The sequence below is a fragment of the Pseudonaja textilis genome, chromosome 1, assembly GCF_049901715.1.
Source record: "Pseudonaja textilis isolate UNSWEBS1 chromosome 1, rPseTex1.2, whole genome shotgun sequence".
NCBI lineage: Eukaryota > Metazoa > Chordata > Lepidosauria > Squamata > Elapidae > Pseudonaja > Pseudonaja textilis.
In genome coordinates this window covers 321650886-321712504 of record NC_141990.1, presented here as the reverse complement: position 1 = coordinate 321712504, position 61619 = coordinate 321650886, and the positions used below count along the sequence as shown (strand labels likewise).

The following is a 61619-nucleotide window of genomic DNA, read 5'->3' as shown; positions in this document are numbered from 1 at the left end:
CTCAACCTTGGCCATTTTAAGAAGCGTGGACTTCAACTCCCAGAATTCCCCAGCCCATCATGGCTGACTGGGGAATTCTGGGAGCTGAAGTCTGCACCTCGGCATGGCTGACTAGGGAATTCTGGGAGCCGAAGTCCACGCCTCTTAAAAGTTGCCAAGGTTGAAAATCCCAAAAGGGTGTAAGTCCACATCTAAAGGCTCCCAAAGCTCTTGTCAGCAATTTGCCAATCCAGACAACAACACACACACACAGACTGGTTCACACAACATGTAGTCGGCCATGTCCTCACGGGAGTCAATCTGATAAAAGCAACATTCAACTCCCATAATTCCCCAGGTAGCATTTGTGGATTTCAATCCCCATAATTCCCTAGCTAGCGTTTATGGACTTCAACTCCCATAATTCCCCAGCCAGCGTGGCAAAGGTTGAGAAACAATTGCCTACATAATTAGTTGAAAAGAAAAGGAGTCATAATCGGGCATTTGCAGGCTGGCTGAGAAATTCTGATAAGGTTTTTATTGAAGTTTTAAAATACAGAGACAATAAACTAATAAAAATTGAGAAAAATATAAATAAGAGAAAAAGTGAAAAACGGGAAAATGGAGGGATATAAAAATATATTCAGTTAAAAAAGAATTTAAAAAAAGAAATTAACTTTTTTTGACAAGTACAAATGTTTTCAATATCTCAACACCATGTCTAATATTTCAACCAAAACCTCTTTATCTCATGTCTCACTTTTATCAAATAATAAAGCTTCAATTTTCAATCTTAATCAGCAAAAGTCCATTCATTTGCTATCAGAAAAAATCATGTCTCTCCAGCTTCATCTATCCATCTATCCATCTAATCATCCATCCATCCATCCAGTTATCTGAATATTTCTGCTAGTTCTTAATGGACTTTTGGTGATTAAGATTGAAAGCTGAAGCTTTATTATATAAACTTTGAACAAGCACATCGATTTCATATTTCTTTCCTTTACACCACCATGCCTTCTCATTTTCTCTAAAAATGCACAGGGAAAAAAATTGCCTACCACAAGCTATAACTTCTCCGAAATCTTCTTTCCAGCTAATCTGACCTCTTCGTCCCTTTGAAAACCTTCCAAAATCAACATTCTAATCATCCTTAATTCCAAGTAGGAAAAGTTTTTTCCCCCACCTCTAAGTCTTAAACTTGCATAAATCTTCTTTTGCTGCGGATTGAAGGAAAATCACCCAGTGTAATAAAATTTGCCCTTCTGGAGGTTCTTAGTGTCTTAAAAACACAATTTACAAGGTATTTCAAATAAAAGTGATTAAGTGGGGAAAGAGGGGAATTCAGTGTCCTTTTAAAAAACTCTGAACCAGCCTGAGCTAAATTGTTTCTCCCAAAGCTCTAAAATGTACAAAAATCTCTCTTTTAGACTCTGGATATAGGTAACATCTGTAAGGAGCTATCTCGACCATCTCAAGTCCTCACTTTTATCCAGAGAGGAATTCAGGGAGCCATTTCCTTTCCACTGTAATTGTCGGCTCCACTAAAAGCAAAGCTGTTTTAGACCAACATGGCTTCCCTGGAAGTTCTGACTGGGGAATTGTGGGAACTGAAGTCCACATATCTTAAAGTTACCAAAGAAACTTGTTCATCACTATCCTTTTACTGTTCTGTCTTTTATAATTACTGGCTGAGTGTATAAAGACAGACAGGCAACTCTGCAAAGGCTTCCATACAATGTTTCTTTGTTGGCTCTTAAGGCATCCTCAAATATAACTCATGGTTACATCGAGATTCATCTTAATGTCCAAATCTTTGCATAGTCATCTCCATAGTGTAAAAGGATAGTAATCTTTTCATCCCATAGAGTGGGAGAAAAAAGGAGAGACGCCAGCATGATGCTGGGGTCCGAGCAAGAGTGAAGGAACCTCCCCCAACCCAGCCAAGGTCAATTCAGTGACCAATCAGGATTACAGATGTGACCGCATGTCATGGACTACATTTCCCAGGATGCATTGACTACATTTACCATGAGGCATTCTTTTAAGGGGACAGCTCCCAATTCTAATTTAACTATCTCAATTCCCATTACTACATACTGGCTGGACAGCACAAAACTAAAGAAAAATAAAATGAAAGCCATCTCTAGAAATGGGCTCCTCTGATTGCTTATACAGGTCGTTCTTGACGTACAATCACAATTGAGCCCAAAGAGACAGTTGTTAAGTGAGTTTGGCCTCATGTTACGACCTTTCTTATCACAGTTGTAAAGCAAATCAGTGCAGTTCTTCAATTAGTAACGCGGTTGTTAAGTGAATCTGGCTTCCCCATTGACTTTGCTTGTCAGAAGGTCGCAAAAGGGGATCGCGTGACCCCAAGGAGATTGCAACCATCATAAATATGAGTCAGTTGCCTAGTGTTTTTTGATCGACGTGATGTCGCAATGGGCGTAAGTGTGAAAAACAGTCATAAGTCCCTTTTCTCAGCACCGCTGTACCTTCAAACAGTCTCTAAATGAATGGCTGTAAGCCGAGGACTACCTGTAACCTGTTTTTAAAGTACAGTTTTGCATTTATGGGTGGATTTTTTAAAAATAGAGGGATGTGGTGGCTCAGTGGCGAAGACACTAAGATTGTTGATCAGAAAGGCCGGCAGTTCGGCGGTTCGAATCCCTAGCGCCACGTCATGGAGTGAGCTCCCGTTTCTTGTCCCAGCTTCTGCCAACCTAGCAGTTTGAAAGCACATAAAAATAAATGCAAGTAGAAAAATAGGGACCACTTTGGTGGGAAAGTAACAGCGTTCTGTGCATCTTCGGCGTTTAGTCATGCCGGCCACATGACCACGGAGACGTCTTCGGACAGCGCTGGCTCTTCGGCTTTGAAACGGAGATGAGCACCGCCCGCTAGAACCAGAAACAACCACTAGCACGTATGTGCGAGGGGAAACTTTACCTTTTACCTTTTTTAAAAATAAAGGTAGAAGGGTATTTTGTTCTGTTGTTTGGTTCTTTTCAAGCTCTTTTTTAGCCCTTTTTAAACACGGCCAGGTTGGAAAGGCTGTTGCAATACATCCTACATCTGCATATAAGCCAAGCTTCGGCGTAAAACGTGCTTAGCATAACATGGGAAGGAACAGAGCAAAGAAATTTATAGCAACTGTTTGGCTTCCCATCAATACGTATTTCTGAGCAGGCCCGCAGAAAAGGAGTTTTTTTTTTGGTGGGGGGGGGGGGGTGGCTGTCTCTTTGCTTGTTTATCTCCCCTATTTCTAAACAACCTTTCAGATCTGCTGTCTTGCCAGAGCCGCTGACGGTAGTCTCAGCAAACACACAACAGTGTGTTTAAACCTTTCCTTTGTTGCCATCAAATACTGCTCGCAGATAGAAAAAGGAGCCAGTGACAGGGAAAATGCTGCGAAAATGCAAGAACAGAGAGTGAGCCCAGCTGTAGCGCCAGGAAAGCAAAGGGAGGCAGCTCCGTGGCGGGATTTAACATTTTTTTAATAGCGGTTCTGTGGGCGTGGCTTGATGGGCTTGGTGGGCGTGGCTTGGCGGGCATGGCAGGGGAAGGATACTGCAAAATCCCCATTCCCTCCCTACCCCACTAACCTGCTTTCCAGCTCCATTCTCCTGTGCAGGGCAACCAAAGAAGACCCGGCCGATCAGCTGGCACTCGGGAGGCGGAGCATAGATGGGGGCAGGGCCAGTCAGAGCTGGGAATTGCTAGTTCTCCAAACTGCTCAAAATTTCCACTACCGGTTCTCAAGAACCGGTCAGAACTGGCTGAATACCAATACTCTGAGGCGGCTGCGTTAAACAGAAAATGACTTTATTAAAAGGGATGCTGAAGGGGAGGAGCCAGCAAGTCAGGGAGGCAGGGCTTGCACGCCAAGGGGAGGGACTTGACAGATTGAAAAGGCGGAGCTTGCTTATATAAACACAGGCCGTCCTCGACGTCCGGCCAGAAATGAGACCAAAATTGATGTAGCAGAGTGAACCATTTCTTAAGTGGGTTTTGCCCCGTTGTATGACGCATCTTGCCACCATTGTTAAGTGAATCACTTCAACTGATAAATTAATAACCTGGTTGTTAAGTGAATCCGGCTTCCCCATTGACTTTGTTGGTCAAAAGGTCACAAAAGGGGATCACATGCCCCACGGCAACCTACAACCGTCGTAAATAGGAATCAGTTGCCAAGCGTCTGAATTTTGAACTCGTAACCATGGGAATGCTGCAAAGGTCATAACTGTGAAAAATGGTCATAAATCACTTTTTTCACTGCCGTTGTAACTTTGAACGGTCACTAAATGAACTGTTGTAAGTCGAGGACTACCTGTATAGTTAGTCCTCGACTTACAACCATTCATTCAGAGACTGTTCAAAGTTACAACAACGCTGGAAAAAGTGACTTAGGACTGTTTTCACACTTACGACGGTTGCAGCATCCCCAAAATTTGGATGCTTGGCAAGTGGTTCGTAGTTACAATGGTCACAGTGTCCCGGGGTCGTGTGATCCACTTTTGCGACCCTGTGACAAGCAAAGTCACTCCGCCACCGTGTGACTAACTTCACAACGGCAATGATTCCCTTAACAACCGTGGCAAGAAAGGTTGCAAAGTGAGCCAAAACTCGCTTGTCTTCCTTGGTATTGACAATTTCGAGCTCAGTTGTGGGTCAGGGCGCCGACAATGCACCCCCATTTGAATCATGAGTCTCTAGCCGCAAAAAAATTGATTTATTAGGAGTGACCATGTCGGCGTTACCTGGGTGCAGCCGACTCTAAGACACGTCATTCATTTCCCCCTTGACCCTGATCTTCCCCCACCCACTGGATGTATATTCTCCAATGGGACACATTCGTAGCAGCCAAGAGTGCTCTCCAGTAATAATCTTGCGCACCAACAGCTTCAGCTGCCAAAATGATCATCTGAAGCATTTAAGGAATGCACTGCTTTCCCCGCTCCCTTTCTGCTGGCAACGTGAAAAGACCAGAAATATTTTTGAGTTAACCTTGTGGCAGTAAGTCAAGGACTGCCTGTATTGAAGATATTTCTCCTATAGTTTCTCATAGCTACCATAGCAACTATCCTGGTTGTTGTGAAGCTACGCTCCCATCCTCCATTTCTCCCACCCCCCTAGGGTTAAATCTGGAATATTTCCCTGCTGAGTAAATGCTTCCTCGCCCGGCTTTGCAGCCCCCTCTAAATACCACACTTACGAAGGTTTGACCTAACATTCATTATTTTTAGTCTTCAATACCAAGGGGGAATCAAAACCCAAAATCTCACTTGAAGGCCTGCCAAGCTTCTCTGACTGAGCGAAGCATATTTTTTACATGCTGCCGCGGCACACCTTGGCTGCCATCTCTTTCAAGATCTGGGCCTTCTTTTGGGCCAGGCAGAATTGTAGAGTCCTAGAGCTAAATCATCTAGACCAGTGGTTGCCAGCCATTGGGCTGGGGACCATTGGTGGTCCCTGAGAACATTTTGGTGGTCCGCGGAGAAATGTCACCCCCAAATCGCTCCCTTCAAAGCAATTAATCCAGGCTGCGCAGGAACACAAGGCTGAGCCGCCCACATGGCCCATGGGGACACAAGGCTTGGGTCGCTTGCATTGTGAACAACACAAGGTATTGAGGGGAGGCGGGACTTGCCCCTTGCGCCCCAGACATCTCACCTGGCCATCCGGCGGCTTCTTTCTCCTTCACCCAATGGGCTTTTGGCCCTAAGGTGGGACTAGAACGCAGTGTCTCCTGGTGATTGGCCCAAAGTCGCCCAGACGTCTTTCATGTCTAAGGCGGGACTAGAACTCACCTTCTCCTGGTGATTGGCCCAAAGTCGCCCAGCCGGCTTTCATGCCTAAGGCGGGACTAGAACTCACCTTCTCCTGGTGATTGGCCCAAAGTCGCCCAGCCGGCTTTCAGGCCTAAGGTGGGACTAGAACTCACCTTCTCCTGGTGATTGGCCCAAAGTCGCCCAGCCGGCTTTCATGCCTAAGGCGGGACTAGAACTCACCTTCTCCTGGTGATTGGCCCAAAGTCGCCCAGCCGGCTTTCATGCCTAAGGCGGGACTAGAACTCACCTTCTCCTGGTGATTGGCCCAAAGTCGCCCAGCCGGCTTTCATGCCTAAGGCGGGACTAGAACTCACCTTCTCCTGGTGATTGGCCCAAAGTCGCCCAGCCGGCTTTCATGCCTAAGGCGGGACTAGAACTCACCTTCTCCTGGTGATTGGCCCAAAGTCGCCCAGCCGGCTTTCATGTCTAAGGCGGGACTAGAACTCACTTTCTCCCAGTTTCTCCTCTGGTGCCTTAACCACTGGACTAAACTTTGCAGGTGAGCAAATAACTTCATGTCCTAATTTCTAGTCCCTTTTTCTTTTGGAAAATTAAAATTAAAATACAGTACAGTTTTAAAATGCTCTTTCCCTTCTGGTTTTGCTGGCAAGATCCCAAGTTTGCCATTGCCCACATCTTTTGATGATATAAATTTTTGCTGGACAATGAGGGGTTGTAAAAATTCACATTCTGTGCTCCCCAGAGGTGCATGAATATGTTTTTAAAACAATATGGTGAGTCAATTTTTGTCTTACTCTTGAGCTGCTTCATTCTCAATCTCGCAGCTGCTGTTGCCTTGGTGTAGCGAAAGTTTTATTGGAAGGAACTGTAAAAAATAACCATGCAAAACCCGGATAATGCAGGCCTGGTTTTATTAGCTGAGACTTTGCTAGACATTAAAAGTGATACTAAAGGCTGGAAGGAGGGGAAAGACATTTGGTTTCTAAGACAGAATTCCTTGCTTTGGTCACTCCTCTGAAAAATATGAATGAATGAATCAATCAATCTATCTATCTATCCATTTATCTATCCATCTGTTATCTACTTTTTTATCCATCCATCCATTCATCCATCCATCCATCCATCCATTTGTCCATTTGTCCATGGATCCATGCATGCATGCATGCATCCATCCATCCATCCTATTTATCGATATCCATCTATCTTTCTATCTATTCCATTCTATTCTTTCATCAATACTATATTTATGTATCTATCATCTTTCTGTCTTTCTGTCTGTCTGTCTATCTATCTATCTATCTATCTATCTATCTATCTATCTATCTATCTATCTATCTATCTATCTATCTATCCTTCCATCCATCCATCCATCCATCCATCCATCCATCCATCCATCCATCCATCTATCTATTCCATTCATCTATCCTATTTATCTATTCCCCCATCCATCCACCCATCTATCTTGGAGTCTTAATGGACAACCAGCTAAATAAAAGCCAGCCGTGTGCAGCAGCAGCCAAAACAGCCAATGCAATCCTAAATTGCATTAAAAGAGGTTTACAATCAAGGGAAGTACTAATACCACTCTATAAAGCCTTAGTAAGACCACATCTAGAGTCCTGCATCCAGTTTTGGTCACCACACTATAGAAAAGATGTTGAGACTCTAGAAAAAGTGAAGAGCAACCAAGATGATTAGGGGACTGGAGACTAAAATATATGAAGAATGGTTATAGGAACTGCGCCTGGCTAGTCTAGTAAAGAGAAGGACCAGGAAAGACATGGTCTTCCAATATTTGAGGGGCTGCCAGAGAGGAGGTGGTCAAGCTGTTTTCTATGGCACCTGTAGGCCTACCTACCTAACTACCTATCTAATCAATTCATCTATCCTATTTATCTATGTCCCACCCACCCATCCATCCATCCATCCATCCATCCCTCATGTATTATTTCTCTCCCTCCCTCCCTCCCTCTCTTTTTCACTCTCATTTCTCCGAACTTCCCATGGTCACTTGAACAAAATTCAGACTCTTGGAAACTGACTCTTATTTATGACAGTTGTAGTGTCCGGGGGTGACGTGATCCCCTTTTGCAGCCTTCTGACAAGGGACGTCAATGGGGAAGCCAGATTCACTGAACAACTAATTGTCACTTAGTTGTTGACAACAACTCAAACTGTCACTAACCTCACAAGTGCAGTGGCTCACTTAACAACGGTGGCAAGAAAGATCGTAAAACAGGGCAAAAATTCACTTACCCACTGCCTCGCTTAGCAACGGAAAAGTTGGGCTCAACTGTGGTTGTAAGTCTGTGTTTCCTCAATGTCTTTCAACAATGGCAGAGCTTCTGACGGATTGAAAGCCTTCTTAAAATCTGAGGGAGGCATTCAAAGATTTATTTGTAGCTCAGGATTATCTGTCCTTGACTTATGCCCATACTGCAACGGTCGTAAATATGGGGAGGCAGCAACGGTCATGTGAAAAATAGTCCTAAGTCACTTTTTTTCAGTGCCGTTGTAAGTTCAAGCGGTCACTAAGTGAATTGTTGTAAGTTAAGGACTACCTGTATATAGACATCTCTCTCTCTCTCTCTCTGTTTCTGTTTTTTCCTGCTGAACACAAATATTTCAAGGCTGTAAATCTCAGCTGTATCTTTTTATCGGCCTTCACGGATGCCGGATCTTGTGGACCTACTTAATGCAGGAAGGGGGTAAGACTAAATGACCTCTGAAATCCCGCCAAATGTTGAAAAGCTTATGATTTTAAGCTGTCTGGAGGCCGAATCTTAAAATTGCAGTTTGGGTTTATCGTGAGTATAAGAAGAACAGCTTAAGCTCCCAGAGGCGGCTTCTCTCCTTTCTCACAACCACAGATCCCTTGGATTAACAATGGATGAACCAGCAGGACACTTTGGCCTCCATCTTTGGTTTCGATCTAAAAAAGAGAATCTCTGGGAATCAAAGGATGGGAGTTGACAAATGCCTGAATGAAAACATTTGCCGCCTTTTTTTTTTTTTTTGCTTTGGAAGAATGGCTTAATGAGAAATTCAGAATGAAGTAGTAGAGGCCTTAGGAGTTGGGCCCCTTCATGACTTGTAGACTTCAGTTCCCAGAATTCCTGTAGCAGCCGTGCTGGCTCAGGAATTCTGGGAGTTGAAGTCCACAAGTCATAAAGGAGGACATAGTTTTCCAATTCAGGCCTAAACTGAACCCATCCACTCATGTCCTTCTTCCTTTTAAAATAATATATCCAAGACCACTCTTTTCCAGACCGGTTTGAAGTCCATCAGTTTAAACCAGGGGTCTCCAACCTTGGTAACTTTAAGCCTGGTGGACTTCAATTCTGGGAGTTGAAGTCCACCAGGCTTAAAGTTGCTAAGGTTGGAGACCCCTGGTGTAAACTTTAGGTAGTCCTTGATGTACAACCATAACTGAGCCAAGATTTCTGTTGCTAAGCGAAACCGTTCTTAAATCAATTTCGCCTCATTTTACAACCTGCTGAATGAGGAATTCTGGGAGTTGAAGTCCACCAGGCTAAAAGTTGCCAAGGTTGGAGACCCGTGGTTTAAACTTTAGGTAGTCCTTGATGTACAACCATAACTGAGCCAAGATTTCTGTTGCTAAGCGAAACCGTTCTTAAATCAATTTCGCCTCATTTTACAACCTGCTGAATGAGGAATTCTGGGAGTTGAAGTCCACAAATCACCAAGGGGCCTTGAGGTTCAGGATGGGAAAGGCAGCAGCTATGGATCCTGTCTAGCTTGAGAGGGGGCTTAGACGGAACTGGGGAAGCCAGATTCGCTTAACAACCATGTCACCTAACTGAACAAGGGCTGTGATTCCCTTAACAACGGTGGCAAGGAAGGGTGCAAAATGGGGTGAAATTCACTTCACAAATGTTTCCCTTAGCAACAGAAAATTTGGGCTCAATTGTGGTCGCAAGACAAGGACTACCTGTACTCTTGCCAGAAATCTAAATAGTTGTGTGACATTTGAACACAGGATTTAAGTAAGAAAAAAAATGCATAGGTATAGTATGGTACCAGGCTCAGCAATAGTAAATGTGAGAGGGATCTTCGAGTCCATTTAAATAGGAGCCAGCCGTGTGATCCAGCCGCCAAAAAAAGCCAACACAGTTCTAGGATGCATTAACAGAGGGATAGAGTCAAGATCCCGTGTAGTGTTAATAATACCACTTTATAAGGCCTTGATAAGGCCACACTTGCAATCCAGTTTTGGTCACCATGACGTAAAAAACAACAACGTTGAAGCTCTAGAAAGAGTGCAGAGAAGAGCAACAACGATGATTAGGGGATTGGAGGCTAAAACATATCAAGAGCAATTGCTGGAATTGGGTATGTCTAGTTTGATGAAAAGAAGGACTAGGGGAGACATGATAGCTGTCTTCCAATATTTGAGGGGCTGCCCCAAAGAAGAGGGAGTCAAGCTATTCCCCAAAGCACCTGAAAGGCAGGACAAGAAGCAACGGATGGAAACTAATCAAGGAGAGAAGCAACCTACAAATAAACAGAAGTAGGTGAGAGCATGATTGATGACTCTGGGCTATGGAGGTGTCCCATTGGAGGATATGGGAGGGTGACAGTGAATTACGTGTCTCAGAGTCGGCTGCACCCAGGCAGTGCCGGGCATGTTAACTCCTAATAAATCCTTTTTAAGTTTTGGAAGTTTGGCTCGAGACTCATGATTTAAATGGGGGGTAATTGCTGGAATCCTGACAAGTATAGGGTCTCCTGCTCGAGCAGGGGGTTGGACTAGAAGACCTCCAAGGCCCCTTTCAGCTCTGTTATTTGATTATTCTGTTAAGAAGCAACAGATGGAAACTAATCAAGGTGAGAAGCAACCAGGAACTAAGGAGAAATTTCCTGACAGTGAGAACAAATAACCAGTGGAACAACCTGCTTCCAGAAGTTGTGAATGCTCCAACACCGGAAGTTTTTAAGAAGAGACTGGACAAACATTTCTCTGAAATTTTATAGAGTTTCTGGATGAGCAGGGGATTGGACTAGATGACCTCCAAGGTCCCTTCCAACTCTGTTATTCTGTTAAATAACTTTTGATGATAAGGTTGGGAAGGAAGGGAGGAAAGGAGGCATCATTCGCTCACCCCTCCACCCCACCAGCAGCCTGACGCTCGATTTGGCCTGCTCCAAATAAATCAAATCCACTTTGGACTGTCTTTAAGGTTTCCTGAGTGCAAAATTCCTTCTGGGGCTCCTGAGAAGCTTATCGGCTTGGATGCTGGAGAACAAACTAAGCCGGAGTCGTTTGATGCAGATTTCCGAGCGCATCTTGCCGAGAAGGCGCATTTTCGTTTCTTCTTGCCAATTTGCAACTCGTTGGCCTCGGAAAGAGGGGAAGATTAATCACAATTTTGCCTCCTGCCCGCTCTAACCTGGTACGGCGTCTTCCAGATGTTTGGGGATTACTGGGCCCAGAACACCCACCAAGCACGACCATGGAAGAGTTTATGTTTGCTTCCTAATCCTCGTTTGCAGCTGTCTCCAGCTTTTGGGGGAGGCAAGAGGGCCTCACACAGGGCAAAAACTACATGGCGTATCGGGCTTTGCAAATTGCCAGTTCCGCCCCGCTTTGCGGGAGAAATTCCTTTTTCTCCTGCTTATTTTCAGCCTGTGGATACAACCCCCCGCCCTCCCGCTCGGCTTGAAAATATTGGAAGTTAAATGCGTAGAGTACAGAACGTAGAAGAATAGTGTTGGAAGGGCCCTTGGCGGTTTTCTGATCCAACCCATTGCTGAGGCGGGAAATCCTATACCAGTGGTGGCTAACCTTTTTGGGCTCCTGTGTCAAAAATTGTGTGCGTGCTGGCGCTTGTGCGCTTTTGTACTTTCATGCCAGCACCCAAAAGACAATGCGCACCCCCGCAACACCCCCTGCGCATGTGCACGCAATCCTCACGGCCCCCGCTTACGTGCACTGCGCCTCACAGCTGATTTTCCGCTGGTTTGAGGCTTTTCCGGCCTCCCAGAGGCTTGAAAAAAGCCCCCGCAGGCCAAATAGGCCCATTTTGTCACTTACGCTACTACAGGAAGTGATGGAACGGGCTTATTCGGCCTGCAGAGGCTTTTTTCAAGCCCCTGGGAGGCCGGAAAAGGCCTCAAACCAGCCGAAAATCAACTGTGAGGCGCGCACATGCACGGTGAGGTTAAGTTTGCCTGCGGCTCGCATGCTGGCACAAATGGCTCTGCGTGCTACCTGTGGCATGTGTGCCATAGGTTCGCCATCACGTTCCTATACCTTTTCAGATAATCTGATCTCTTCTTTAAAGAGTCTGATCTCTTCTTAAAAACCTCCAGTGTTGGAGAATTCACGACTTCTGGAGGCAAGTTGTTCCCCCTACTCAATTGTTCTCACTGTCAGGAAATTTCTCCTTGGTTCTAGGTTGCTTCTCACCTTGATTAATTTCCACCTGTTGCTTCTTAATAGAATAATAACGGAGTTGGAAGGGATCTTGGAGGTCATCTAGACCACCACCACCCCGCCCAAGCAGCAGACTCTACACCATGTCTGACAAATGGAAGTCCAGTCTCTTCTTGAAAGTCTCGAGTGATGGCGCTCCCACAACTTCCGAGGGCAACTTCTGATCCATGGGTTGATTGGTCTCACTGTCAGAAAGTTTCTCCTTATTTCCAGGTTGAATCTCTCCTTGTTCAGTTTCCATCCATTATTCCTTGTCTGGCCTTCAGGTGCCTTAGAAAATAGCTTGACCCCCTCCTCCTCTCTGTGGCAGCCCCTCAAATATTGGAAGATTGCTGTCATGTCTCCCCTGGTCCTTCTCTTCCCTAGACTAGCCAGGCCCAGTTTATACAACTGTTCTTTAGCCTCCAGTCCCCTAATCATCCTGGTTGCTCTTCTCTGCACTTTTTCTAGAGTCTCCAGTACCTTTTTTATAATGTGGTGACCAAAACTGGATGCAGGACTCTAGGAGTGGTCTTACTAAGGCTTTATAGAGTGGTATTAGTACCTCCCTTGATCTTGATTGTATCCCTCTATTAATGCAATTTAGGATTGCATTGGCTGTTTTGGCTGCTGCTGGACACGGCTGGCTCCTGTTGAGCTGGTTGTCCACTAAGACTCCAAGATCCCTCTCTCAGTTCCTGCTATTGAGCCTGGTTTCACCCGGTTTATATGTGTCCTTTTGGTTTTTCTTGCCTAAGTGTAGGACTTGACTTTTCCTTACATTGAATTTCATTTTGTGTTCTTGTCTGTCAAGATCCATCTGGATCTTGAGCCTATCTTCTTGGGCAGTAGTGGCAAATCTTTTTGGGCTCTTGTGCCCAAAATTGTGCACGCGCTTTCACACTCATGCTTGCGTGCCGGCACCCAGGAGGCAATGCATGCCCTCCCACACCCCCCATGCCCGCACAATCCTTCACCTACCCAGTCACACACATACCCCGCCGTCCTCTTACCTGTTCTGTGTCTCACAGCTGATTTTCGGTTGGTTTGAGGCCTTTTTCGGCCTCCCAGAGGCTTGAGGAAGGCTTCTGAAGGCTTTGCAGGCCAAAAACTAGGCCCGTTCTGTCACTTCTGGTCTTTTTGGAAAAACAAGAAGTGACGAAATGGGGCTAGTTTTCGGCCTGCAAAGCCTGCAGAAGTCTTCCTCAAGCCTTTGGGAAGCCGAAAATCAGCTGTGAGGCGCACTCATGCGCAGTGAGGTAAGTCTGCCTGCAGCTCGTGTGCCAGCACAAATGGCTCTGCGTGCCACCTGTGGCACGCGTGCCATAGGTTCGCCATCACGGTTCTTGGGTGTTAACTATTCCTGCCAGCTTAGTATCATCTTCAAATTAAATCATGAGTCATAATTCATATCCTCCAATGGGACACCTCCATAGCCCGAAGTCATCAATCATGCTCTCCAATTAGAATTTTGCCCAGCAGAAACCTAGTCACCTAGTTACTATCTTTGAAAAACTATTTATGGAATGCACTTTCGGTTTCCATGCCGCTGCACTGCTCTCCCCCCCCTTTCTGTTGGTAGCTCTAAAAAGACGATAGAAATATATTATGAGTTGACATTGTAACTTCAGAGGCTGCTAAACGGATGGTTGTAAGTCGAGGACTATCGGTAAATGTGAGTTCCTTCTTGTTGGAAAATACAGGTAGTGCACTACTATTACTGTTAATCTTCTCATCACTCCTTATCGTCCATCCCCTCCCACTTGTGACTATATGACTGTAACTTTGTCGCTTGTATCCTTACAATTTATATGGACTGTTTCCTAGTATTATTTGATTGCTTACTGGACCCTATGACTATTTGTAAGTGTTGTACCTCATGATTCTTGACTCTTGATGAATATATCTTTTCTTTTATGTACACTGAGAGTATTTGCACCGAAGACAAATTCCTTGTGTGTCCAACCACACTTGGCCAATAAGGAATTCTATATGCTTCTATATTCTTCTATATATTCTTACAATGGTTTGTTGAATGACCATTCTATGGTTACAGCAGCACTGAAAAAAAAGGACGTGACCATTTTTCACACTTATGACCATCGCAGCATCCCCGTTCAAAGTTATAATGGCTCTGAAAAAAGGGGACTTATGACCATTTTTCACACATACGACCTTTGCAGCATCCCCGTGATCATGTGATCAAAATTCAGACGCTTAGCAATTGACTCATATTTATGACGGTTGCGGTGTCCCCAGGGTTATGTACTCCCCCATTTGTGACCTTCTGACAAGCAAAATCAATGGGGGAAGCCAGATTCACTTAACGACCATACTCACTTACCAACTGGGGTGCTTCCCTTAACCCCTGTGGCAAGAAAAGTCGCAAAAATGGGGCAAAGCCCGTATCACCCATTTCTCACCTAGCAACAGAAATTTTGTGCTCAAAATGGCGGTCGTAAGTCGAGGACTCCCTTCTCAGGGAATAAAAAATAAAATAAAAGTTTTTTCCTCTGCAAGACAACAGACTGCCGGCTCCTTAAAATCCTAAGCTTGCTGGTAGGATGGTTTTAATTCACAGCTCTTACAAATAAAATAAGCTGATGACGTTTGAAATCTCTCTTTATTTTGCCGACTTTTCTGCTTTAAATCTGTTTTTATCTCCAGAAGAGGGTTTTAACGATGATTAAGGAGGAAAGATCTTTCCTCCATACAACGTTGTAATGGGAAATCTTAAGAGGATTGGGGCAGGATTGGATTCGGCGGCTACATCGAAGCGATTCTGAAATTCTTACAATGACAATGTAAGAATTATCTGACAATGCGCTTAAAAGCGGGACAATTAAAGAGCTGGCAGCTCTAATTTGGACGTGGTTAGCTTTAAGTTAACGACCTCCCTTCCACCCTTGGCAAGTTGTGCGAATGCAGTACTTTCCATGTGTTGGAAGAAATATCCATCTGGTTCAGTTCCAAGCAGGGAAAAAGACACTGGAAACATTGAGGGCTGATTGGAAAGGGGGTTTATTGATGGACAGGACCACCTGGATTTGAGGTCCTGAGCAGCTGACCCCATGGAGTGGAGAGTGAGAATTATTTATATACCTCTGCTTGGGGTCTTGCCCTTGAGCTTCCTGTTCCTGGGCAAGAACATGTATTCTATTGGTTTCTGTCAGACTTCCAGGGGGTCATGTTTGTCTGAATCAAGTTTGGTTGAAGCCTCGAGGCTGATGCAATGTCCCCAGGTGATTTTGTAATGCGGTGAGCCCTGTTGCTACCTTGTTTCCCGAAAATGTGAACTACCCTGAAAGTAAGTCCTAGCTTGATTTTTACACATGCGCCCAATATAAGCCCCCCCCCCCAAATAAGCCCTAATTAAGATCCCACCCACTCCAGGATGCACGGGTAAAAATTAAGCTAGGGTGGGCATAGGGGTGGTGGTGGAGCTGCCCTACTACTTACCTTTGGACAGTTGTAGCCAGGCCTGGCACACCCCGAAAACTATCTTTCTGGCCCATTTCTTTTGCAGCCAGCAAGGCTTTCCCGAAGGCTTCTGTGGCTGATAACAAAGCTCTGGATCGATCCGGAGCTCTGTTATTCGCTGCAGAGGTCTTCAGGAAAGCTTTGCCGGCCGCAGAAGAAGAAGTTCCTGAAGGCCTCTGACAGTGAGGTTAGTTAGTGGATGATATCCTTCGAAAATAAGACCCGGTGCCTTTTTTGGTGGCAAAAATAAATAAGACAGGGTCTTATTTTGGGGGAAACATGGCAGATAATTCTATTATGTCCTGGAGGGTCATGTATTAATCCTATCATTCTGGACCTGATGGTCTTTGGTTTTGTAGCCCAGAGACATGATAGCAGTCTTCCGATATTTGAGGGGCTGCCACAGAGAGGAAGGGGAGTTAAGCTATTTTCCAAGGCACCCGAAGGCCAGACAAGGAATAATGGATGGAAACTGAACAAGGAGAGATTCAACCTGGAAATAAGGAGAAACTTTCTGACAGTGAGAACAATCAACCCATGGAACAGAAGTTGCCCTCGGAAGTTGTGGGAGTTTAATCACTGGAGGCTTTCAAGAAGAGATTGGACTGCCATTTGTCAGAAATGGTGTAGGGTCTGCTGCTTGAGCGCGGGGTTGGTCTAGATGACCTACAAGGTCCCTTCCAACTCTGATTATCTATTATCTGCCATTTGTTTAGCAACTGTTTGAAGTTACAACAGCACTGAAAAAGTGACTTCCAACTGGTCCTCGCAATTATGACCGCCCAGGAGTGGGATTCAAAATTTTTAGCAACCAGTTCTGTGCATGTGGCTTAGGTGTGGGCGTGGCTTGGTGGTCATGTGACTGGGTGGACATGGCTGGGTGGTCATGTTATTGGCTGGGTGTGGCCAACTCAATATCACTCACATTGAGGTATGCATCTCCTCGCCTGGCGTCTCATGACTGTGGGGATGCTGCAACAGTCGTAAGTGTGAAAAATGGTCATAAGTCACTTTTTTCAGTGCCATTGTAACTTTAAATGGTCACTCCACCCAAGCAAAGTACCAGCAAAGGATGGGAAAAAAACTCCAGAGAGGTTCCTGAGACAGGAAGTCTAGTCCTGCCAAGAATGTAATAAGGGTTAATGGAGAGGCAGTTTCTGTAAGCAACACCAGAATGTTTCCTTCCTGCCTTCCTTACAGGATTAGACCAATAATTTCTTCTAACAACTGGTTCTCCAAACTGCTTAGAATGTTAACAACTGGTTCTAGTGCAAACCTGTAGAATCCCGACCCTGTGACCACCACAGCATCACCACCTGGTCAAAATTTGAGCGCTTGGCCATCAGGTTGTATTTATGGTGGTTGTAGTATCCCAATTGTGATCACCCTTTGTGACCTTCGAGTGAATCCAGATTCGCTTAACGACTTTGCGATTGACTTAACAATTGCTGTGTTTGCCTTAACAACTGTAGCACAAAAAGGTTGTTCAACTGGGCATTGAATCCCTTAACAATCCCTTTGCTTAACCATGGAAATTCTTGACCCAATTGGGATCGTAAGTTGAGGACTACCTGTAGCTAACCATATAGATAAACAACTTGGTTAAGAATTTGGTTTTTATGTTTGCATATCATGCAAAAATCAGTTTTATTTCTCGGTGTGGATGAGTCCTATGAGCTAGGATAATGTTTCTTAACCTTGACAACTTTAAGATGTGTGGACTTCAACTCCCAGAATTACCCAGCCATCGTGCTAACGGGAATTCTGGAAGCTGAAGTCTACAAATCCCACCTGGGAAATTCTGGGAGTTGAAGTCCACAAATCCTGCCTGGGGAATTCTGGGAGTTGAAGTCCACAAATCCCACCTGGGGAATTCTGGGAGTTGAAGTCCACAAATCCCACCTGGGGAATTCTGGGAGTCCAAGTCCACAAATCCCACCTGGGGAATTCTGGGAGTTGAAGTCCACAAATCCCACCTGGGGAATTGTGGGAGTTGAAGTCCACAAATTCTGCCAGGGGAATTCTGGGAGTTGAAGTCCACAAATCCCACCTGGGGAATTCTGGGAGTTGAAGTCCACAAATCCCACCTGGGGAATTCTGGGAGTTGAAGTCTACAAATCCCACCTGGGGAATTCTGGGAGTTGAAGTCCACAAATCCTGCCTGGGGAATTCTGGGAGTCCAAGTCCACAAATCCCACCTGGGGAATTCTGGAAGTTGAAGTCCACAAATGCTGGCTGTGAGGGCAACTAAAGGGGATTTGTCTCCAATATGCTGGGATAAGGGACTTGTGGAAAAGAAGGGAAATATTGGAGACCAATACGTACGATAATTTGTCTCCAATATTCCCCTCCTTTTCCACAAATCCCCTACCCCAGCAGTCCCTAATCCTATGAACCCCCTTAAATTGCCCTCACACACACCCCCCCCCCATTTGCATGGACACATCCTACAAATCTTGTTCGATTGGATCATTGGTTCTTTTTTGTTCTCCTGGGGCTAAGCTTGTTGTATGAACTCAACCCCTTGGTAACTTCCTGGTTTTTTTTTTTAATTGTGTTTTTTGTTTGCAATTTCTGAAATTAAAGCACGCCTGGATGAGATGGGCTTGCTTTTTTTCGTTCTGTAAAAGAGACACTAAGATTTTTTCTTTTCCCCCCAAGCAACCCTAAGAGGAGCTTCCTTGGAATGGGAAAAATGCAGCCAAGCATTTGCCGGGAACCGGTTGGGCCTGCCCTGCAGGGCGGTGCTGCTTCCTGAAACTCCAGGTCTCTCTGGTGTTTCTCCTCCTTAACATTCGGCGCCTGGATGCTCCTGCCTTCTGCGTCTCTCTCTCTCTCTCTCCAAGGACGGACTTTTGGGAGCTGTCAGCGATGGAAACCCTACGCAGGAGCCTTTCCCGTTGGAAGAGGTACCACATCAAGGTCCACCTCGCCGAAGAGGACCAGCTGCTCCCGCTGACCGTGAGGCCGACGGATACCGTGATGGACTTGAGAGCTTACCTGGTCCGGGAAGGGGTCACTTCTTGGAAAAAAAACTTCCATTATAACGCCCGTCAACTGGACGAGCACGAAACAGTCAAAGAGGCCAAGATCCAGAATGGTTCGGTGGTCTTACTGGTTAGTGAGAAAAGGTAGGTTTTTGGGGAGAAGGGATGGATCTTCTGAAAGAAAGATTTTTTTTAAAAAAAGGTATGGGTTTTTTTTTGTGTGGGTGTGTGGGTGTGTATGTTGTTGTTGGTGAAACAGACACCAGACAACCTCAACAAGGTGATCAACATATCCGGGAATCCTGCCTGCCTGCGTATTTGTTTATCTTTCTTAGTTGTCTGCCTCTTTGCCTATCCATCTATTCATTTCATCCGGCCAGCCGTCCCTCCTTTTATACCTCTTTGTGTCTGCCTGGCCTGTCAATCATTGGTCTGTTTAGCTGTCTGTCTATCCAGCCTTCCAATCATCCAGCCAGCCACCCCTTCTGTCTATACCAATTGGGATCCATACGTCTCTCCGTCTCTCATCGCTGTCATCACCATCCGTCTTATCCGTCCATCGATCTATCATCTATCTCCATCAGGGGTGGGATTCAAATGTTTTTACTACCGGTTCTGTGGGCGGGGCTTGGTGGGCGGGGCAGGGGAAGGGCACCGTAAAATCTCCAGTCAGAAGGGGGTATTCGCTGGTTCTCCGAACTACTCAAAATTTCCGCTGCCGGTTCTCCAGAACTGGTCAGAACCTGCTGAATGTCACCTCTGATCTCCATCCATCCATCCATCCATCATCGATGGATGTATCATCGATCAGTATCATCAGTATCTTTTTAGTTGACATGGTTGCTGTTCAAGGCGGCTCTCCATTCCACGTTGCAAACATGCTTGTCCTTTTTTTTACATCCACGCATAAAAACATGGCAGAACGATAAGGAGGGGACGGAAACCAGCAGAGAGCCGTTTTGACTTTTTTCGACGATCCCGCCAATGGCCAGGTTTGCAATATCCCGTAACTTTACAGGGGTGTCGGCAGGAAGGTCAAAAAAGTCAAAATGGTGGCGGTAACCCTGCATTGTCACCCTTGACCCTGGTTTTCCCCACCCCCACCCTCTGGGTGTATCGTAATTCATATCCTCCAATGGGACACCTCCATAGCCATCGATCAAGTTCTCCAGTTAGAATTTTACTCGGCACAGAAAGCGAGTTTGTTTTTCTTCCCTTTTCTGTTACAAAGCTCTCCGCTATTCTACGTAATTATGCACGCAAATTCCTAATTTGTCTGAATATTGTATAAGGTATACCTTTTTTCTTTAATACAGACAGTTTGAAATAGATCCTTTGATTGGGAAGCCTCTTTTTTCCCCCAAAAAAATAATAAAATAAATGCATTTATTTTCAATGCATATGTCTTTTTTTCTTTTTTCTTAAAGTGAATTCAATTCAGTGCTGTTCATCTCTGCCAGGCTATGAGCTCTTCAAAGAATTGTACTTCAGACAAAACCCGCGGTAGTGTCAACTCATAAAATATTTCTATGGTCTTTTTAGAGTTGTCAACAGAAAGGGAAGGGGGAAAGGGGGATTGAAAGAGCAGTGAGGCAGCTTGGAAATCGAAAGTGTATTCCATGCATAGTTTTACAAAGATAGTAACTAGGTGACTGCAGTTTGTGCCGAGTAAAATTCTAACTGGAGAACATGATTGATGGCTATGGAAGAACATGATTGATGGCTATGGATTGATGGCTGGCTGAGGAATTCTGGGAGTAGAAGTCCACATATGCGTTGAAAAACACTGGGCTAGTCAGAACAGAAAGCTCACCGCTAAAGAAGTTGATGCAATGGGACGCGGTTGATTTTTCTGCCTTAGATTTTTAATTCATTCAGTTCATGAATTAATTCGTTTTAATTCACGGGGTTGGGGGTGGGGGCGAAGCTTTCCCCGTGAGATTAGATTAGCCCCCACGCTTTCATTCTGGTTTAGCAAATGAAAACTTACATTTATTAGGAAGGGAAATCGCATTAGTCCCACCAATTCAAGAGAAACCCAATAGTTCCTTTCCAGACTCACACGTTTTATTAAAAGACAGAAATTTCCTGTCTTTTAATAAAAAGTTGAGAATTGAAAGAGGGGGGTGGCCTTACCCAGGTGCTTTCTGACTTGAGGAAGAAGGTTGAGGCAGTTTTAGTTTGTCGGATGTTCAAAAATGGGATAATTTAAAGGAGGATGTGTCAATCAATCAATCAACCAATCAATCAATCAACCAACCAATCAATCAATTCCATCTACAAGTAGTTCTTGCCTTACAACAGTTCATTCAGTGACTGCTTGAAGTTACAAAGCAACTGAAAAAAGTGACTTATCACCATTTTTCACATGCATCTTCCTGGTCACGTGATCAAACTTCAGTTTCGGTTTACCTGCCCTCCCCTGGCCAGATGTTTGTGCACGATCCCTAATGCCACATTTGGATAAACAATCATTACCATCCCGGGTGGACGACTCGCCCTGTTGTGACTGTCTTTCCCCTGACTCAGCAACCAGACACATCCCACCCATTGAAAGGAACTTGTTTGCCTCGCGTTTCGGATTCTGGAGTCGCAAGGATTTCCAGGGGGCAGGCGTCGAAAGGGTGGGGTGAGGAGATTTGGGAGGAGGTTTCTACCCCCCCAAAAAAAAACCTCACAATTTTGCTCGTTCGGTGCACATCTGTAGTGATGAACCTGTCACTTTCACACAGAATATATATATATATATACACATACACACATACACACACACGTAAGTACATACCAGTGGTGGGATTCAAATTTTTTTACTCCTGGTTCTACGGGCATGGCTGGGTGGGCGTGGTGTGGCTTGGTGGGCGTGGCTTGGTGGGCGTGGCAGGGGAAGGATATACTGTAAAATCCCCATTCCCTCCACACCCCACTAACCTGCTGTCCAGCTCGGTTCTCCTTTGCAGGGCAACCAAAGGAGACCCAGCCAATCAGCTGGGACTCAGGAGGCGGAGAATAGATGGGGGCGGGGCCAGTCAGAGGTGGGATTTGGCGGTTCTCCCAACTACTCAAAATTTACGCTACAGTTCTCCAGAACCTGTTGAATACCACCTCTGATACACACACACACACACACACACACACACACAGGGGTGGGATTCAGCCAGTCCGGATGTTAAATTTACATCTGGTTCGCCAAACCTGTATTTGAACCGGCCAGCTGGCCCCACCCACCCTGCCTCTCCCCTCCCAGGAGTCTCCACGCGGCCCATTTTGGATGCAGGTAAGTGCAGGGTCCATGCGGAGGCTCTGGGGGAAAAACAGGCCTTCCAGAAGTCAGGAAACTGGCCTGTTTCTCGCTTCCAGAAGGTCTCTGGATCCGGGGAGGCCTTTTTCACCCTCCCAGAGGCCCGAGGGAAGCCTCCGGACTCTGGGGAAGGCAAAAAACGGCCCTCCCGAAAGTCCCGATAGGCCATACCAACCATGGCCACGCCCACCCATCAACCGGGCTGAGAACCAGTTGGTGGGATTTTTGAATCCCACCCCTTTTTATACCCTCTCTTGGGCTTTGAATTTGAGCTTCCTGTTCCTGTGGCAAGGGCATGTATCCTATTGGTTGCAGTCAGACTCCCGTGGGGCTATGCAGTCATAGCTGAAGATGTCTGTGTCCCAGGCTCGGTTGAATCTTGCTGGGTGACGCACTGAAGGGCAATTTTCTATTGTGGCTGAATGGCTTTGCCCCGGCACATTTCATAAGTGAATTGAGGCAGTTGTGACGTGGGTGACATGGTCATTAAGTGAATCTAGCTTCCCCGTTGATTTTGCTGGTGAGAAGGTCTGCAAAAAGGGATCCCATGATCCTGGGGAATCCTGCGATCGTCATAAATATGAATCAGTGGCCAAGCATCTGAATTTGGATCACCTGATCACGGGGATGCTGCAACGGTCGTATGTGTGAAACCCGGTCGTAAGTTCCTTTTTGCAGTTCCGTTGTAACTCCGAACGGTCGCTAAATGAATGGTTGTAAGTCGAGGACTTGCCTATATAAATGGTCCAATAGATCAGGTCTCTTTGCCTTTTTCAAGACATCAAGCATCAAAGAACGACCGGGTCAGGATCGATATGTACAAAATTCAGAAATTATCTGGAGCTTGTCGGAATTCAGTTAATCTCAGCACGGACATGAAGGGGAAATTTCTCATACTTATGGCGCTGGTGCCATTGAAACAAGACCCCGTATTGGATTTTTTGGGGGCGGGGGGGTTGTTTTTATTTTGTTCTGCAGAATGATCTGCTTTTTATGCTCAGGGCCTCTCAGAATTGTTTTATTTGATTTATCCTCCAGGCAGAAATGCATCTGTTTGGCTAAATGTTGCAAAATTTTGTTTTATGGGCTGTAACATTCTGCAAAAGTTAATGAACTAGTGCCAGAGAATATGGCTTTGTTTTTTTTTTTATTGTGCTGGTTGCATTTGCCCGCTTTATGTTATTAGAATCATTGTAATCATTGTCATAAAAATATATATATATATATATCCCTCTGTCCATCCAACCAGCCTCTTTCTCTTGGTAGATCTACCTACCTACCTATCTACCGGGGTCTACGACACTTTGCCACAGCCATTCACACCATGGCTAACTTGCCACAGCCATTCTAGCCACGGGACAACTCGCTGCGAGAGAGGCGTTACACTAATATCAAAGAAATGGTGGAATAGAATAATTAAAGTAAGGATGCAAAAGGAGGGACAGAATGAAATGTGAATGGCAAACAAATAAAATGTTTTTTTATTTATTTTAAATAATGAAATAGAATTGGTTAGTTGTCCCGCAGTGAATTTTCCCGTGGCGAGGTGGCCGTGATGAGTTGGCTGCGGCAAGTTGTCCCTACCTACCTACCATCCTATCTGCCTGCCTACCTACCTATCTGCTCATGGTTCATCCATCTAATCCAGGGGTCCCCAACCCACCGGGCCCCGGACCGGTATCGGTCCGTGGATCATTTTCTGCTGGGCCGCCGGTTTGCTGGGCACCGCCATCTTGTTTCAATGAGAAAGTGCTTCCGGGTGAGCTTTTCCGGTTGGAAAGCGGCGTTTGGGTCCTGAAGGAATCCTTGCGCCTTAGTTTCATCGAAGGGGGTGGGGGCGGCTTCGAACGAAGAGCCATCCCGATGGCGGAGGAGATTAAGAAAGCACAAAAAAGGTACAAAGGAGGAGTTGAAGGTGGCGGGGAGAAGCGGGGGACGGCTGGCTGGCTGGTCACTCAGCTCGCCTTGCCTTGTCATGCATGCTGATGCTGGTACCGGGCCGCGGATCATTTTGTGATGCCGGTACCGGGCCGTGGCACAAAAAAGGTTGAGGGCCACTGATCTAATCCATCCATCCATCCATCCATCCATCCATCCATCCATCCATCCATCCATCTCTCTTGGTGGACCTACTTACCTACCTTCAGGGCTGGGATTCTACCGGTTCTGACCGGTTCTATAGAACTGGTTGTTAGGATTCTGTGCATCATTCCCCTGGCTGGCCCCACCCCTCCATCTGCCCCTCCTCCCCGCCCAGTCAGTCCTTATTGTGCATGCCCAACATCATGTGTATGCCCGACATCATTCTCCTCCTCCCATTTCCCCCGACGATCAGCTGTTGCAATGATCAGCTGTGTCTGGGATCTCCCTACCTGTCTTACGGCTTCACCCAGGAGGCTTCCCTGAGGCCCAGGAAGCAAAAAAAAACAACAAAAAAAAACGGGTGGTGGGATGTGTTGTAAAAAAGGAAGCCACACCCACCCAGTCACATGGCCACACCCACCTAGCCACACTTATCAAGCCATGCCCACAGAGCCAGTTGTTAAAAAATTTGAATCCCAACGTTGCCTACCTTCTATTGGTCCATCTTAATATGTGATCCATCCATCTGTCCATGCATCCATGCATCCATCGATCCATGTTCTCTCTTGGTGGACCAACCTACCTACCTTCTAATAGTCCATCCTACTATTTGATCCATCCATCCATCCATCCATCCATCCATCCATCCATCCATGTTCTTTCTTGGTGGACCAACCTACCTACCTTCTAATAGTCCATCCTACTATTTGATCCATCCATCCATCCATCCATCCATCCATCCATCCATCCATCCATCCATCCATCCATGTTCTCTCTTGGTGGACCAACCTACCTACCTTCTAATAGTCCATCCTACTATTTGATCCATCCATCCATCCATCCATCCATCCATCCATGTTCTCTCTTAGTGGACCAACCTACCTACCTTCTAACAGTCCATCCTACTATGCGATCCATCCATCCATCCATCCATCCATCCATCCATCCATCCATGTTCTCTCTTGGTGGACCAACCTACCTACCTTCTAATAGTCCATCCTACTATTTGATCCATCCGTCCATCCATCCATCCATCCATCCATCCATCCATCCATCCATCCATCCATGTTCTCTCTTGGTGGATCCACCTACCTACCTTCTAACAGTCCATCCTACTATTTGATCCATCCATCCATCCATCCATCCATCCATCCATCCATCCATCCATCCATCCATGTTCTCTCTTGGTGGACCAACCTACCTACCTTCTAACAGTCCATCCTACTATTTGATCCATCCATCCATCCATCCATCCATCCATCCATCCATCCATCCATCCATCCATCCATCCATGTTCTCTCTTGGTGGATCCACCTACCTACCTTCTAACAGTCCATCCTACTATTTGATCCATCCATCCATCCATCCATCCATCCATCCATCCATCCATCCATCCATGTTCTCTCTTGGTGGACCAACCTACCTACCTTCTAATAGTCCATTCTACTATTTGATCCATCCATCCATCCATCCATCCATGTTCTCTCCTGGTGGATCAACCTACCTACCTTCTAACAGTCCATCCTACTATGCGATCCATCCATCCATCCATCCATCCATCCATGTTCTCTCTTGGTGGACCAACCTACCTACCTTCTAATAGTCCATCCTACTATTTGATCCATCCATCCATCCATCCATCCATCCATCCATGTTCTCTCTTGGTGGACCAACCTACCTACCTTCTAATAGTCCATCCTACTATTTGATCCATCCATCCATCCATCCATCCATCCATCCATCCATCCATGTTCTCTCTTGGTGGACCAACCTACCTACCTTCTAATAGTCCATTCTACTATTTGATCCATCCATCCATCCATCCATCCATCCATGTTCTCTCTTGGTGGACCAACCTACCTACCTTCTAACAGTCCATCCTACTATGCGATCCATCCATCCATCCATCCATCCATCCATCCATCCATCCATCCATGTTCTCTCTTAGTGGACCAACCTACCTACCTTCTAAAAGTCCATCCTACTATGCGATCCATCCATCCATCCATCCATCCATCCAACCATCCATCCATGTTCTCTCTTGGTGGACCAACCTACCTACCTTCTAATAGTCCATCCTACTATTTGATCCATCCGTCCGTCCATCCATCCATCCATCCATCCATCCATCCATCCATCCATCCATCCATGTTCTCTCTTGGTGGACCAACCTACCTACCTACCTTCAAATAGTCCATCCTACTATTTGATCCATCCATCCATCCATCCATCCATCCATCCATCCATCCATCCATCCTCTCTCTTGGTGAACGTGCCCACCTCCCCAATTTATTGCTCATCCATCTACCCACCCGCCCACCCATCAATAAGCCTCTTGCCCTCCTTGCTGTCTCTCCATCCATCACCTAGGTATTCACTAGCTTCAATAATGGAGTCAGTTTTAATAATAAGCAGTTAAATAAGATAATGCACCTTTTTTTTCATCCTTTGCAGGAGAAAAAAATGAAAACAATTGTGAACCAATTTTGGATATTGATCCGAAATCCATCCTTCTCTTTCCTGAATGGTTTCTTCCTCTATGAAAGTGGCTTTTGTTTTTTCCACTTCCTTATTAGATTGCTTTAAATTTTCTTTGGGCTTATTTTGGATAGTCATTCTGTGACATTCTTTTTTGAAAATTTTTTTTTTGGAAGGTCAGCCTGAACATTAATTTCATTGTTCTCTGTCTCCTGGAGGATCTAATTTCAGCAGTGATTAAGGCAAATGCTGCTGTGGTTTCTTATTCAGTATGGAGATAATTTTCTTCATAGGAAATTGGAGAGGAGGAAGGGATTGCGAGAGTGCCTGGGAAATTGTCATGGAATGTTAAAAATGAAGATCAAGTGACCGCCGCCGCCGCCGCCAATAGCATCGAATCAGTCACAACTCCCCCAAATGTCATTGCTTTGGGAGTCATGGGTGTCCACGTTTGGGTACATTCTATAAGTTAGCTCATTTGGGGCATCTTGGTTCAAAAATGGTTGCCCTCAATGCCCCGTTTCACCCAGTTCAATTGTTAAGCGGATGGCTGCGGTTGTTAGGTCTGTAACATGGTTATTAAGTGAATCCTGCTTCCCCTTTGACTTAGCTTGTCAGGTCGCAAAAGGGGATCACATGATCCCAGGACACCGCATTTGTCATAAATGTGAGTCAGTCGCCAAGCATCCGAATTTCGATCACATGCCACGGGGAAGTTGCAACGGCCGTAAGTGTGACAAATGGTCATAAGTCACTTTTCTCAGTGATGTTGTCACTTTGAACGGTCACCAAATGAACTGTTGTAAATTGAGGACGACCTGGATTAAAATGCAATATCTGGATGTTTTCAAGGGTCTCCCCAGAACATGATCAGTGCATTGCAGTAGTCAAGACCCATGACTGTCATGCCCTTGTTAGAGTCGGACTCTGGGGGAGAGAAGGAACAATAGGGAGTGGAGGTGTGGCTCCTGAGGTTGTGGAGGAGGCTGGGGAAGGGCAGAGGCCGGCTGGGCAGTCAGAGGGAGAGCCAGGCCCATCCCTTCTTCATCCTAGGACACGCAGGGAGGAACGGAGAAGGCAACAACTTGGCTTATGAGAGAGGAAGCGGCCATGATCGCCCTCATTGGTTGCAGCTGGGTAGAATAGGATATAAGAGAGACGGTTAAAACACAGAGTTGCTAGAAGCAAAGTGTGTGTTATTTTGGGCTGAAGTTACCTTGGTTGGCGTCCTTCCAACAGACTCTGCCTTGTTATCTCCTTGAAGTTGGTAATTACTTATCCTGGTCCGTTGTGGAAATTCCTTCACTGTAGTTTATTTTGGTTTTTTATTTCACCTCTATCGGCTCATTAAGTTCGGACTGTATTGCTTTCTTTCAAAGACTATTTTTGAATACGTTTTATCTCCAACGGAGAATTATTGAACAGTGGGGCCAAGTTGGAGGCATTAAAGGACATTTATTTGGATTTTGTTACGTTTGTGTTAAGCTCCGGGTCATCACAATGACTGTGGGGATGCTGCAACAGTCATAAGTCTGAAAAATGGTCATATATATTGCACTTCAAACGGACACTAAATGATTGGCTGTAACTCAAGGTCTATGTGATGACCCGGGGTGTTGCACAAAGGCAACACAGTCACATAAGTAAGAGAAGTCCCTTGAATATCTCCAACTTTGCCCCCAATGTCCAGGTTACCTTTGGCTGGAGAGAAAAACTCTCCCAAGAACAGTCTTTAAGGGGAGGAAATTCACCCCGAAAACAAAGTACATATAAACTGTAAATAAAATCCACACAAACCACACTGCAGCAATTAACTGTACAGGGCAGGATAAGGAATTGCAGACTTGAAAGGCCAACAAAACAGTTGGGAAGACGCCAGGAACCTCGACCATAAAAGATAACTCACGATTTGCTTCCAACAAGTTGTTGTGCGCCAACTCCCTTTTCATACACTGTGTTGCCAGTTGCTGCTAATGAAGGGAATCAGGGCCCTTTCCTCCCCCGTAAGCCATGCAACCCACGTTGCTCCCTTCTCCATTCCTCCCTGAGTGCCCTAGGATGAAGAGAGGGTGGGCCTGGGTCTTCCTCTGAATTCCCTCTGCCTTTTTCTACCTCTCCCCTGCTCTGCCCAGCTGGACTTTGCCCTTCCCCAGTTTCTTCCCACAGCCAACGGAGCCACTCTCCTACTCCCTGTCAGCTGCTCGGCCTCCCCCTCTGAATCAGATTCCGACAGGGGCATGACAGTCTACCTGTACTGTACAGGTAGTCCTCAAGTTACAACGGTTCATTTAGTGACCTCTTTTAGTGAAAAAGAGGCAGAACAAGGGAGAGGGAGTTCAGAGGAAGACTCGGGCCCACCCCCTCTTCATCCTAGGGCACATAGGGAGGAATGGAGAAAAGAGCAACGTGGGTTGCATGGCTTACGGGGGAAGAAAGGGGCCTGATTCCCTTCATTAGTCACACATAGGAAGAGAGTTTAAAAGAGATGCATGCTGAGTGCAGCATCTTCTGGGAACAAACTTGAGTTTTTGTGTGTGTTGAGTTTGGTTATCTGTGTTCCTGGCATCCTCCCAACCAAGTTGAATTTCTGCTTCTTCCTTCATGTCTGGAATTCCTTCTTCTGCCCTGCTAGACTAATTACCTCAACTTGCCTTCATTGGACTTTTGGACTTTAAATTACAGTTTTTGTTGACCACGTTTTGGACTTGATTCTCTGCAGCCCAAGGCTGTTCCTTTTTTCTCCAGCCCAGAAGGTAACCATGACATTGGGGGCAAAGTTGGAGATAATAAAGGGACTCTTATTGCTTATCTGACTGTGTTGCCTTTGTGCCACGCCCCTCTGGGTCATCTCAATTGGCTTTTGCTTGTCAGTAGGAGTAGAATCTCCCCTTCCTTGGAGTAACTTCGGAGTGCTGTCTGACCTCCCCACCTCCTTTTTTTTCCCAAAAATTGCAGATGAAGCTTACTTGGGGAGCAATTCCCCACATGGCGCCATCATTCGGAGGGACGGAGTTTGTCGCGCTGACAGTCAAAAGGTGAAGGGAAGAATAAAACCAGTTCCTTGAAACAGCCTGGAAGAATCGAAGGTACAAACGGGATGGCTTGTTGAAGGCAGCTGAGCCCACTTTACAGACGGCTTGATTGAGACCCTTTTCATTTGGGTCTTTAGGAGGGGTTATTTGCCACCCAAAAGGCAGCTTCAGCTGTGCTTAAGTGCACACTGTTTTTTTTTTTGTTTTTTTTCATCTCCGGCTCCCTGAGCCAAACCTGTCAGGGTTACCCAATGACAAGGAGTAATTACAGAGTATTGAATTAATATCAGGGCGTAATTAACTTGTGGAGGTCACTGGTCCCGTGATTTTCTGAGGAGGCACAATGGGCTTTAAGGAGATCAGAACAGCTTGGTGAAGGATGAACTGTTACAGGTCATTTCTTTTCCTCTTGCCTTCCCTTACTTCTTTCCCTTCCCATAAGTGCACCATCGTGCCTCCCATCCCTGTCCTATTGTCTGCATTTATTTGTACCTATTTCCTGTATTTTTACTCATGTTTATACTTATACCTATTATCTTGTAAGCGATTGACAAATCAAATAAATAAATAAATAAATAAATCCTTCCCTTCTCCATCCTTTCCTTTCCTCCTTTCCCTTCCCTTCCCTTCCCTTCCCTTCCCTTCCCTTTCCTTTCCTTTCTTTTCCCTTCCCTCCCTTCCCTCTCGTTCCTTTCCTCCTTTCCCTTCCCTTCCTCCCCTCTCCTCTGTCCTTTCTCTTCTCTTCTCTTCTCTTCTCTTCTCTTCTCTTCTCTTCTCTTCTCTTCTCTTCTCTTCTCTCTCTCTCCTCTCCTCTCTCCTCTCCTCTCCTCTCTCTCCTCTCCTCTCCTCTCCTATTCTATTCTTTTCTATTCTATTCTGTTTTATTCTGTTCTACTTTCTCTTCTCTTCTCTTCTCTTCTCTTCTCTTCTCTTCTCTTCTCTTCTCTTCTCTTCTCTTCTCTTCTCTTCTCTTCTCTTCTCTTCTCTTCTCTTCCTAACACCTTGCCTCCAGAAATTGTGAATGCTCCATCACTGGAGGCTTTTAAGATGAGACTGGATAGCCACTTGTCTAAAAAATAATATAGGATCTCCTGCTTGAGGAAGGGGCTGGACTAGAAGACCTCCAAGGTCCCTTCCAGCTCGATTCTGATTCTTACTGGATGTCAAGGACTTCCTGCAATGCGTTCCCTTTGGCTAATTCTCACTGTTGCATTTTAGGAGGTGAGCCAGAAGGGGCTGCTACCGCCGACTGTCCACCTCACCGGAATTCCAGATCTGGCTCTGCAAGATTTCCTTCGGGATCGCAGCCGGAACCAGCCCAGCGATGCGGCTACATCGGGAGGGGTGCATCCACCCAGCTGTTTCGTGTGCTTCCAAACACTCCCTCCCTCTCTCTCTTGAGTTTCTAGTTTCAGCCGCGAGGGAGAAACAGGTTTAAGGAGATGTTTTGGCCCAGCTGCTAGTTTTGAAAAGAAGAAATTCAAGCTAGCTGCTGGGCGTGGGGAGGGTGGAGCGAAGGAAAGTTTCGGTGTTACTGCAAGAGGTGAAACCGCGTTTACTATTCCTTACGGAGGGACTTTCATTTCGGGGTTAAATTACAGGCTGAATGGACATGACCTTGTAGATGACCCCCCACTCTGTCAAGGACTCCTCTCTAATGACCTAAATGCTAGAGCCCACTCTTAACAGCATAGCCCAAAAGGCATTAAGAGGTGTAAACCTAATCCTGCGTCGCTTTTTCTCCGGTAATATTGTACTACGAACTAGCGCGTACAAAAACATTTGCTACCCCAGTTCTCGAATGCAGCTCATCTGCCTGGAACCCGCACTGCATAGTGGACATTAATATAATCGAGAGAGTCCAGAGATATTTCACGAGAAGAGTCCTCCACTCCTCGACTCACAACAGAATACCTTATTTAGTTCAGTTTAGTTTACTTTATTGTCATCGCACCTGGTTCAACGAAATCAAACACCATCTTCAGTGCATATCACGACCATGAAAATAAACACAAACACATATCCTTCACCCACTTCACACACTGAATTGAAAACCCTTGACACCGCACCAACACTGCACTATACAGTAGAATTCAACAGAGCTACTGCCCTGGGATAGAAGCTGTTTTTCAGCCTATTTGTCCTTGTTTTTATTATCCGGTACCGTCTGCCAGATGGTAATAGTTTAAAAATAGGGGGGGGGGGGCAGGATGAGATGGACTTTTAAGAATGTTTTGAACTTTCTTGAGGCAGTGGGAGCTATAAAGCTCTTCCAAAGAGGGGAGAGGGCAACCCATGATCCTCTGGGCAATGACGTTCACCCTCTGGAGCGCTTTTCTATCCGACACTGTGCAACTGGCAAGCCATTATTCCATCAGACTTGAAATTTTAGGCGTAGACAACCTAGAACTACGCCGCCTTCGGTCCGACCTAAGCGCAGTACATAAAATTATCCATTGCAATGTCCTACCCATCAATGACTACTTCAGCTTCAACCACAACAATGTGTGGGTATGCAAGAGATACAAACCCAAGGTAAACCACACCAAAGTCGATTGCAGGAAATACGACGTCAGCAACAGAGCGGTCAATGCCTGGAATACTCTACTTGACTCTGTGGTTTCTTCCCCAAACCCCTAAAATTTTAACCTTAGACTGTCTACTATTGACCTCACCCCATTCCTAAGAGGTGTCTAAGGGGGCGTGCATAAGCGCACCAACATGCCTACCGTCCCTACCGTCCATTTCACGTATTAATAACCATGTTTATATTTATATCTGTTATTTAAAACATGCTCGACAAAAATAAATAAATAAATAAAATAAATAAAATAAAAAATAATCCCTGTGCTTTGTGAACAGATCTAAGTTGCCGTCTACAACGGCTTTGGAGCGTGACTTTGGATAGAAAAGGCTTTGTCCTTTCTGAAAACCGTGAGGACTGATAACTTAACCGCCGTTTCAAATGAATTTATTTATTCAATTAATGTCTGTCTGCCTTCCAATATTTGAGGGGCTGCCACAAAGGAGGAGGAGGGGTCCGCCTGTTCTCCAAAGCACCAGAAAGGCCAGAAAAAGAAACCATGAAGGGAAAACTATGGGTAGTCTTCAACTTACTGACCACAACTGAGCCCAGAATTCATGAGGCCTAAGCAAGAGAGTGAATGCTGCCCTATTTTACGGCCTTCCTCGCCACCGATGTTAAGTGAATCGTTGCAGGGGTTCAATTAGGAACACGGTTGTTAAGTGAATCTGGTTTTCCCTGTTGACTTTGCAAAAGGGGATCAAAGGACCCCGGGACACTGTGACCATTGTAAAGATGAGTCAGTTGTCAAGCATCCAGACGTAAGTCACATGACCAAGAGGAGGATGCAATGGTCGTAAGTGTGAAAAACGGCCCTAAGTCACTTTTTCCAGTGCCGTTGCAACTTCGAATGGCCATTCAGTGAAGTGTTGTAAGTTGAGGAGTACCTGTAATCAAGGAGAGAAGCAACCTTGACTAAGGAGGAATTTCCTATCAGGGAGAACAATTCACCAGTGGAGCCGCTTGCCACCAGATGTTAAGCACCAACACTGGAGATTTTTAAAGAGATTGGACAACGATTCGTCCTGAATGGTATACAATCTCCTGCTGGAACATGGGGTTGGACTAGAGGACCTCCAAGGTCCCTCCCACCTCAGCGACTCTGGGAGGCATACAAACGTGTAATGTGTAGTATAACTCCTGGTTGGCAGACAGACCGAGCCAGATTTAAAGCTGGATAAGCAACTAGCACTCAGATCTTGGAAAACTGCTCCGGATTAAGCTAGATAGATTTGCATTTAATGTGCCCACGGCCTGGTCAACGTGAGCCATTTTGTATCTTCCCCTGCCAAACGCCTCAGATGGCATCAAGATGGCTTCTCATCCGAACCTTCTACCTCAGGATGAAACTTGGATGCATCTCTAGGTAGTCCTCGACTTATGATCACCTGTGTGATGAAGCAATATGGATGTTAAGCGAGCCATGGGGGAAATTTCCAAGCTTGTTTGGCACCGTCGTTAAGCAAAGTGACTTCTGACTGCCAGTTGGTGTTCACGGATGTGTTCAGCCAGTCTTCGGCCTGTTTGCCTTACCTCGTGGTTGTCACAGTTCTTACAAGTTCAGAGTGCCGCTAGACAAATGGTTATAAGTAGAGAACTGCCTGTATTTTGTGCTCTTATTGTCTAGGCTGTCTTTTATCAACATGCCAAAGTGAGTTTGTTTTCGACAACACCACAATGAACATTTCATTTTGCCCAGCGACTTTGATTCCAGCATGATCAGAAATTGGAGAATAAATAAAATTTCAGTAGCACTCAATTCTTTTCATCATTCTGAGCGCTTTAAATCCTGATCGTGCAGCCTTTTTTTCCTTTCATGGGCTTGGAAGAACGTGGGCTTCTCTCGACAGCTAGTCCTCGACTTGCGACTGCAATGGAGCCCCAAATTTCAGTGGCTCAGCGAGACAATTCTTCTTCTTTTTAATAAAAAAAAATATTGAACAAATTCTACTATTAAAAAACAAAAAAACATATTTTCATTCATGGCAGCATATTTGTAGTAGTGTTCACTCACTTTGACATATTCTTAAGTATATAGAATATTACTAAATATTACTACAATTATTTTACATTTGATCTGTGTCATATACTTATGTAGTTATTTATATATTTATACATAAGTATACATAGTTATGCCTATTCATATCAAATTATTTCATCACACCATAACCTTTCATTTCATCTCTCTATTTTGTGTCTCCCTTGCAGCCAATTATACCATAAACTCCAAATTTTGTAGTACTCTGTCTCTTCTCTCTCCTTCATTTCCATTGAAAGCCTAGCCATTTCTGCACACTCTAAAACTGTGATGGCGAACCTATGACACACGTGCCACAGGTGGCATGTAGATCCATTTGTTCCAGCACGTGAGCTGCAGGCAAACTTACCTCACTGTGCATATACATGCATCACGGCTGATTTTCAGCTGGTTCGAGGCCTTGTTTGGCCTCCCAAAGGCTTGAGGAAGGCTTCTGCAGGCTTTGTGGGCCGAAAACTAGCCCCGTTTCATCACTTCTGGTATTTTCGGAAAAACAGGAAATGACAAAATGGGGCTAGTTTTCGTCCTGCAAAGCTTGCAGAAGCCTTCCTCAAGCTTTTGGGAGGCCAAAAAAGGCCTCAAACCAGCTGAAAATCAGCTATGAGGTACAGTGCAGGTAAGGGGGCGGCGGGTGTGGGTGGAGATTTGGTGCCATTTTGGTTGCAAGTCAAGAACTACCTGCATCTGCCAAGCACCCAAATTTTAATCATGCGACCATGGAGATATAAGTGTGAGGACTGGTTATGTATCACCTTTTTTCCCAGTGGCATTCAAGCAAGTCATTAAATGAATTGTCGTTAAGTTGAGGCTTCCCAGTAATGGATTTCGACTCCTTTGGACTTTGGAAACTCTCGGATTTATTTATTTATTCCATTAGTTGAGCCATTGATCCGATGGTCTGGCTTGTCTTTTTTATCCATCCATTCCACCAAATTAGGATATACCGCCGGTCCTGGCATAAACCGGAAAGAAGAAAACTATTTTATTTTCCGCCAAAGGCAACATTGGTTTTCTATTTGTCCTCCCATTCCCTGCCTGACGATGAGGGAGAGAAGAAAGCCCATGTCGAGTAAAAGATCCTCTGAGGATGTTAAGAAATTTCTTAAAGCTAATTCGCAGCCCCTAGGAATAATAATAATAACAACAACAACAGCCAGGATGATCATAATCCTTAATTGCCGTTAAAGGAAAAATTAAAACAATCTATACGAGTGTTGCTAACCTTTTGGGGCTTCTGTGCCAAAAATTGTGTACACGCTTGCGCACGCTCACATGCCAGCATCCAGAAGACAATGCACGGGCTCCCTGTGCACATATGCGCAATTCCCCGCTGCCACCTCTTTATCTGCACTGTGCCTCACAGTTGTTTTTTGGCTGGTTTGAGGCCTTTTTTGGCCTCCCAGAGGCTTGAAATAAAGCCTCTGCAAGCTTTGCAGGCCGAATAATAGGCCCGTTTCGTCACGTCCAGTATTACAGTGTTGAAAAAGGCCTCAAACCAGCTGAAAAATCAGCTGTGAGGTGCGCGCATGCGCAGTGAGGTAAGTTTGCTTGCGGCTCCCATGCCAGCACAAATGGCTCTGTGCGCCACCTGTGGCATGCGTGCCATAGGTTTGCCGTCACGGATCTATGCGGTGAAAGTCTGAGGACATAGCTATGGAAGGTCATTCTCTGAGTACATTTTAAAGAGGGTTTAGCCTTCGTTTCTCCTTTCTTCCTTGGTGGCTTATTATGTGCAGGTAGTCCTCAACTTATGACCACAAAATTGAGACCAACATTAATGCTGCTATGTGAGACATTTGCCAAGAGAGTTTTGCCCCCATTTTATGAATTTTCCTGCTGGAGTTGTTAAGTGAATCATTGCATCATTGTTAAGTTAGTATTCCTGGGCCAGATCTGAGCAACCCGCAGGCCGGATATGTCCCCAGGGCATTGAGTTTGACACCCCTGCTCTAGACAGCGAACAACCCTAAAATCAGTTGAATCACAGTACGATAAAGGGGAAAAAACCATTGGAGAGTTCAGTCCTATTGGAGCTTAGAAGGTCTTTTGTTCGTTCATTCATTTTTATTTTTTTAAATTTTATATTCTGCCTTTATTATTTTGATAAACGATGCATCCACCCACCCACCTACCTATGGTTGCACGTCTATCCATTCATCCATCCAACCAACCAACCACTCACCAACCAACCACTCAACCATCTGCATGCATCCCTGCATCCATGTGTCGTTCCACCCACCCATCCACCCATCTGCATGCATCCAAGCATCCATCCATGAGTCCACCCACCCACCTGTCATGCATGCATCCGTCTATGCACCCATCCCTGCATGCATGCATGCACCCATCCACCCATCCTTCCATCCCTCCCTCCTTCCTTCCTTCCATCCATCTCTGCATACATGCATTCACCCATCCCTCCCTTCCTTCCTTCCATCCTTCCATTCCTTCTTCCATCCCTCCTTCCCTCCATCCATCCATCACTGCATGCATGCATTCACCTATCCATCCATCCCTCCTTCCATCTCTCCTTCCTTCCTTCCTTCCTTCCTTCCTTCCTTCCTTCCTTCCTTCCTTCCTTCCTTCCTTCTTTCCATCCATCCCTCCATCCATCACTGCATGTATGCACCTATCCATCCCTCCTTCCATCTCTCCTTTCTTCCTTCCTTCCTTCCTTCCTTCCTTCCTTCCTTCCTTCCTTCCTTCCTTCCTTCCTTCCTTCCTTCTTTCCTTCCATCCATCCATCACTGCATGCATGCATTCACCTATCCATCCATCCCTCCTTCCATCTCTCCTTCCTTCCTTCCTTCCTTCCTTCCTTCCTTCCATCCATCCACAACTGCATGCATGCATTCACCTATCCATCCATCCCTCCTTCCATCCCTCCTTCCTTCCTTCCATCCCTCCGTCTCTGCATGCATACATGCACCCATCCCTCCCTCCTTCTATCCTTCCATCGCTCTGTCCCTCCGTCCCTCCTTTCATCCCTCCATCCCTCTGCCCAGGTGAAACAATTGACTCTGGCTGTGAACCATCCTAAAATTAATTAAACCAATGAAAAACTCAATACCAAAAGGTGGAAAAAACGGTTGGCAGCTCTGGCTGAATCCCACCCCCCTGCCTCCTCCCAGCCCCCACCCAGCCTTTGTGGGCCCATATTCCGCCTGTGACACAGGAACAAACCTCATCCAATTGATTCGACCCGTCTCTCAGCGGTGTGAACACATAAAAACACCATGATAGATCACCCTTCTGGCTCGAGGGGAAGATGGCCGTTTTGTCCAGCAAGCAATTTACTCAGAAATTGATTCTTCCACATGTCAGAACCATCCATTTGGGATATAAACGAGGCAGGCGGAGAGGTTTGGGGAGGTTGACTGCAGCTTCAGTCTTCCAACCAAGCACAGGACTAAAAGGCTGCTACTCCGGAGTGGAATCGTCTAAGCCAGCGGTCTCCAACCTTGGCAACTTTAAGACTTGCGGACTTCAAATCCCAGAGTTCCTCAGCCAGCAACACTCCAAGGTCCCTTCCAACTATTCTAATTACTATTCTAACTATTCTATTCTAATTATTCCATTCCATTCCATATTCAAAGGAGAGAAAGGTGGGTGCTTATCTCAAGGGATTGTTTGGGACTCATTACTGGCTGGGAATGAACATAATTCCCAGCATTGAAATAAAACAAGAGTTGTTTTAACTAAGCATGTACGTAATTACACTCTCGGGAAGCCTTAGTCAGAACACAACCGGTTTGCCCGAACCGTGCTGAACCGGTAATATCCCACCCGTACTTGTGACCATTTTTCACCCTTATGACCATCGCAGCATCCCCGTGGTCACATGATCAAAGTTCAGATGCTCAGCAACTGGTTCATACTTACAACCATCGCTGTGTCCCAGAGTCACATGATCCCCTTTTGTGACTCTCTGGCAAGCGAAGTCAAGGCCGAAACCAGCTTCACTTAACAACTGCAGTCATTCACTGAACACCTGGGACAAGACAGGTCGTAAAAATGGGACAAAGCTCACTTCCCAAACATCTTGCTTAACAACAGAAATTTGGGGCTCCATTGTGATTGTAAGTCTAGGACTATTGAGTATCCCGATTGTCAGGCACCCCCGTTTTTGATCACATGACCACGGGAAGGCTATGACAGTTGTAAGTTCGAGGACAAGTTGCAAGTCACTCTTTTTGGGTGCAATCGTAACCCCAACAGTTGTAAGTTAAGGACTATCTATATGGCACAGGATATTTACAGGTAGTCCTCAACGTGTGTCCACAATGGAGCCCAAAATTAATGTTGTTAAGTGAGACATTTATGGAGTTTTGCCCGATATTACAAACTTTCTTGTTGTTAAGTGAATCCTCTTCTTCTTCCTCCTCCTTCCATCCTTCTCCTCCTCCCCTCCTCCTCCCCTCCTTCTGCTTTTCTTCCTCCCATCCTCCTCCTCCTCCTCCCCTTCTCCTTCTCCTCCGTCCCATTCTCCTCCTTCTTTTCCTCCCCCCATCTTTCTTCACTTTCACCTTCTCCTCCTTCTGCTCCTCTCTCTCACCCCCTCCTCCCTCCTTCTCCTTCTCCTCCCTTCCATCCTTCCCCTTCTTCTTTCCTCCTCCTCCTCCTCCTCCTCCTCCTCCTCCTCCCCTTCCATCCTTCCCCTTCTTCTTTCCTCCTCCTCCTCCTCCTCCTCCTCCTCCTCCTCCTCCTCCTCCTCCTCCTCCTCCTCCTCCTCCTCCCTTCCATCCTTCCCCTTCTTCTTTCCTCCTCCTCCTCCTCCTCCTCCTCCTCCTCCTCCTCCTCCCTTCCATCCTTCCCCTTCTTCTTTCCTCTCCTCCTCCTCCTCCTCCTCCTCCTCCTCCTCCTCCTCCTCCTCCTCCTCCTCCTCCTCCTCCTCCCTTCCATCCTTCCCCTTCCCATTCCCCTTCTTCTTTCCCCCTCCCACTCCTCCTCCTCCTCCTCCTCCCCCCCCTCCCTTTCTTTTCACATATGCCAAATCTGTTGACAAAGTTCTTGGCTCAGAGCGGGAGAGCAAAGAATGCAGGGCAGGAGCCCCAAACTGATGTTGTTAAGTGAGACTTTTGTTAAGCGAGTTTTGCCCCACTTTACAACCTTTCTTGTTGTTAAGTGAATACCTGCAGTAGATAAGGTGGTAACCCGGTTGTTAAGTGAATCTGGCTTCCCCTTTGATTTGGCTTGTCGGAAGGTTGCAAAATGGGATCACATGGCCCCGGGACACTGCGACGGTCATAAATGCGAGTAACTTGATCACACGATCATGAGGTTGCTGCCAAGGTCATAAGGGTGAAAAATGGTCATAACTCCCTTTTTTCAGTGCCCTTGTAACTTTGAATGGCCACTAAACAAACTGTCGAGTATTTATTTGCAGGATTTTACTCTGATCTTCAACCAATGTTCTCTTTTTCTTTAACTTTTTCTTTGCTTTTCGCTCTTTTGTACCTACATTCTTTATTTTTTTTTATCGTCATCTTGAAGAATGTAAAATGATTTCAGTAAATTGCTTAGGATAAAGGAATTTTTCTTCAAACCAAAATTGGGGGAAAAATACATTGCCACTGTATTTTTATAGCATAGAATATTTATTGATTTTACTCTAAGTTGTTTTTTTTTAGTTTGTTTTATTTTTCTTTTAGTATTTCACTCTTTATACTTCACCGTAAATGAAGAAAAAAGTCATTTCTTTATATTGGCTTGAAGAATGTAAAGTGACTACAGTAAATGTTTAGAATAAAGGATTTTTTTTTCACCCAAAAGGAGGGGGAAAATAGAACTGAAGTATAGAAAGACAATTCAAAATGGTGTCCTAGGAACACTAAGTGTCAACTCATAAAACCTTCCTAGGCCTGTTTTAGTAGTTGCCATAAAAAAGGGAGAGGGGAGGAAGAAATTATGGAAGAGGCAGTGCAGCAGTTTGGAAGCAAAAGTACATTCCAACTCTTCTCTTTAAAATATTGTAACTAAGCTACCAGAGCTTTTGCCTGCGAATATATTTAATTGGAGAACATGAAAGATGACACCCAGCCCGTGAATGTTCTCAATTGGAGAATCTGATTGATGACACACCCAGGGGAGAAACAGAGTCAGAGGGGACTGTAAATTACATATGCCGGAGTTGGCTTCATACAGGGCAGTGCCAGTAGGTCGCCTCTAATAAATCCTTTGAAGTTGGTTGAAGTTTGGCTCGAGAATCATGATTTATTTAGGGCAATTGCTGGAATCCTGACACTGAGCTTTCTATCACTTGCTAAAGTCGCCGCTACCGTTGGTACAGGGTAGTCCTCGACTTACGACCATAATGGAGTGCCAAATTTCTGTTGTTAGGTGACATTGTTGTTAAGTGAATTTTGCCCCATTTTATGACTTTTCTTGGCCATGGCTGTTAAGTGAATCACCACAGTTAAGTTAGTAACCTGGTTGTGAAGTGAATCAGGCTTCAACCATTGGCTTTGCTTGTCGGAAGGTCGCAAAAGGGGATCATGTGATTCCAGGACACCGCGACCGTCATAAATGTGAGTCATTTTGCCAAGTATCCAAATTTTGATCAAGTGCCATGGAGAAGTTGCAATGGTCATATTTGTGAAAAACGGTCATAAGTCACTTTTTTTTTGCATGAACTGTTGTAAGTCAAGGACTACCTTTACGGAAAATCCTCAACTTACAACAGTTCTATTCAGAGGTTTGCAGCTTAAATTCAGTGCCAGAAAAGTAAACACAGAAGACTGAGGCTTCATTTAACTTCTTTATAAACATATTAAGTAAATTTTACAATACCAGTTGTAGATTTTTCCAACTTGGTGCAAACGCAGACATGTTACAGGTTCAGCAACTCAACTTCAGCAGACAAGCAAGCAAGTTAGTTTCTCTTTCACTTTAGAGATGAGCACAAAACAGAGATAAACCACGCCCAGATTCTCTCTTTAAATTTCAGTTTCCAAACAGTCATTGGCTGACTTAGTTGGTATGTGTATTCATTGGCTGACCTTGTTACCATGCTCTATTTCAGTTCATGAATATACTCTGACAAGTTCATTTAGTCACAGTTAGAAGTTACAACATCGCTGAAAAAAGTGACTTATGACCGTTTTTCACAAATACGACCATTGTAGCATCCCCATGGTCATCTGTTTTACATTTGGATGCTTGACAACTGACTTTCATTTATGAGGGCTGCAACGTCCTGGAGTCACTTTTGTGACCTTCTGCCAAGCAAAGTCAATGAGGAAATGTTGACTTCAATGTAGAGAAAAGGAAAGTCCTACACTTAGGCAAGAAAAACCAAAGGTAACCATACAAACTGGGTGAAACCAGGCTCAATAGCAGGAACTGTGAGATGGAACTTGGAGTCTTAGTGGACAACCAGCTAAATAGGAGCCAGCCGTGTGCAGCAGCAGCCAAAAAAGCCAATGAAATCCTAAGTTGCATTAATAGAGGGATACAATCAAGATCAAGGGAGGTACTAATACCACTCTATAAAGCCTTAGTAAGACCACACCTAGATTCCTGCATCCAGTTTTGATCACCACACTATAAAAAAGATGTTGAGACTCTAGAAAAAGTGCAGAGAAGAGCAACCAGGATGATTAGGGGACTGGAGACTAAAACATATAATGAACAGTTGCAGGAACTGGGCCTGGCTAGTCTAGTGAAGAGAAGGACCAGGGGAGACATGATAGCAGCCTTCCAATATTTGAGGGGCTGCCACAGAGAGGAGGGAAGAGGTCAAGCTATTCTCCAAAGCCCCTGAAGGCCAGAGAAGGAATAATGGATGGAAACTGAACAAGGATCGATTTAACCTGGAAATAAGGAGAAACTTTCTGACAGGGAGAACAATCCACCCATGGAACAGAAGTTGCCCTCGGAAATTGTGTGAGCTTCATCACTTGAGACTTTCAAGAAGAGATTGGACTCCCATCTGTCAAAAATGGTGTAGGGTCTCCGGCTTGGGCGGGGGGTTGGACTAGATGACCTACAAGGTCCCTTCCAACTCTGATTATCTGTTATTTGAAACCAGTTTCACTTAACAACCATGTTGCTAATTTAACAGCTGCTGTGATTCACTTTACAACCATGGCAAGAAAAGTCGTAAAATGGGGAAAACTCACTTAACAAATTCCTCGCTCAGCAACAAAAATTTTAGGCTCAATTGTGGTTGTAAGTCGAGGACTACTTGTGTTAAATGAAACTTCCGGATGTTTTCAAGGATTGCCCCATGAAAAATGCATTGCAGTAGTCAAGACCCAGTGGAAGGAAAGCCCAGGTAATCACTGCTTCCCCTCATTGGCATCTAAAACAAGCTAAATCCCAGGAAGGGTTCCCCAATTCTGAAAGAATTGTCTCTAGCTACTTGTTGTAATTCTGCAACGATGCTCCTCGCTGTTGCAAATCCAGCGTGGAAGTCCAGCTGAGGGCTCTCCCAAAAGACCAACCAGCTGTTTTAGAGAAAGTGTCTCTCCACCCAAAACAGTTTCAACCTCAATCCTTCGTCTACTTTCTACTTACTACCAGGAGTGCCAGCTCATTTAAATTTAATGCTAGGAAGTTTTTGTTCATCCAACATACAATTGGTTTTCTTGGGTGACGAATAAGGAGACTAACCACTTCCTTGGAAGAGAATGGGGGTTGGCCTTGGGTGACATCTTCTGGCTTTGGCCCAGGGATGGGATGCAAATATTTTGACTACTGGTTCTGTGGGTATGGCTAGGTGGGCATGGCTAGGTGGGCATGGCCATGTGACTGGGTGGGCATGGCTTCTTTTATTTTTGGGTGCAGGACCTGCCCTGTGCTTCGTTTTCTTTTGGCCTCCTGGGCCTCAGGGAAGCGTCCTGGGGGGCATTTTTGCTCCCAGGAGGCTTCCCTGAGGCCCAGGAAGGAAAAAATGGAGCATGGGGGGACCCCCACACAGCACCCCCCACTCCCACCCACCTCTTTTGCCTCTTGGGCTTCAGGGAATCCTCCTGGGCAAAGCAGTAAGACAGCAAGGGGGATCCCGGCACAGCTGATCATCGGCACAGCTGATCGTTAGAATAGCTGATCATCGGAACAGCTGATCATCGGAACAGCTGATCGTCAGGAGGAAAAAAAATATATATTCAGCTGAACTGGTAGCTGTTGTTTTACTACTGGTTCAGCTGAAAGGTAGCTTTTTTTTTTTTTTTTACTACCGGTTCACTTGAACCGGGCCGAACCGGTAGACTCCCACCATTGGTTTGGCGTCAGAAATCGACAGTCTTGGTATTCCAAAATTCAGCTAGTGGCTGGAGAGGTTGGAAATCTTCAATATTTCTCCTACCAAATACAGGATGATCACACATATGCCCAAGAGCCAAAAGCAGTGAGCATGTCAACAATACTACAACACTACAATAGCTCAATAAGAACTGAAATGAACCCAGAATGATCCTCCTTCTCCACCTGCTCCTCCCTCCCTCCCACCCTTTTTCTTCTCCTCCTCCCCCTCCTCCTCCCAACCTTCTCCCTCTTCCTCCTATCCTTCTCCTCCTTCTCCTCCTCCCTTCCATCCTCTTCCTCGTCCTTCTCCTTCCATCCTTCTCCTGTTCCCACTCCTCTCCTCCTCCTCCAATCCTTCTGCTTCTCTTTCTCCCACCTTTCTCCTACTCCTCTCCTTCTCCTTTTCCCCCTCTCCTCCTCCTCTTCCTCCCATCCTTCTCCTTCTTCTCCCTCCTCTCCTCCTCTTCCTCCCAACCTTCTTCACCGTTACCTTTTCTCCCTCCTGCTCCTCCCTCCCATCTTCCTGCTCCCTCCTTCTCCTCCTCCTCCTCCCTTCTATCCTTTCCCTTTCCTTTCCCCTTCTTCTTTCCTCCTCCTCCGTTTTTTCCACATACGGCCAAATCTGTTGACGAAATTGTTGGCTCAGAGGGGAGGGCAAATACTTCAGGGCGGGAAGACCAGAAGTGGATTGAATTCTGGCCCCGAAATCCCTTCCGCTAAGCTGCTTTCTTTTCATCAGCTTCATTTTAAGTATTCTTATCCGGGCCTCCAGTTATTGTCTCGGTCTTAAAAATCCTCGTTGTTCCTTTTTGCCGATCATCTGGAGATTTTCCAGTGGATTCCAATCTATTTATCATCCACCCCGGCTGTATACAAATGCATGTTTTCCCCGTCTACGCTTCCTGTAATATAATCATTTCAAAAACCCTGAAAAATCCATCCAGGGAAATTTCACACACTCGCAGCTGCGGCGATGTATTATAAAGACGCCCCATTAATTATTGACTCGCTTATGGCTCTGATCCTTGAATCTTGACAGATAAAGAGATTTTAGTGGGGTTTTTTTTTCTTCTCTCCTTAACATTCCTTTTCGCTTTATGAGATATCTCTGAGGCAAAAGAGAGGGAGAAAGAGAGAGAGAGAAGGAAAGAAAGAGAGAGAGAATTGTTCAACGTGATTAGGGAATGCCAGGCATTTAAGTGCTGGGTGGAAAGAGACGGTTTTCCAACGCAATCTCTCTTTTGGCTTTGGGGTGATTAAAAGCAAATTAGGAGAGAGAGAAGCCGGGGGGGTGGGGGTGAAGGCTGCCGCCAAACACACCAGAAAGGAATTTTGGGTCCGCATCAACTCTGCCTTTTCGGTATTCAGATGGTGTTGTTGGTCTGGCCGCATTGAAGCTTTCCTTCAATAATAATGATGTACAGTAGGCTGGGACTGCCTGAAATGTTTGCAACGGGGACCCGCAGAAAAATTTGCAATAATGAGCTGAGCGAGTTGGTCCTGAGCAGAGAGGGAAATCTGTCTATGTATCTACTGTATGTCTACGTCTATGTCTATGTCTACGTCTACATCTACGTCTGTCTATCTGTCTGTCTGTCTGTCTGTCTGTCTGTCTGTCTGTCATCTATATCTCTGTATCTATCTCCGTATCTATCTTTCTATCTGTATCTTTATCTCTACCATAACTAACTATCTATCTATCTATCTATCTATCTATCTATCTATCTATCTATCTGTCATCTATATCTCTGTATCTATCTCCGTATCTATATCTCTCTATTTTTCTCTCTCTCTTCTAATTATCCCTCTCTTTATCTCCATATCTATCTTTCTATCTGTATCTTTATCTCTACCATATCTGTCTGTCTGTCTGTCTGTCTGTCTGTCTGTCATCTATATCTCTGTATCTATCTCCATATCTATCTTTCTATCTGTATCTTTATCTCTACCATATCTATCTATCTATCTGTCATCTATCTGTCTATCTATCTATCTATCTATCTATCTATCTATCTATCTATCTATCTATCTATCTGTCTGTCTGTCTGTCATCTATATCTCTGTATCTATCTCCGTATCTATCTTTCTATCTGTATCTTTATCTCTACCATATCTATCTATCTATCTGTCATCTATCTGTCTATCTATCTATCTATCTATCTATCTATCTATCTATCTATCTATCTATCTATCTATCTATCTATCCTTATCCACTACCCATCCATCCATCCACCCATTGTCTGTCACTTCTCTCTTTCCCATCTCTTTCTCTGTCTCTCTGTCTCACTAATCGCTCTCTCATCTATTCATCCACATCCATCCATCCATCATCTGTCTGTCTGTCTGTTTGTCTGTGTCTGTCTTTCTCTCTCCTTATTCATCCATCCATCCATCCATCCATCCATCTATCATCTCTCTCTCTCTCTTGCTCATCTCTTTTTGTCTGTCTGCCTCTGTCTCTCTAATCTCTTTCTCTCAACTATCTATGCTCATCCCTCCATCCCTCCATCCCCCCATCCCTCATCTCTCTTTCTCTCTCTCCCCCTCTTTCCCCTCCTTCTGGAATCTTCTTTCTTTTTCACCCCATGAATCTAAAGACCCAGCAATTAGGTGATTATTATTGGTTGCCCTCTCCCTTCTTTGGAAGAGCTTTATAGCTCCCACTGCCTTAAGAAAATTCAAAACATTCTCAAAGATCCATCTCATCCTGGGCACCCCTTTTTATTTGAACTATTACCATCTGGCAGACGGTGCAGGATAATAAAAACAAGGACAAATAGGCTGAAAAACAGCTTCTATCCCAGGGCAGTAGCTCTGTTGAATTCTACTGTACAGTGCAGTGTTGGTACGGTGTCAGGGATTTTCAATGCAATGTGTGGAGGGTGAAGGATGTGTGTTTGTGTTTATTTTCATGGTCATCATGTGTTTGATTTCGTTGTACAAGGTGCAATGACAATAAAGTAAAGTAAAGTAAACTAACTAAACTAAACTAACGAAACGAAACGAAACGAAACGAAACGAAACGAAACGAAACGAAACTAAACTAAACACTAAACTAAACTGTTATGTCTGTGGAACTGGTTGGAGTTCCCAACCAGGTCCGCTGTTTGAGCGGGAGCCCCAGCAGCTCCCATTGGTTGGCTCCGTTTGACAGCCGGCTATATAAGCCAGCTGTCGAGCAGAGCCAGCCCGTTGTCGCCCGCTGGTCTGCGAGTTAGCTAGCAGACGCAACAACCCTTTATTCATTGCAATAAAGCCTGTTACTTGTACGCTCTGGTCTCATGCCTCGTCCTTACCATCGCTCTGCAACATAAACTAAACACTAAACACTAAACACTAAACTAAACTAAACTAAACTAAACTAAACTAAACTAAACTAAACTAAACACTAAACACTAAACACTAAACACTAAACTAAACTAAACTAAACTAAACTAAACTAAACTAACGAAATGAAACGAAACGAAATGAACGAAACGAAACGAAACTAAACACTAAACACTAAACACTAAACACTAAACACTAAACACTAAACACTAAACACTAAACACTAAACTAAACTAAACTAACGAAATGAAATGAAACGAAACGAAACGAACGAAACTAAACTAAACTAAACTAAACACTAAACACTAAACACTAAACACTAAACACTAAACACTAAACACTAAACACTAAACACTAAACACTAAACACTAAACACTAAACACTAAACACTAAACTAAACTAAACTAAACTAAACTAAATTATGATTTGCAAACCTTTTTGGTCTACCTCCAGTAGAAAACACCTTTTGGTGAAGCTGGATTCACTTCACGACTGAGTGATTTGCTTAACAACCCTGTTAAATCATTTAAGGGCCACTGTAAAAATGGCTGTAAAATCAGGTCCAACAATTGCAGTATCTTAGAAGGGAAATTTTGGCCTGAATTGTGCTTATAAGTCGAGGTCTACCTGTATCTCAGAAGGGAAAGCCAGGAGCACTGGGGAAAAACATGAAATATATGAATTTGGGGGTAGCAGAGAGTTCAAAGGTCAAGGTTAAGGATGCTGTTGACCTCTTACACAGAAATAATTAGGGGAAAAAAACCCCTGTAACATCTGCTACACAGTGCTACAGCCTTGCATCTTTGGAGCCGCTGTGTGTCACCACAGTACCCAGATTGTGTTGTTATTGACATTCTTTGGTGTTTCCTTTCTGTTGTGGAGGAGCCTTTTCTTAACATTACAAAGGAAAGAGCGATGGGATAAAATAAGGTTATTCCGATGGATCCATTCCTACTTTACACAAAGCCAGAGGGCAGGGGGGGGGGGAATTGCCAAAAGGGTCAAAAAAGTCAAAATGGAGCCCGCCCACAGCGGTGTACCTGAAACTCTATCTGTGTCAGGCCTGGCCCAAGAATGATGCAATGCTAGATAACCTGCATTCTGTTCCTTACTTGCTTACAACATATAGATAGAATCTTGCCAGACAAGAAATGGCGATATTGCTTTATATTGCACTGGTGAGGCCACACTTGGAATTCTGCATCCAGTTTTGGTCACCCCCCCAAAAAAAAAGAAAGAAAGAAAAGATGTTGAGACCCTAGAAAGAGTGCAGAGAAGAGCAAGAAAGATGATTGGTGGACTAGAGGATAAACCATACAATAAATGGTAGAGGGAACTAAGTATGTCTAGTTTAATGAAAAGAAGGTTGAGGGTTGATCTGGTAGCAGTATTCCAATATTTCAGGGGTTGCCACAAAGAAGAGAGAGTCAATCAGGGGTGAGATTCTACCAGTTCGCACCTATTCACTAGAACCGGTTGTTAACATTCTAAGCAGTTCGGAGAACCGGTTGTTAGAAGAAATTACTGGTCTAATCCTGTAAGGAAGGCAGGAAGGAAACATTCTGGTGTTGCTTACAGAAACTGCTTTTCCATTAACCCTTATTACATTCTTGGCAGGACTAGACTTCCTGTCTCAGGAACGTCTCTGGAGTTTTCTTTCCCTCTTTTGCTGGTGTGGAGTGACCCTTCAAAGTTACAATGGCACTAAAAAAAAGTGACTTATGACCCTTTTTCACACTTACAACTGTTGCAGCATCCCCACAGTCATGAGAGGCCAGGCGAGGAGATGCGTGCCTCGATGTGAGTGATGTTGAGTTGGCCACGCCCAGCCGATAACCTTTAAGGGATAGGTGATTAATGAATATATAGCCACGTTCACCCAGTCACATGACGTCCATCCAGTCACATGACCCAGTCACAAGCCACATCCACTCAAGTCACATGACCACCAAGCTACGCCCATCTACTAAGTCATGTCCACAGAACCGGTTGTTAAAAAATTTGAATCCCACCCCTGGAGTCAAGCTAATCTCCAAAGCTCCTGAAGGAAAAGAACAAGAAGCAACGGATGGAAACTAATCCAGAAGAGAAGCAACTGGAAATAAGGAGGAATTTCCTGGCATTAGAACAATTAACCAGTGGAACAACTGGCCTCTAGAAGTTGTAAATGCTCCAACACTGGAAGTTTTTAAGAAGAGATTGGGTAACAATTTGTTTGAAATGGTACAAGGTTTCATGGATGAGCAAAGGATTGAACATCGAACAACAGAGTTGGAAGGTTGGACTAGAACAGGAGTCTCCAACCTTGGAAACTTTAAGAGTTGTGGACTTCAACTCCCAGAGTTCCTCAGCCAGCAAAGCTCTTCTCTTAAAGTTCCCAAGGTTGGAGACCCCTGGACTAGAAGACCTACAAGGTCTCTTCCAACAGTTATTCTCCTATTTCCATTCTCAAGGAAACGCCATTATTATTGTAAATTGTGGCAGCAACAATTAAGCCTGTTTTGTTTATTAGTTTTGCTCGCCGTTTACTTGCACGACATTTTTAAAATTTAAAAATAATCCTCTTGGCCAGTTTTTATATAAGGTTGCACTCAGCATGGGCTACTAACTACCAGTCCCCCGCCACCCAAATATCTCTGGCTTGGAAACCAAGAAGGAGGAACAAGGGAAATATTGCTCATGACTGAACACTGGGGATTTTGTTTTGTTGGATGAAATCTACCGAAAAATAATACTGTGACATTTTAGAAGAAGGCTATTTTGCTCTGTCTTTGGAATTAAACTCTCACCCTGTGCCTAATTTTAGGTTCTCCCTTGAAAAAAAACAAAAAAAAAATTCAACCTAGAGATTTTGTTAGAACCGCTTTTTCTATTCTGGCGCCATTTCGAACGGAAAAAAAACAACAAAATTCACTCTTTGTTCAAATCTGTCCAGTTTATTGTGCTCATTTCATTTCATGAAAACTCTTTGATATCGTTATGGAAGGTGATAGTGAAACAAGAGGTGTAAAGAAGAGTTTCCGGTCTCTGTAAAACGAATTTTTTCTCTTCGATGGTCTCTATAAAATTTTTATAGTTTTTTCTCGGTTCTACGCTATCCAAAGCATTTATTCTAGACAAGGAGGAGAAATATAAAACTTTATTACATTGGGGAAGAAACAGAAAAATGTGTGTGGTGTCAAAAAGAACTTTAGGCAGAGGCGGACAGATAATAAATGATGGGCAAAAGAATTGAGGATTGTTTGCAAAATGTGGCTGAGTGTTTATGTTCTTGATTTATATCTACCCAGACCTGAACATTTTATAAGGGTTGGAAACTTTATACAATGCCCAGAATGCAACCAGCCTGATCCTCTTTTAATGGCGTTGAAGCTCTAACTGAGATTCTGGCCTTAAGCAAAGGGGTGAATAACAGGGGTTCCTAAATCGGTGTGTCTTAACTTGGGCAATTTTATGGTATATGGACTTCAACTCCCAGAATTCCTCAGTCAGCCTTTGGCAGCTTTATGTGGGAATACTTCAACTCCCAGAATTCCTCAGCCAGATCTTGGCTACTTTAATGATGGGTGGACTTCAACTCCCAGAATTCCTTGGTCAGCCCATGGCAACTTTATGATGGGTCGACTTCTACTCCCATCCCAGAATTCCTCAATCTGTGGCAACTTTATGACATGTGGACTTCAACTCCCAGAATTCCTCAGTCCTTGGCAACTTTAAGATGCATGGACTTCGACTCCCAGAATTCCTCAGTCCATGGCAACTTTATGACATGTGGACTTCAACTCCCAGAATTCCTCAGTCCTTGGCAACTTTATGATGCATGGACTTCGACTCCCAGAATTCCTCAGTCCATGGCAACTTTATGACATGTGGACTTCGACTCCCAGAATTCCTCAGTCCTTGGCAACTTTATGATGCATGGACTTCGACTCCCAGAATTCCTCAGTCCATGGCAACTTTATGACACGTGGACTTCCTCTCCCAGAAATCTTCAACCAAATATGTATACTGGCTAGGGAATTCTGGGAGTTGAAGTCCACACGTTTTAAAAGATGTCCAGGTTGAGAGACTCTTTCCTAAATGGACCATTCCAAATGCACAATTTGAGGATTCTCCAGAATCTTGAATCTAGTTTAGCAACATATTAAGAGCAGGATGGGCAAACTGAGGCCTTTGGACTCAATCACCCAGAAAGCTTTGGGATTGGCTTTGCCTGCTGGGGCCAAAGCCCCGAGTTCTAGCCTGGAAGCCTCAGGCAGGGTGGGGAGGGGGGAGGCTTCTCTCCTGGTGCCACCCAGGTAGCATGCCTCTGCAGAAGGAGGCTCTATTTGGCTCCTGCAAGCATGCAGGGAAAGCACCACCAGGTGGAACCAAAGATCTAAACTTCTTCCTCAACAGGCCGAACTGAAGCCAGCGTGGTAGAAGATGCTTTTGTTATTATTCCTTTTACATGCCGGTTGGCATTTTTGGGTGTGTGTGTGTGCATAATATGACAAGCAACATAATGTAACACCTGTATTTCTCTCTTTCCAAAAGCTTAAGGGAAGGTGATCTATTGATCTGTGATGGATTATGTGCCATCAAGTCATTTTGGACTCCTAGAGACCACGTGGAGAGATTTTTCTCTTCAGGAAGATTTGTCCCTGGCTGAAGAGTTTTTTTTCCCAGGCTTCTCATGTTGAACCCTTTCACCACGATAACCGAATCCATCCCTCCCTCCTTCTTTTTCTCCTCCTTCCTTCCATCTCCAGAGAGTTGGGTCTACGCATCGTGTTTGAAGGAGGAGAATTTAAGCCTGGTGGTTTGTCTCTCTGCCTCTGGCTTTGGCTCTGCCTCCCTCTCCTCCTCTTCTTCTCCTTCTCTTTCTCCTTCCCCCCTCCCTCTCTCCCTCCCCTTCTCATTCTCCCTCTCCCTTCTTCTCCCTCCGCCCCTCTCTCTCTCTCTCCGTCTCCCTTTCTTCCTTCTCTCTCTTCTTGTAACACTGCTGAGCGGCAGGACCGGTTAGCTGCTAAAACGAAGGCGCTCAAAGGGCAGCAGAAATACCTTCTCGCTCTGTAGACCTGATGGTTCTGAGCCAAGGGTGAAACCGGTCATATCCTGCCCGGTTCCTGGTTCACGTCAGTGAAACCGTGGGGAGTGGAAGGTTTCCTTCCTCCTAGCTGCTGTTTCAGGTGCAGAAGAACATAACCACCTGCAATTTCTTCCCCTTCTTTTCGTATCTGTACCTTTAGTCTCCGGAAAACGAATCCGCGTCAAAGCCAGAACTTTCTCTCATCCAACGATCCTCCGGGCTGCCGAGGAAATACAGACTTCGAAAGAGGATGGAGTTTCAGTTTGAGCGTTGATTGGCCGAGGGTGCATTCACCGACTTCTCTGCCTCTTAAGCACAGCGTCCGTTAGAAGGCCCTCTTAGCTAGCTTCCGTTTCTTTCATGCAGCAGACTAACAGAGTTGGGAAGGGGCCTTGGAGGTCTTCTAGCCCAACCCTCTGCTCAAGCAGGAAACCCTACCCCATGGTCCAGACAGGTCTAACCCACTGCTGAGGCAGGAAACCCTTTCAGAGAAATGGCTGTGCAGTCTCTTCTAAAAAACCTCCAGTGGTGAAGCATCCACAACTTCTGGAGGCAAGCTGCTCCACTGCTTAAGTGTCCTCACAGTTAGAAAGTTTCTCCTTAATTCCAGGTTGCTTCCTCTCGCCTTGGTTAGTTTCCATCAGTTGCTTCTATTCTATTCTGTTCTGTTCTGTTCTGTTCTGTTCTGTTCCGTTCCATTCCATTCCATATTCCATTTTCTATTCTATGCTAATTCTAATTTTCTATTCTATTCTATTCTATTCTATTCTATTCTATTCTATTCTATTCTATCCTATCCTATCCTATCCTATTCAATTCCATTCTATATTCCATTTTCTATTCTATGCTATTCTAATTTTTTATTCTATTCTATATTCTCTATTCTATTCTATTCTATTCTATTCTACTCTACTCTACTCTACTCCATTCCATTCCATTCCATTCTGTTAGTCTATTCCGTTCTATTCTTTCATCAGTAATATATTTATGTATCTATCATCTGTCTGTCTGTCTGTCTGTCTGTCTGTCTGTCTGCCTGCCTGCCTGCCTGCCTTCCTATCATCTATCTATCTATCTATCTATCTATCTATCTATCTATCTATCTATCTATCTATCTATCTATCTATTATCTATCTATCTATCTATCTATCTATTATCTATCTATCTATCTATCTATCTATCTATCTATCTATCTATCTATCTATATCTATCTATCATCTATCTATTTATCATCTGTCATCCATCCATCCTCCATCCATGTCTGTCTGTCTACCCATTTCTATTTTCTATCTATCTATCTATCTATCTATCTATCTATCTATCTATCTATCTATCTTCCATCCGTCCATCTGTCCATCCATCCATCCATCCATCCATCTCTGTCTCTGTCTGTCTGTCTGCTTGCCTGCCAGCCTGCCTACCTACCTATCTACTTACCTATATCTATCTATCTATCTATCTATCTATCTATCTATCTATCTATCTATCTATCCATCTATACTGGCAGTTCTCCTAACCTCCAGCTCTCTTCCAGTTTATGATCCAGTCCTCTCAGCAATTCAGCACTCAGGCTCACAATTTAAAGTGAATGATATTGTCTCTGGGAGAAGAGATCATGGCTCTAGATGTTTTTTTCCCCCCTATGTAATGATTTTTTCAGGTTAGACTACTGGAGCTTTAGCATCTGGTATTTCTCAGCTTGAAGATGGGTGGACTTCAACTCCCAGAATTCCCCAGCCAGCCTTTCTGACTGGGGAATTCTGGGAGTTGAAGTCCACCCATCATTAAGTTGCCACCTCTGAGAAACTGGTGCTGTAACTCATCTCTTTTCTGTGACACGTTCCCAACCTCCATTTCTCTTTGCAGCGTTCAAGTTTCTAGTCCCTTATATATGATCCTTATTGCCCTTCTTTGAACTTCTTCCAATTCCCAGGAATCCTTCTCAAACCGGACTGTCCGAAATCGAAGCTTAGAAATGGGGGGAAAAATTTATTAAACATTCTGTACTGGTAGATTTTATTTTATTTGGCTCAAATCGACAACGGGACCTTTCCAAACTCTTCTATTTACTTTTATGGCTTGGTTTGTTTTCCTGTAATTTGGGAAAGAAAAATGGGAAAATCCATTTCTCTCTCTCTCTCTCTCTCTCTCTCTCTCTCTCTCTCTCTCTCTCTCTCTCTCTCCCCGTCTCTCTCTTTCCTCCTTAAGTCAAAGGCAAGCGTTCTAAAAGTCAGCAAGCGAAAGGAAAAAATAAACAACAACCCCCAAACCAAACATTCATACTGCAATTATTTCTTAGGAGACAAATTACTTTCCCACCTCTTGAAATGTTCTGAAATGCATTCGTTTTCAGACGACGTTACTTTTATAAGCTTTGGCAAGGTGCATTGTGTGTGATTTTTCCACCCCCCCCTTCTCCTCTTTTACCAGACCTGGCTGCCACAGACTGCCGTGGACGTGTGCGGTGTGAGTGTTTGTGTGTTTAATTTCTTTCTTACTCCCCCTTTCCTATTTCACCATCTGACACGGAGACCGGGAGGGAGGTGTGTGGGGGGGTGGGTGGGGGGGTAAGTGATGAAATATGTTTGGGGAAAATGACAATCTTTTCAAACAACCAGGCCTTGTTGTGGAGATTGCAACATAAAACAGATGACTGCCCTTCTTGACAGCTAATTGTGTCTGCCTTAATTACAACAAGAATTTAATCGGCTGTGCAAAGCGGTTGGAGGAACTCGGAGAAGCATCTGGAAGTCGCCTGCATAGGCTGGATGGCTGAGTGCGGGAGGAGGAAGGATCCAAGAGAGGAGACACAGCAGGTAGTCCTCAACTTACGACCACGCTTGAGCCCCCAAATCTCCATTGCTAAGAGAGAGGGTGATTCAATGAGCTTTGCTCCATTTTACGACCTTCCTGGCCATAGTTGTTAAGTGAATCACTGTAGTTGTTAAGTGAGTAACGTGGTTGTTAAGTGAGTCTGGCTTCCCCATTGACTTTACTTGTCAGACGATCACAAAAGGGACACTGCCTCCGACGTAAGTGTGAGTCAGTTGCCAAGCTCACGTGACCATGGGTTGTAAGTGTAAAAAATGGCCATCAGTCACTTTTTTCAGGGGCCTTGTAACTTCGTACGGTCACTAGACTCTAAACCCTTGTTAAGTTGAGGACTGTCTGTATAGAGCAGTGTTTCTGTACCTCGGCCGATTTAAGACATGCAGACTTCAACTCCCAGAATTCCCCAGCCGGCTGTGATTTATTTAACAAACATGACAGAATAAAAAAAAAAGTTGTAAAATCAGGTGCGACTCACTTAACAACCCGCTGGCTTAGCTATAGAAATTCTAGTTCCCGTTGTGGTTGTAAGTCAAGGAATAATACCTGTATGCAGTGGTCGGGCTGCAAATTTTTTAACAACCGGTTCTCTGGCTGGGTGGGCGTGGCCGGTTGGTCATGTGACTGGGTGGGCAATGTCAGTCATCACACCCAGCCCCGCCTCCTGGAGGGAGGATTCCGCCAGTTGGGGCCAATCCCACCACCGGATGGCTCTGCTCCCACCCGTTTGGGGGCCTGTTTCCAGGCCATTTTCAGCTCATTCTTTGGGCTGTTTCCAGGACATTTGGGGGGTGTTTTCAGGACATTTTGGCCTGGAAAATGCCCCAAAATGGTCTGAAAATGGCCCGTTTTGGGGGTTATTTTCAGGCTGTTTTCCAGGCCATTTTCTTGGGCATTTGAGGGGCATTTTCAGGCCGTTTTGGCCCAGGAAATGCCCCCCAAATGGTCTGGAAGTGGCCCGAAAATGGCCCGAAAATGGTCTGAAAATGGCCCATTTTGGGGGTTATTTCCAGGCTGTTTTCCAGGCCATTTTCTGGGGCATTTGGGGGGCATTTTCAGGCCATTTTTAGGCCGTTTTGGCCCAGGAAATGCCCCCAAAATGGTCAGAAAGTGGCCCCCAAATGGTCTGAAAATGGCCCATTTTCAGGCTGGTTTTTGGGTTATTTCCAGGCTGTTTTCCAGGCCATTTTCTGAGGCATTTTGGGGGCATTTTCAGGCCTTTTTTCAGGCCGTTTTGGCCCAGGAAATGTCCCCAATATGGTCTGAAAGTGGCCCCAAAACGCCCCCAAATGGTCTGAAAATGGCCCGTTTTCAGGCCGTTTTTTGGGTTATTTCCAGGATGTTTTCCAGGCCATTTTCTGGGGCATTTGGGGGGCATTTTCAGGACATTTTTCAGGCCGTTTTGGCCCAGGAAATGCCCCCCAAATGGTCTGAAAGTGGCCCAAAAATGGTCTGAAAATGGCCCGTTTTCAGGCCATTTTGGGGGTTATTTCCAGGCTGTTTTCCTGGCCCTTTTCTGGGGCATTTGGGGGGCATATTCAGGCCATTTTTCAGGCTGTTTTGGCCCAGGAAATGCCCCCCAAATGGTCTGAAAGTTGCCCCAAAATGGTCCGAAAATCACCATTTTTCAGGCTGTTCTTTGGGTTATTTTCAGGCCGTTTCCCAGGCCATTTTTGGCCCTGAAAATGGCCAAAAACGCCCCCCCCCCAAAAAACAGGCCGAAAAATGGGTGGGGGGTGAGGCCAGCCAGTGGTGGGATTTTCCAGTTTGCCGAACTGCGTCTCATCTTAACTACCGGTCCGTGAGAACCGGTGCAAACCGGCCTCAGCCCACCTCTGCCTGTATGTCCTTGGAAGTACATAATGGAGGGGTTTTCACAGTGATGTCACAGGTGGGTGGGGCTTACCTGGATCCATTTTGCTATGGACTCGATCCATTTTTTGCACCAAATAGACTTTAGATGATAGGTTTTGGGCAACATTTCCGGGCTGTCACACACTTACAGGCAGTCCTCAACTTACAACAGTGACCGAAGTTACAACGGCACTGAAAAAAAACAGACTTATGACCGTTTTTTCACACTTACGTTCTTTGCGGCATCCCCATGGTCATGCAATCCAAATTCAGATGCTTGGCAACTGGCTCGCATTTATGACGGTTGCAGCGTTCTGGGGTCACATGATCCCTTTTTTGTGACCTTCTGACCAACAAAGTCAATGGGGGAAGCTGGATTCGTTGAACAACCTTGTGACTCACTTAACAACAGCCAGGATTCACTTAACAATTGTGGCAAGAAAGGTCGTAAAGTGGAGGCAAAATTCACAACTCTCTCTGTTTGCAAGACAAATTTTGGGTTCAATTGTGGTCCTAAGTCAAGGAATTACCTACATTCTCTAAGGCACCGGAGGGCAGGACAAGAAGCAAGAGTTGGAATCTTATTAAAGAGAGACGCAAGCAAGAATTTTCTGATAGCGAGAACAATTAATCAGTGGAAATTGTGGGTGAACTTGCATGCAGAGGTTGTAGATGCGCCATCACTGAAAGTTTTCAAGAAGAGATTGGACAGCCATTTGTCTGGAATGGGCTGTGTTGGCAAACCTATGCCACACGTGCTGGAAGTGGCACACAGAGCCATTTCCCTCGTCATGCGAGAGGTTGCCTGGAAGAACCTCACTGCTCATGCATATGTGTGCCACCACCTGACGGCTGATTGTTGGGTATCTGGTGCGCATGCCCAGGTGGTAGAGGGGCGTGCTCAGGGGATGCGCGTGCATTCGCAGGGAGGCACTGTGGACGAGGGGGGAATCACGCACACATGCGCAGGCATGTGGCATGCGAGGGAATCACACGCACATGCACAGATGCGCAGCACGCAAGAGTAGAATTGTGTGTGATGCGTGGGGGTGTCGGCCCCCCAGCATGCATTGCCTTCTCGGTGTTGGCATGCGAGCGAGCATAAGTGAGCGCTCGCATGCCAACAGCCAGAAGGCAATGCATAGGGTTTCCTGCTTGAGCAGTGGGTTGGTCTAGAAGACCTCCAAGGTCCCTTCCAGCCGTATGTTTCTATATCGTATGTTTCTTCAGCTGGATGATGATGCATAGAAAAAAACCACACTCATTGAGATGCTACTTTCCGTCATGAGGCTGAGATTCAATCACACCCCAGTTATGGATCCTGCAAAATCCAGGTTGCTTCAGCGAAGACGACCGATTGCTTCGTTCCCAAATCTCAATTCCCATGTTGGATTTACGGCTTGCGGGCCCCAAGCAGGGACTGACTGGCTCACAAGATTTGCACCGCCATTCTTTCTCCTTTTTCTTCCCCTGCTTACAGAGTCAAAGAAAGAAACTGCACAGACTGTTTTCTCCACTGCAGAAGGCAACCATCGTGTGAGTGAGGAAGCCATTTTGATGTGCAGCAAGCAGCGAGGGAGCCATTTTGATGTGCAGCGAGCAGCGAGGAAACCATTTTGACGTGCAGTGAGCAGTGAGAAAGCCACTGTTTTTATGTACAGTGACCAATGAGGAAGCCATCTTTATGAGCAGTGAACAGTGAGGAAGCCATTTTTATATGTAGTGAACAGTGAGGAAGCAATTTCAATATGCAGCAAGGAGTGAGGAAGCCATCTTTATGTGCAGTGAGCAGTGAGGAAGCCATTTTGTTGTTCAGTGAGCAGTGAGGAAGCCATTTTTATGTGCAATGAGCAATAAGGAAGCCATTTTGATATGCAGTGAGCAGTGAGGAAGCCATTTCAATATGCAGCGAGCAATGAGGAGACCATTTAGATGTGCAGCGAGCAGCGTGGAAGCCATCTGTCAACTCATAAAGCATTCCTATGCCTGTTTTAGAGTTGCCATAAACATGTGGGGATGGGGGAGGAAATCTGGAAGAGAAGTGCAGCAGTTTGAAATCAAAAGTACATTCCAACAATTATCTTAAAAAGATAGTAACTAAGCTGCCAGAGCTTTTGCCCTGGAATATATTTAATTGGAGAACATGATTCTCCAATTGACAGTGAATGTGTTCAATTGGAGAATCTGATTTATGACACACTCGGGGAGGGGGGGAACAGGGTCACAGGTGACTGCAAATTACGGATTCCAGAGTTGGCTTCATACAGGTCATGCCAGCATGTCGCCTCTAATAAATCCTTTGAAGTTTTTTGAAGTTTGGCTCGAGACTCATGATTTAATTAGGGCAATGGTGGAATCCTGGCACCATCTTTATGTGCAGTGAGCAAGCCATTTGGATGTGCAGTGAGCAGTGAGGAAGCCATTTTGATGTGCAGCAAGCAGTGAGGAAATAATTTTGATGTGCAGCGAGCAGAGAGGAAGCCTGTCAGGATTTCAAGTAATAGACCCATAGCAAGCAAAACTTCGAGGCAGGTAGATTCCTCAAAGAATAGCTTTATTGGATATATCTCATTGGCACAGAGCTGGTGAAAACCAACTCTGAAGATTCCCACAGTGTTCACCTTATTGAAAGTAAAAGTCATTTTTAATCACATTGTCCAATCACAGCACTACCTGGTTGCCTGGTGACATCACTCCACCTTCCTCAGACCAGGTATGAGAATGTCCTTGGTTCCCAAGAGGAAATATTTTGTTTTGGCTACCAAACCCCAGCTATCTCAAATCCCTCCTCCTTATCCCTCAGCTCCTGTGTGGCAACACAGAAGCTTTCAAGATGGCTTTGGCCAGGTCAGCTTCAGGGTTGACAAAGCCATTTTAATGTGCAGCGAGCAGCGAGGAAGCCATTTTGATATCCACCCCAAAGGGATGGCATTGCAGTCTGGGGCAGTTTTTTTGAGGTGGGGTGGTAATTGTAGCAGAAGCTTTCGCTCCTCAAGCTACAGGTAGTGGAACCACAAGTTCTGGCTGAGGAATTCTGGGAATTGAAATCAAAAGCTGGCTAGAGAATTCTGGGAAGTGAACTCCACACATCTTAAAGTTGCTATGTTTGAAAAAAAAAACACCGTCCTAAACAGCAGTGGGTAGAAAATATTGGCAAAAATATTTGGGGAAAGAGACTTTAACTCGATGAACTGGCTATAAAAAGGCTGAGAAATTCACATTACAGTTCCCAGACACTGTACTGACTCCATGACTACCATTCGCGAAAGCTTCCTATGATCTGGAGATTGGATTTGAACATGCCAGAAGCCTGGCGTTTGACGTGACTGGACCAGACAGACAGTTTTAGATCTGGCAAGGCGCGAAGTCGCCTCTTGGCTAGCCGTAAAGGTGTGAACTGCTTTTTCACTCATCACTGGATAGAAGGAAATGTGTGTAAGTCCTAGTTTACAGCATGAAACGTTTTGCCTAATGAGAAACCTCTCAACCAGCTTTGTGCTAATACAATGCAGCCAAAAAAGCGAATATAATCCCAGGTTGTATAAACAGAGGCATAGAATCAAAATCACACGAAGCAGAGGTGGTATTCAGCCGGTTTGGACTAGTTCTGGAGAACCGATAGCAGAACTTTTGAGTAGTTCGGAGAACTGGCAAATGCCACCTCTGACTGGCCCCATCAATCCCATCTATTTTTTGCCTCCCGAGTCTCAGCTGATCGGCTGAGTCTTCTTTGGTTGCCCTGCACAGGAGAATGGAGCTGGAAAGCAGGTTAGTGTCAGGATTACGGCAGTTACTCCAATTAAATCACGATCCTCGAGCCATACTCCCAAAACTAAAAAAAGTTTTATTTGAAGGTAACATTCTACATCCGGCATTTATCTGGGTGTAGCCAACTCTGAGATATGTAATTCACTGTCACCCTTGATCCTGCTTCCCACCCCCCGACACCCCTCTGTATCATCCAACGGAAAACATCCATAGCCAAGAGTCATCAATCATGCTCTCCTGTTAGATTTTTTTCACAGCAGAAGCTTCAGTCATCTAATCAGGGTTTGAAGAAAACACGAATGGAATGCACTTTCGATTCCACACTGCCGCCTGCTCTTTAAAACTCCCCCCCTTCTTGTTAACTATAAAACGTGTATACAAAATGTTTTATGAGTTGATAGTTAGTGGGGTGGGGAGGGAATGGGAGATTTTGCAGTATCCTTCCCCTGCCACGTCCACCAAGCCACACCACGCCCACCAAGTCACACCCACAAAACCTGTAGTAAAATTTTTTGAATTCCACCACTGACGTGAAGTATTAGTACAGCTATATAAAATCTTAGTAAGGCCACACCCGGAATAACCGTCTCCAGTTTTGGTTACCACATTGCGAAAAAAGATGTTGGCGAGTTCGGAAAAAAATCTAAAGAAGAGCAACTAAGATAATTGGAGACAAAAACATCTGAAGAACGGTTGTAGGAATTGCACTTGGCTAGTCTAGAGAAAAGAAGGACTGGGGGCGACATGATTGCAGTCTTCCTGTATTTGAGGGGCTGCCCCAAAGAGAAGGGGGTCAATTTCTTTTCCAAAGCACCTGAAGGCAGGACAAGAAGTAACAGACGGATAGTTTCCCTGTTAGTTACCAAGGAGAGAAGCAACCTGGAATTGAGGAGAAACTTCCAAACAGTGAGGACAATTAACCAGTGGAACGGCTTGCCACCAGAAGTTGTGGGTGCTCCAGCACTGGAGGTTTTTAAGAAGAGACAGGATAGTCACTTGTCTGAAGTGGTATAAAGGATCTCCTGCTTGAGCAGGGGACTGGACTAGATGACCTCCAAGGTCCCTCCCAGCTCTGTTCCGATTCTAATTTTGTTCTTCTATTCCTCACTTGGGGCTGATCGAAACTATAGGCAGAAACAACTATATTAAAATTAAACATTGACATATTTCAGTCATAACTGGAAGCAGGGAAGAACCAAAAGTTTAAAAGCAACTAATTTTTGTTTTATTTTACTTCAACTTATTTTAATTTTATTCATTTTTATTCTATTCTTTTTACTATTTTATTTTGATTTAAATTAATTAGTTTTTGGATTATTTTATTGGATTATCTTT

General features: G+C 45.0%; 1 protein-coding gene across 1 annotated transcript; it reads left to right on the top strand.

Annotated features, from left to right (window-relative positions):
• The first annotated feature begins 18529 nt into the window (after positions 1 to 18529).
• On the top strand, positions 18530 to 32362 carry TINCR (TINCR ubiquitin domain containing). The gene is made up of 3 exons (XM_087923230.1): positions 18530 to 18821; positions 29491 to 29621; positions 30786 to 32362. Exons 1-2 carry the CDS (start codon positions 18562 to 18564, stop codon positions 29492 to 29494), a joined length of 264 nt encoding a protein of 87 aa, XP_087779356.1. The 5' UTR covers positions 18530 to 18561; the 3' UTR covers positions 29495 to 29621; positions 30786 to 32362.
• Positions 32363 to 61619: the final 29257 nt, after the last annotated feature.

Bases quoted from the DNA above. Each gene is read 5' to 3' on its own strand.
- TINCR (XM_087923230.1), top strand. From the start codon at position 18,562: ATGGAAACCCTACGCAGGAGCCTTTCCCGTTGGAAGAGGTACCACATC.